At 35.6% G+C, this 72,089-nt stretch overlaps 2 protein-coding genes, 1 long non-coding RNA gene and 1 other non-coding gene across 5 annotated transcripts; 1 reads left to right on the top strand and 3 right to left on the bottom strand.

Moving 5' to 3' along the window:
* Nucleotides 1-25,428: 25,428 nt before the first annotated feature.
* On the bottom strand, nucleotides 25,429-26,766 carry LOC112776287 (uncharacterized). The gene is made up of 3 exons (XR_003189907.3): nucleotides 26,307-26,766; nucleotides 25,962-26,203; nucleotides 25,429-25,845 (listed from the first exon to the last, which is right to left on the bottom strand). It is a non-coding gene; the product is annotated as an uncharacterized lncRNA (long non-coding RNA).
* Nucleotides 26,767-28,579: 1,813 nt separating this feature from the next.
* Nucleotides 28,580-36,851, top strand: LOC112776184 (ubiquitin carboxyl-terminal hydrolase 10). 2 transcript variants are annotated; one of them, XM_025820231.3, is made up of 14 exons: nucleotides 28,580-28,888; nucleotides 28,977-29,165; nucleotides 30,122-30,376; nucleotides 31,464-31,608; nucleotides 32,014-32,073; nucleotides 32,203-32,298; nucleotides 32,581-32,946; nucleotides 33,047-33,187; nucleotides 33,464-33,634; nucleotides 34,013-34,270; nucleotides 34,355-34,500; nucleotides 35,165-35,707; nucleotides 35,811-36,081; nucleotides 36,193-36,851. In XM_025820231.3, the coding sequence occupies exons 2-14, from the start codon at nucleotides 29,014-29,016 to the stop codon at nucleotides 36,355-36,357; spliced, it is 2,769 nt and encodes a 922-aa protein (XP_025676016.1). In that variant the 5' UTR covers nucleotides 28,580-28,888; nucleotides 28,977-29,013; the 3' UTR covers nucleotides 36,358-36,851. The 2 variants fall into 2 exon arrangements, with proteins under 2 accessions (XP_025676016.1, XP_025676014.1); XM_025820229.3 differs by having other exon boundaries at nucleotides 34,355-34,527.
* A 365-nt stretch (nucleotides 36,852-37,216) lies between these two features.
* Nucleotides 37,217-42,231, bottom strand: LOC112776185 (glucan endo-1,3-beta-glucosidase 11). Its single transcript, XM_072228769.1, has 6 exons — nucleotides 41,926-42,231; nucleotides 41,662-41,705; nucleotides 41,143-41,552; nucleotides 40,234-40,959; nucleotides 38,745-38,918; nucleotides 37,217-37,542 (listed from the first exon to the last, which is right to left on the bottom strand). Exons 1-5 carry the CDS (start codon nucleotides 42,081-42,083, stop codon nucleotides 38,841-38,843), a joined length of 1,416 nt encoding a protein of 471 aa, XP_072084870.1. The 5' UTR covers nucleotides 42,084-42,231; the 3' UTR covers nucleotides 37,217-37,542; nucleotides 38,745-38,840.
* A 13,393-nt stretch (nucleotides 42,232-55,624) lies between these two features.
* Nucleotides 55,625-55,732, bottom strand: LOC112781564 (small nucleolar RNA R71). Its single transcript, XR_003192335.1, has one exon. It is a non-coding gene; the product is annotated as a small nucleolar RNA R71 (small nucleolar RNA).
* Between the last annotated feature and the right edge of the window lie 16,357 nt (nucleotides 55,733-72,089).

Raw genomic sequence — 72,089 nt, 5'->3', positions numbered from 1 at the left:
AAATGAGTTGAATTTGGGCCTGGAAAGCTCAGAAATTGCCCCCAGTATTTTCACTTTAATGAGGTCATGTGACCAAGGTCACGCGCGCGTGGCTGACACATGTGCGTCACTGGCAAATTTTCTCCTCACGCGTATGCGTGGATGACGCGTGCACGTGGCCTTGAGTTCTCCAAATGCTCATTTCTTCATGAATTCTCCACTTTGCATGCTTTTCTCTTCACTTCTTCCATCCATTCCTTGCCTTATGAACCTGAAAACACTCAACAAACATATCAAGGCATCGAGTGGAATCAAAGTGAATCAAAATTAGCAATTTAAAGGCCTAAAAAGTATGTTTTCATTCTTAAGCACAAATTAGGAGAGATTCACAAAACCATGCTATTTTATTGAATAAATGTGAGATAAGTTGATAAAATCCCCTAAATTCAACACAAGATAAACCAGAAAATTGGGGTTTATCAATGCCCATAAGCATAGTTAATCCGTCCCTCAGACTCTACGAGAACGAACTGCTCTGATACCAAAATGTAACACCTTACCACAGAGAACCTTATGCTTAGGCTGTAAAGCAGAGGTGGCCAGGTATTACGACCTCTAAAAATAAAATATACATGTATAATATACTAGAAAGGATGTAATATTTCAGGAGCCTTGAAAGGTGGTTAAATCAAAATCGCGAAAATTAAAAGCGCAACGCTCAAAAGTAACATTTACTAGTGTAAGAAGAGCAAAGAGATACATATATATACATATAAGAGTAGAGGGTCAATAAAACAAAATATTCAAGCCTCGAGCTCATATATATATATATAATCCCTAAGTCTCCAAAAAATACTTAAAATAAACACCTAGTTCTCCATAAAGCCTCTATGAGGTACAAAAGTAAAATGTGCACTAAGGAGAAGTCTAAACATAAATATACATAACAAAACACAATGGACAAAGTCCCAGCTTTGCTTGCAACAGGAAACTCCAGACGCTCACCGAGCCACATCTCGACCTGCATCTGAAAAACAATATTATATAGGATGAGAACCGGGGATTCTCAGTATAGTTAAGGTGCCCACATATATAATATATAAGGTTTCGGGAAAGCCAGGGACAATCCTAGAACTCCGACACTTAGATTATAAAACTTAAAAAATTAAAACGAAAGCCATAAGTAGGGTGGTTCTCTAAGTTTCCTAAACTTAAAATCTATCCAACCCCCTCCCCCTATCATCTGCCTTCCTCCAAATACTCCAATTCCGGTGGAAATACACAAAAAGACAAATAGACAATAGCAAACATAATTAGAGTACAAGTAATGCAAGTAACAAGTATAGCAATTAGGCATACTAAATCACAAAGACACTCCCAATTAATGCACAAATAAGCAAACTAAATATATGCATATCATGTATGCCTGCCCTATGGCTGATGAGTCTCATCTGTTGGTTATAAGCCAACCCGACATGTCTGGTAGCTAACCCTGGACAGAACACCACAACATGGAACAGGTATTACTCATTTTCCCATGCCGGTGTTTCACCCAACCCAGAATAGGTATTACTCGTCTACTCAGGTGGGTGCCTCAAACCATAACCCGGGTAGGAATTACTCGTCTATCCTCGGATAGGAATTACTCGTCTACCCATAAAATTGCATCTCGGATAGGAATTACTTGTCTATCCTCAAAATCTCATCTCAAATAGGAATTACGCATCTATCTACAAAAGCATAACTCGGATAGGGATTACTCATCTATCCTCCAGACCATTATCCATCATCTCAACATTCAAAAATATATTCAAACATAATTTCTCATCAAACTCATTCATCATCATCTCATAATATCGTAGTCCATTAACATCGCATTGTCCTCAATCATGTCTTATTCATCACTTTCAACATATCATCAAATCAATCAGTCACTTCTCAAGCTCATACTCACCACTTCACTGCCTTTCTTCACTTCCAATTTACCTCATATTCCTAGTTCAATCCCCTTTGCTTACTACTATAACATTAATTCTGTGATCTCAGAGAGTAAAAATAGAGGTTTAGAGGTTCAAAACCATGTTTAAATCATAAAACATAAGTTGCTGAAAAATAGGGTGTGTGCGTATGCACCATAGTGAGCGTACGCACGATTTTCAAAAACCTCAGGGTGTGTAATAAACCCCAATTTTAGGGTTTATCTTGTGTTGAATTTGGTGAATTTTATCAACTTATCCCACAATTAATCAATTAAATAGTATGGTTTTGTGAATTTCTCCCAATTTGCACTTAACAATAAGAACATGTTTTTTAGGCTTTAAATTTGTAAATTCAATTCACTTTAATTCTATTCGATATCTTGATGTATTTGTTAAGTGATTTCATGTTTAGAAGGCAAAGATTGAATTGAAGAAATAAAGAAAAAGCATGTAAAAGTGGAGAATTCATGAAGAAATGAAGTTTGGAAATCTGCCCAGTTCCGTGTGCACGTGACCTGCGCGTACACGTGACCAGAAATTTCGTCAAGCGATGCGTACGCGTATCCCACGCGTACGCGTGACACTCGGCACGTGGCTCACTTAAAGAAATCATGGCTGGTGATTTTTTAGCTCACTCAGGCCCAAAATCCAACTCATTTCTGAAGTATTTGAAGCCAAATTCAAGATAAAACAAGGGAGGAAGCAATTAGGGTAGTGTAGAAACATGCTTTAGGTAGTTTTTTAGAGAGAGAAGCTTCATCTTCTCTCTAGAATTAGGATAGATTTAGGTTTTAATCTTGTCTTGATTTAGTTTTTCTTGTAATTTCTTGTTCCTACATCTTTGTTCTCTTAGTGTACATTATTAATTTCTCTTTTATGCCACTTTTTAGTTTATGAACACTCTTTTTAATTTTGATATTTTTAATGAAATTTTATGTTTTCATGTGTATTAATGCTTATTTGAGTTTTGTTGTTATTTTCTTGTATTTGGTAGTAGTAGATTTTATTATTATTACAATTTAATATGCTTTTCTTTTTATGCACACCAAGTATTTGATAAAATACTTGGGTTAGGTTTAGAGTAAATCTTTTAGCATTCTTGGCTTAGAAAGAGAAACTTGGTAATCTTGTGTCATTAATACCCAGTTTATGTTGGTGATCTAGAGTTGTTAGTTGATCTTGTTTCTATTGATTCTATTTATGGATTGGGATTGACTAGGCTTATTTGACCTTCTCTCAATAGGAAGATAACGTGATAAGCTTAACTCTTGGTAATTATTGTGTTATAATTAATAACTAGGATAGAAAACTTTAATTCTCAATCCTTGCCATGAATGCCTCTTTAGTAATTGTTATATTTAGTCGTTTTCTTTACTTTATAGTCATTTAAATTTCTTGTAATTTAAATTCTTGTCTTCTCACATGCAAACCACCCCCCTTGAACCTCATAACGAATGACAGGCATACCTCACTACAATTCCTTTGAGAGAAGTCTCGAGATCTAATACTCTTGGTATTTTTATTGGTTTGAGCTTGTGACAACAAATTTAAACTTTGATCGAGAGCTAGTTGTCGGTTTGGAACTATACTTCAAAGTGATCCTCACTGATAAATTCTAGACCGATGATCGGCTCCCATCAAGTTTTTGGTGCCATTGCTGGGGAATTGAAATGTGTTCTTGTTATTGGTTATTGTTCATATGTGAATATTGTGAATAGTTTGCTTTTTGTTTATTTGCTTATTTTGGTTTAGGAGTTTATTTTCTTTATCTCTTAATAGTCTTTGTTTTTGTTTTTCCATTTTCTACTATGAATTCTCACCCATTTGTCTATATGTTTGGTTCAAACTATGTTGTAGAAAGTGAAAATGGGAACTTCAATGAGGGTTTACATCATTTAGAAATCAAAGGTAGGAGGAGCCTCAATCATATAGACAATCTTCTTGGCAACAATCTTTCCTGGTTTCTTATGGGTACAATCCAACTCCTAATGCACACCAACCACTTGGATGTGGTGGACCTTCTTGTGGTTGTCAACTACAACCACCATATGCATATGAACCTCCTCCTCAACATAGCCTTCAACAACCTTGCTCACAAGCCCCATACCACCATTCACCTCCATATGATCCTAAACTATATTTACCATACCAACAACCATATGAGCCATACTTAAAGCCACCACTATTTCAACATTAATACTCCCAAGAACCACCAATTCCATATACACCACCTTAAGACTCTCACCAATATGATCCACCTTCTAACTATGACACCTTTCTCCCAAAGAATGAACCCTCTTTCTCACCATTACCCTCATTGAATGAAGTTTTCCAACCTTTTATGCAAGAACAAAGAGATATTTACTCTCTTCTTCAAAAACAAGAAGAGGAGTGGAAGGGGTTGGAAACCATCGTGGCTACCATGACTGAAGCCGTTAACTGCATAGTCTCCCACCTATGCTCATGAAACCAAGACACTCCCATTGATGAATGTGGAAGATCAACCAAGGAGCGCAGTAAGGAAAAGAGCTTGGAGCTTCGAGGTGAAGAATAAGGGTTAAAGCAAGAATCGCAACCAAGGGAGGAAGTTGAGATAATTGAGTCAGAAGGAGCGGTTGAAGAATTAGGAGAGGTTAATAAAGAAATGGACTCAATCATTGATGAATTTTTGTCCACACTAACTAGTCACCTCGATGATTGTGTCGAACCTTCTTTTGTTGAGCATAAAGGTGATGTTAAGGAGGGTGCACAACCTCCAAATCATATGGTGAATGATGAAGAATTGGAAAAAGTTGAGCAAGCAACAAATCCTTATCTTGATGATGATTCCACACCAACGCATGATCCTTTTGAGTTTGAGGAGTCCTCTTCCATTGAAATTGAGTTTGATGTTGAGATAGGTTCTACATTACCTCCGAGTTTTGACATGAAGGATAGAGAAGAGTTAGAATAGGTTGGTAAGGAAGCGATTGAATATGAAGAACCTTGTCAAGAAGTGGACATAGAAGATGCTTGTTAAGAGGTGGAGGTAATCAAAGAAGAGCACAGGGGAGTGGAACTTGCACGACCATTGGAAACATCCCTTCCTAAGTCACCATCATCCATTACATCATTCAAGTAGGTAAACTTTATATCTCTAAGCTTTCTTATTCCGCTTGAATATGGTTTGCTGAAACTGATGGTCAACTTAGAGCTCTTTGTGGAGTGGAAAGAAAGAAAGAGTTGGTTAGTAGTTGGCACCATAATTCAAGGATCATTATGGTTGAGTCATCAAAGTTTAAGTGCAAAGGGTGGTATAGTACTCAATTGAAAGGATCTAGAGGAGAGCTTCGGTGCTTGAATGAGAATTTTTCAACCTTGTCACCCAAATGGAAGCGTAAAGATCAAGAGGAAAGGGTGTTGACAAACAAGGTTTGGGACCCCAGAATACACATCAACCATCATCAATCTTGGGATCTTGTTACTTGCTTGAGATCTATTGGAAGCTTGGTGCGCCTAGTTTGGGATCCTGGAGGCTTGGAAATGCAAACATTGGTGGGATTCAAAGAAGAATTCAAGCACAAGCCACCTTGACAAGGACCCCATCAATTGTCCAACTTAAGGACAATAAATAGAGGTGCTAGGTGGGAGACACCCCACCATGATAAACTCTTTCCACTTTTCTCTTTTGTATATAGTTGATGAATAAATTGAGTTTCCATTGTTAGGTACCTTCCTCTCTCTATATCATTCTTGAATATATTACTCTTATATGTTAGTTGTTTGGGTAAATTTTCTTTTAGGTTGCATATTTGAATAGTTAATAATCTTATCTTGAATTGCCTTTTTGTCTTGCATTGCATGTTTACAGATTTTGTTGATTTTGGAGTTTGGCTTGTCTAAAAAAATAATAAAAAAAAGCATGTCCCACGTGTGCATGACCCCCAGAATCTGAACATGCCAGGATTGTGCGTGGACTGTGCTATTGCACAGTCCAAACAAAGAGTTGTGCCATGACCGTGCAGAAACAATGCGTTTAGCACAGTTCCAATGCACACGTACGCGTGCCCGATGCATATGCGTCATCCCCATTTTCCCACTTCACGCGTACGGATGCCGGGCGCGTACGCGTCACCCCTATTTATTCGAAGTCACGCTTACGCGTGACCTCCCCTATCTCACACACTCCTCTTTTCTTCTCTTTCCTCCATTTTCTTTTCTTATTTTCGCTTTTCTCCTCCTCTTTCCTTCTTCTAACCACCATCCACCACTATCATTCACCATCCACCATCATTTCTTTTAGTTAGTTAGTTAGTTAGTTAGTTAATTTGTTAATTAGTTAGTTAGTTTAATTTTCTGTTTTTGGTGATAAGTGTTGCATTCTTAATTTGATTTGCTGATTCTGCTGAAATGTTGTTGATGCTTACCGACTTAATGCTATTTTAGCATCGTTGTTGTTGATATTCATTGTTGGATTTCTTTTTTGAGGTTATACTTCGTTGCTTGGTATTGAATTTTTTTATGCTTAACATTTGTGAATACCAAGTACTTATGATATTGCCTTCAAAGCATTCTACATCTTTTGAATTGCATGATTTGACCACCATGTGATTTAAATTCTTTAACTATGACTAGGCAATTTCATGATTGTTGATGTTGTACATTTATCTTAATGCATTGTGTTGCTTGATCATATGCATCCATATTGATTTTTACTTTCATGACAAGGTCATGCTTATGCCTTAATGACATGTTGACCCTTAATTGTTTAACTATATGCTCTACACATACTTGAAATTAGTCATTTTAGCATAATGCTTTGTTTGTGAAATTAGATTGTAGGCTCACCTAGGGACATCTTTTTGAAATTTTTAAGCTATATGGATCATGCTTGCTATGTGAGTGGTTTTTACTTCTATCTTTCTTTTCATAAGTTGCATAGCAACCATGTTTCCTACTTCATGTCAATTAGGTGATGCAAACAAACTTCAAAGTGTATCATTGATTGATGTGCAAATTTTATATTTCACTTGGTCTATTAAGTTCTCTTGCACATCAAACAATGTTCATTCATTATCCATTTCATAATTGCTTGACTCTTGCTTGAGTATTTTCATGCTTCTTTATTACTTGTTTGTTTATCTGAACCTACAAGTTTCCTTTGAAGTATCTCAAGCACACTAAAATGAGTGAAGTACTTTCCTCTTTTGTGTAGTCGTGACATAATTTTTAAATGCTAGGTGTGAATTCTATCTCGCATGCAACTTAGAATTCACGCACTATTTTCATCAATGTCACAACCTTATTAACTCACTTCATTTTAAGGATCATTGCCTCATTCCAGCAATATGTGCTTCCTTACTTTTGTATTTACTCATCTTACTATCTTGTTTTCTATCTTTTAGGATGATTCACCATAAGCAAAAGAAAGGAAGCGGAAGAAAAAATATGCAGTAGCAGGTTGATCCACCAGCTGAAGGTGGCAGTCTGTGTAGTCGCCGTCTCCCCCTTGCTAATCTCTGAATGCACTGAAGACGATGCAAAATTTTAAGTGTGGGAAGGTCGTCCGACCGATCGGCCGATTTTTTTGGATGAAAATTTCTAATCCCAACACTTTCACATTTTATTTATTTTTCTTCTGTTACTATGTCTTTTAGAATTTTTACTTGTATTTTTATGGTTTGCATATATATAATAAGCTTAGTCAAAATAATAAAATTTTCTAAGGAATTTATCTATAGAAGCACCCTAATTTATTTGAGTAAAAGTTTTCTTTATTTTATTTGAGCTCACTTACCCAAATGGCCTTACCCTTTTATCCACCTTTGTTAACCAATTTTGAGCCTATTTTAATCCCTTTTGTTCTTAATTTTAGCACATCACTACCCCTAAGTGAAAAATAATAAATGTTCTCAATTTGGATCTTTGATTAGCTTAGGCTAGTGAGAGTGTGCATCATTTAAATGTGGGAAGTTTGGGAACATTAGTTGAGATAAAAGTGTATTTTTGAGTTTTCATTAAAAATCTTGGAAGTTGGATACATACTCATGCATTAAATGTTGAACCATATGGATTAATCTTTTTGTGTATATTATGTTACTAAAAATGGAAAAAATATAATATAAAAAGGAAAAAAAAAGAAGGAAAAGAAAAAGAAAGGAAAGAATAAAAAGAGGACAAAATGCCCCCAAAAAAGTAATAATAATAATGCATATGTGTGGTGATTAAAAAGAGAATGCATGAGTATGTGAAAAAGTGAAGAATGGGTAGTTAGGTTTGTATTTGAAATGTATAGGTTGTTATTATGTTAGGTGAGAGCTTAAGGTAGTCAAAGATTCAAATTTCATGCTCACTTGACCATATGCATCCTTACCTTGACCCTAGCCCCATTACAACCCATGAAAAGCCCTCATGATATTTGCATGCATACAATGAATAATTGTTGATTGTTAGATGAAAAATAAATCTTAGAAATTATGATTAGAGGAGAATTGAGTGAATTAATCCTATACACTTGAGCGATTAGAGCGTATACACATCCGGTGAGGGTTCAATTGTTCAATTCTATGTTCCACCGATTATTATCTCCTTCTTACAAGTTGTTAAATTCTTTTCAATAACTTAATTCAATTGTGAATTTGATTTGATTATGATTGCTTTAGCCCCTTATGTTTATACATGCTTTCTTGGAAATTGATTTATTTTGACCAAGTAGTTGCACGCATTTAGATAGATTGTATATAGATAGTTTACTTGCATTGAATAAATGTTGTTACCCCTTTCTTGCATCTTTCTTGGTTTAACATGAGGACATGCTTGGTTTAAGTGTGGGGAAGTTGATAAACCTCAATTTTAGGGTTTATCTTATGTTGAATTTGGTGAATTTTATCAACTTATCCCACATTTATTCAATGAAATAGCATGGTTTTGTGAATTTCTCCTAATTTATACTTAAGAGTAAGAACATGCTTTTTAGGCTCTTAATTTGCTAAATTTAATTTACTTTAATTCCATTCGATGCCTTGATATATTTGTTAAGGTAGCGTTTGTTTACAGAGACTGGAACTGAGACTGTGAGACAGAGACTCAGTATTATGTTTGTTGAGCTAGAGATTGGTACTTAAATTTCTGTCTCCGTCTTTAAAATTTCAGTATTTCAGTACCTCCAAAAAGTAGGGACACTGGAGACAGAAAATTTTAAAGAAGGGGACAGAAATTTTAATTATAATTTGTACCTAAATTACCCCATTCTAATTTAATAATTCCAACATTAACCCTAATGTAAATCAGGGCTGAATTGTTAAGCAAACCTTCGTGACTCCATCCTCTCCATCTTCTTCACTACAGCCTCTAAAGCACCATTTCAAGAACGACCATCTCGTCGCTTCTGGCCCCCTCCTTCTCATCTCGTCGTTTTCTCCTTTACAGGACAGTCGAAGAACGAAGCTGCCGCCTCTCCCCGGTTGCTGTCGACGTCAACCACTAACTCGTCATCCTAGCTGCTCTGACCCAGGTTAATTCTATACAAATGTTGTTTAATTTACTGATTCCTTTCATTTTTTCGGTCGGGCCCTAATTTGTGTATTTGTTCGTGACCTAGCAATAGGACTTTTCTCTTCTTCTGATATTCAATTTGATCTATGGATTTAACCATTACTGTTGTGTAATGCTTAAATCAAATTTGTTTGTGTTTGAAAGGTGTATTTGTACTCAGAACCTGTTAAGCTTTTGTTTTGTTTGGCTACTTTGATTTGGAAAGATTAAAATTTGAATGGTGTGAAGTAGTAGCACTGAAGTTGAAGATTAAAATGAGACAAGTTACTATTTTGCTTCGTTTGTCATTATTTTGTTAATGGTGTGAAGTAGTAGCACTAAAGTTAAAGAAATTCTTTGCCTTGTGTTGTAATGTAGTTTAGATTTTGTTCCTTTGCTGAAAAAATAGAGTAGACTGTCTGATTTATATAATGTTACAGGTGTTGTAATGTAGTTCAGGTTTAGATGCTTGATTTATATCAATTTACTTGCTTTTTCATATTACTCTTAACAGCATTGTGTAAAAAAATCTAGTGCTAGATGCCTGAAATTGAGTTTAAGGCCATCTTTGATATAACTTCTGAAATCTTATGGATGAAAAATTTATTAGCTTACTTGTAGTTTAAGAATAGTGGCACTCCAGTAATATACTATGACAATGCCAACGCTATCCAACTATAGCTAATCAAATTTTATATAATTGGACCAAGCACTTTATTTGAAATTAGGTTGCACTTTGTTAGGGGAACGTGTTAATCAGCATCAGTTTTGCAAAGTGTGCATATTTCAGGAGTTGACTAAGTTGCTGTTATCTTTACTAAACCCCTCTCTTATCAAATGAAGTAGAATTTTTATTTTAGCTTAAAGGGTAAAAACTAAGAGAGTCTTGAGTCTACTAAATCTTCATAATTAATGATTATTAAGTTAATTTGAATTATTTAATTTACACAAGTCTAATTAACTTTTCTCTTTTTAGTTGCTTGACTTGTTAAGACCTTGTTAGTTAGTATAACTCCAACTAATTTTTCAGAATCTGATTCGTTAATTTATTGGGGCCTTGATAATTAGTGTAACTAACTAAATTTTACACTCCTTAGTTGGTCATCTGATTACAATGAGACTTTGCAGTTTAGATCAATGAATTCTAATAGTCTTTTCACGTTTTATTGGTTAACTTCTTAGGATGAATAATCTCAACCACATTAATATAGTTTGTATGATAATCATGGATGATTCGAAGTAATAACTCTTAACACAACTCTTTCAATCTCAACCACAACAGCTTTTGGAAGACTTTGATTTGCTTAAAGTAACTGAAAAATTTACTTTCAGTTTATGAAATGAGAGAGAAAAATCGATATTATCACTTCTAATGTGTTTCTATTGTGTTTCATATTTTGATTTCCAATTGAAACTAAAATAAAATTGAGATGTAAATAGAGTTACATGTCTTTTGATTCTAGATTCTTATTCTTCTTTTTGGTTCTAAGAAGATATAGCAGATTTTTCCTGAAGAAGTGTTAGATTAAGTTGAATGTTTATGTGTTTTTTAATGTAATGACTTTGCTAGGAAGAAATGGAGCGGTCAGAAATTATTAAGCGATGCGTGTGTTTTTATGAAGAGATGAAATCCAAGCATGAAGATTTGATATTGTTCTTTGTGCTTACGTTATTTGTTTACTTTAGGGATAGAAGTAGTGGCCAACTATCGTTAGGCAGAAGAATGAATAGTAGAATTAGACGTAAGGATTTAGAGTGTATTGTTGGTGAGGGTGATAGAAATTGTATTTGGGAGTTGAGAATGAACACAAATACCTTTGCTAATTTGTGTGAGTTGCTCCAAGTTCAAGGAGGACTTAAAGAGGATGGTCATGTAAGCTTGTCGGAGCAAGTTGCAACTTTCTTAATTATCTTAGCGCATCACAAAAAAAAACATAGTCTACAGGTTAGATTTTGTAGGTCTGGAGAAATAGTTAGTAAGTATTTCAATAAGATTTTAAAGCCTGTTATATGTATTCAAAGTATTTTGTTTGCCAAGGCTACACCAATTGAAGAGGATTGTCTTAACCCTACATGGAGAAGGTTTAAGGTAGAGCTTACTCGATTATATGTATGATTTGTTTTTCCTGAAGGATTCTATATCTGAGTATCATAACTTTCTATGGATTATATGGTTGCTTAGGAGCATTAGATGGCATTTATATAGAGGTAATAGTCCCTGAGTCTGAAAAGGCAAGATATCGAATAAGAAAGGATAAAATCTGCACCAATGTCTTAGGAGTGTGTAACCGGGAGATGGGATTCATTTATGTACTCAATGGATGGAAGGGATCGGCATCTGATTCACGGATACTTCAAGATGCAATAACTCATCGTAATAGTCTTAAGATACCCCATGGTAATTATGCCATCTTTGGACTTAAGCCTATAAATATAGCTTGAGTTCACCATAGTTAAGCTTACGTTGTTTGCATTACTTGTCTATAGGTAATTACTATTTAGTTGATGTTGGTTACACAAATGGTCCGGGGTTTCTAGCACCGTATAGAGGTACTCGATATCATTGAGCGATGCTTTAGTTTGCTGAAGAAGAGATGGTCAATCTTAAGAAGCCCTAGCTTTTACCCTCTAAAGATACAAACTCAAATAATTATTGCTTGTTGTTTGCTGCAAAACTTTATTTGAAAGAGTATTGATATGGATCCGGAGGAGCAAGGTAGCATATTGGAGGAATTTCTGCCTGATGGAGATGAAGCACAGGACGAAATGATTGATGTGGTTGAAAACATGAACGAGTGGACACACAGGTGTGACAACATAGTAACTGAGATGTATGAAGAGTGGCGAACAAGTCGTATGGAGTAGTAATAGCTTAATTTGTAACAGAGTAATGAACATTGTAATCAATTAAGACATGTTGTAATAGCTGCATTTTAATTTGTAAGACTTGTTGTGAAGGGAAACATTGTAATAGCAACTTTTTATTTATAATAGCAACTAATTGTTTGTGGTTTATGGTAAAATATTTGTATTTGCTTATAGAGTGATTTGTGGTTTGTGGTTTACTTGTGGTTATTTATGTTAATTTTGTGTTAATTTTTGGTTATTTATGTTAATTTTGTGGTTTAAGATTTAGTTATGTTAATTACGATAGTTACAGTTGTTGTATTTGCTTATGATTAATTATGTTCATTTTGTTAGGTGAAAATGGACAACAAACGCATGTGGAGTGATGAGGAGACTAATGCTTTCGTTGGCTTCATGGAGGAGTTTGTGGTAGATGGTCAGAGGGCTGACTGTGGTCAATTCAAACCCGAAACATTTGAGAAACTAGCTCTGAAGATGCTAGAGGCCTTCCTAGGTGTACCCTAACTGTGAAACACTGCAAGAATAAGCATAAGCAGTTGAAGGAGAAGTATCAGTACGCCGCTGACATGCTTGGATGCAGTGGATTTGGCTGGAATCATGAAAAACAATGTGTTGAGGTTGACAACAAAGATGTCCTTGATACATGGTTGAAGGTCAGTGTGATTCATACTTTTTAAGAGAGCATATAAGCATTTGGCTCCCTTTATTTATCGTTCTTTTTGGATTTGTAGAAAACTATATGATAAACCCCATATTTAGGGTTTATCTTGTGCTTGATTTAGGGGATTTTATGACCTTTTACCCACATTTATTCAATGAAATAGCATGGTTTCATGATTGTCTCCTAATTTGTACTTAAGTGTGAAAACAAGCTTTCTAAGCCCTTAATTAGCTAAATTTAATTCACCTTTGATTCCACTAGATGCCTTGATGTGTGTGTTACTGATTTCAGGTTTAGAAGGCTAGGAATGGATCAAAGGAATGAAGAGAAAAGCATGCAAAATGGAGAAATCATGGAAAAGCAAGGATTTGGGATGAGATCAACGACGTGCACGCGCAGCAGAGGCGCACGCGTGGATTCTGACGTCGCATGGCGACGCGTACGCGTACATGACGCGTACACGTGGATGAAAAATTGTCAAGCGACGCGTACGCGTGACCTGCGCGTACGCGTCGATGTTCGCACGTGACCCACTTAAAGTGAATCCGCTGAGGGCGAATTCTGGGCTTCCCAGGCCCAAATCCAACTCACTTCTGATGCTATTTAACCCAATGAATGAAGAGGAATCAACTTACTTTTAACACTACTTCATATTTTAGTTTTTAGTTTTAGTTTTTGGAGGGAAAGTTAGTTTTAGAGAGAGAAGCTCTCACTTCTCTCTAGGATTAGGATTAGGTTAGATCTAAATTAGAATTTCTTAGATCTAGGTTAATTTCATGCTTTGATTTACTTTTCCTTTTGTAATTCTTCTTCTTCTACCTTTCCTCTCTCTAGTTCAGCATTTAATTCTTATAATTCTCTACTTTTATGTTGATGCACTTTTGTTTCTTCTATTTCTCTTTTAATGCAATTTATGATTCATGTTCCTTTATTGTTGAATTGTTTTACTTTCCTTTTATGCCTTTCATGTGTTTGATGAAATGCTTAGTTGGATTTTAGTATAGATTTTGTTCCTCTTGGCCTAGGTAGAGTAATTAGTGACTCTTGAGTTATCTAATGCCTTTGTTGATTGAAGATTAAAAGTTGCTAGTTGATTTGAATGCCTCTAAAGCTAGTCTTTCCTTAGGAGTTGATTAGGACTTGAGAAATCAAATTGATTCATCCACTTGACTTTCCTCCATGGTTAGAGGTTAACTAAGTGGGAGCAATGGACAATTTGTGGTCACAATTGAGGAGGATGACTAGGATAAGACTTCCAATTCTCATACCTTGCCAAGATCTTTGTTAGATCTTAGTTTATTTTCATTGCCATTTACATTTCATGTCTCTTATCTCAAAAACCCCAAAACATACCTCATAACTAATAACAAAACACTTTATCGCAATTCCTAGGGAGAACGACCCGAGGTTTAAATACTTCGGTTTATAATTCTAGGGATTTGTACTTGTGACAAACAATCTTTTGTATGAAAGGATTATTTGTTGGTTTAGAAACTATATTACAATGAGATTTCATTTGTGAAATTCTAAACCGTCAATAATCCATTCATCACTATACGGTCTATTCTGAGTTTGAGCCACTTTCAAATTTGTATGTGTGTTTGTTTTGGTATGGTTGTATGGACTAATGTAGATGATTAATGTAGGTTTTATTGGATCATTTTCCTTTCTTAGCTAAATAGTGTGTGTGTTGAATGGATCATGCTTTTCATTATTTCGCTTTCTTGGAATATTTTGTTTAGATATGTTTGTAAAATCTTGTTTATATTTTCACAGGCACATCCAACCAAGTTCTATAGTCCCGGCAAGCCCTTTCCTCTATTTCACCGGCTGGAGGGTATATTCGATAGGGATAGAGCGACGGGAGCAGGTGCAGTTAGTGGCTTTGATGCAGAGAAACATGTTAATAAAGAGACTGAAGACACAGCATTTGGATTTGATGACTTTGAGATGTCTCCACATCTAGGCATCGACGGAGGGCCAGCAGTGCAAGGACAAGCCTCACATTCTGAAGCTGGTGCAAGTAGAGGAAGAACAAGGCGATATGGGAGGAAGAGAAAGCAAGCTGATGTTTTAAAGAGGATGGCTGACAATATCCAACAATCTTTCGCTGACCAAAGGAAGAATGCCCAACTACTTGTTGATGCCATTGTTGGTGTGAACGAGAAGTTTAAGGTCGGTGAGAAGCTTACACAGCTTGGGTTCTGATGACAAGCTGGTGAAGGCAATTTTGAAGTTTGCTGAAAGTTTGAATGTGTGTGCACACTTCTAGGGCTTGTCAGATTCACAGAAGATTGTCCTTGTGTGTTCCATTATTTGAAGTTGACTGTTGATCTATACTTGTTATGTGGATTTGGCTTAGGGTATTAAGTTTTTCACTATAGGGTTTTATTATAAATTAGATGCTTATATTAAGTTCCATTTCTGAAGTTTGCTTAAGAATAGTTACTGATCTTGCTATCCATGGATGACATTGTATTTAAATACTTTACTTATTTGAATACTTTACTTATTTGAAAACTGTTTGTTTTGGATGGCTTAATTAATCTAAGAAAATCATAAGTTCAATGATAACAAGCAACATTGAACTTTTCTTATATGATTAAATTCAACAGGAGTAAGATTACAGTATGACTTAGAGTTGAAAAGGGAGTGGAATAACATGTATGATTATTAGACCAGCAATTGCTCATTTTTCAGCTATAGAACATAACCTACATATCCAGAAATTTAGATGGCTTAATATTTTATGACAGTAGTCTCTCTGTTAATCACAATCCTTACAATTGTAAATTTATTTAATTAATTAGATCGTTATTAAGACTTATGTCAAACACAAGCATTTGTTTTAAGTCTTCCTTGCTTGTTTGTTGGTGAATTCAACATGAAGTTTATTGTTATGTACTCATTTTATATTTAAAAAAATATACTGAAACATATACTCAAACTAATTTACACAATTTGTCATTTTTCTATTTCAATTCAAATGTCAAACTACAGCTTAAACAACAATACTATGACCAGGACAATATAGACTACAGATACAAAAAACTGAAAGACCGCTAATAATTTCAGAAATACAACATTATTATGCAGATTTTCAACTCGGTCGATTGACTTCAAATTGGAATTCAAATGACAAGAGCGATCATCTGCAACTTCAGCATGTTGGATACTTGGACCTGCCCATCTAAACCATCCACATCGTCTTACAGGACAGGCATAATATTTTTTACCTGGGTTGGCAATGCTATTTGAGACTTGTAACGGAGCTCTTAAACCACACTCACAAAAACGTTCGCCTGTTACATTACCACTGCTATAGGAACCACTTGTAGATCTTCTACTTGTAGAAGCCATTGTTAACCAGGCTGCTATACAATTAAGAGTAACCAAAAATAAAAACAACGATCAAGAAATAGTAATACAACACAAGAATCAATCAACTAGTCTTAATAAAATTATTTAATAGCTAATCAAAACAAATTTTCTTGCAGATTTCAGATTGAATATTGTATAACATCATACTTAATCTTGTCAATCGGACAAATCAAATTGAGAGAATACATTCCCAATTCAATCCAATTCCAATCTTCTAAATATCCCAATGCTTTTACAGTTTTACCTCCTCCATTCTTCCACCTTGCTGTTTTGAGAAACACACTCCCAAGTACACTTACTAGCAAACTAACTAATATCATAACTCACAAAGTTGGGGGAGAAAGTGTTGCTTTAAGATAAAAACATAAAACACTCCCAAACACAGTTAACAGCAATCCAAATCATCAAAGCATAATTCATATGTCTGCCTTTAACATAGCTAGGTTACTAACAGAGAAACTCAACTAGAGATAACAAGTTTTGGGTTTTTTCATATGTGTATGAGAAAAGTATACAACCACAATAATTCAAGATAACATACCATAATAAGTGTGCACTAATTCTGATAAGGAAAAAGAATGATAATAACAACATAATTATGATGAATAGTTCTCAATTAATCTTCTTTGTTTTTTTATATAGTAATTATCATAAATAAATTTATAAATATTGATAAGCTCAAGATACTTGAAGGTGGAATAGCAGCAAACTCTTTCCAAGTATACTGATTCTTAGATTTTCTAAAAAGCACCTATAAGTCAACCAACATTAAGCGAAACAAACAAACAACTAAGAACCAATTATTATCATTAATACAAGGTTTTGAAACAAAAATTAAGGTTGTTTCAAGAAATAACTCAACTAAATAAATATAACAAGAAACCTCACCCCGACACTCTCTAAGACGTTCACTATATCATAGATTCTCCGCCTCTCAACACCTGAAGATTTTGCCCCCGGAAAAAAGAATTAAAAATTGAAAGCCAATAATTAGAAATTATAAGTATCGAAGGGTCATAAAATACCTAATCAAAAAGCTGCATCGTCGAGGCCGGTCAAGTGGATGCTATCCTTATTATACAATTTCAAGAAATTGCACCCAAACAAAATTTGATACTTTTAATTTAAAATATACAGAAGGAGCATGTGTAAGAAAAATTAGTATGAAGAAAGAGGGAAAAAAAGGAAAGAATGGAATACTCGGTGCACAAGAGGCCATGGGATTTCTGTGCGATTGTAGGAGTAGTGGCATGAAGAGGGATCCTTGGAGGTGCTACCGGCGGTGGGTAAGACCAGAGGATTCCTTCACGAGAAAGGAGAGGAGAAAGGGGGTTAGGGTTACATTCTGAGAAAAATCAAATTGGATTTGGGGGTTAGAGTTGTATTTTAAAATTAAGGGCATTTTTGTAATTTTAAGTTTTTTAGTCTCTACTTTTATTTCAAACCAAACATGATACTGAGACATAATTCAGTCTTGTATACTTCTACACCAAACACAATACTGATATTTATTTCTGTCGCTGTCTCTCGGTCTCTGTCTCTCAATCTCAGTCTCTGTCTTGCAAACAAACGCTACCTAAGTGATTTCAGGTTTAGAAGGCAAAGATTAGATTGAAAAAATGAAGAAAAAGCATGTAAAAGTGGAGAATTTATGAAGAAATGAAGTTCGAAAATCTGCCCAGTTCTGCATGCGTGTGACCCGCGCGTACACGTGACCAGAAATTTCGTCAAGTGACGCGAACGCGTGCCCCACGTGTACGTGTGACACTCGTCACGTGAGTCACTAAAAAAAATTGTGGCTGGCGATTTCTGAGTCACTCAGGCCCAAATCCAACTCATTTCTGAAGTATTTGAAGCCGAATTCAAGATGGAACAAGGGGGGAGCAATTAGGGTAGTGTAGAAACATGCTTTAGGTAGTTTTCTATAGAGAGAAGCTCCCTCTTCTCTTTAGAATTAGGGTAGATTTAGGTTAATTTCATCTTAGATTTAGGTTTTAATCTTGTCTTGATTTAGTTTTTCTTGCAATTTCTTGTTCCTACATCTTTTGTTCTCTTAGTTTACATTGTTAATTTCTCTTTAATGCCTCTTTTTAGTTTATGACACTCTTGTTAATTTTGATTCCTTTAATACAATTTTATGTTTTTATGTTTATTATGCTTGTTTGAGTTTTTGTGGTAATTTTCTTATATTTGATAGTGGTAGATTTTATTATTACTGCAATTTAATATGCTTTTCTTTTTATGCACACCAAGTGTTTGATAAAATACTTGGGTTAGGTTTAGAGTAGATTTTTTAGCAGTCTTAGCTTGAAAAGAGAAACTTGGTAATCTTATGTCATTAATACCCAATTTATGTTGGTGATCTAGAGTTGCTAGTTGATCTTGTTTCCATTGATGCTACTTATGGATTGGGATTAACTAGGCTTATTTAACTTTCTCTCAATAGGGAGACAACGTGATAGGCTTAACTCTTGGTAATTAGTGTGTTATGATTAATGACTAGGATAGAAAACTTTGATTCTCAATTCTTGCCATGAATGCCTCTTTAGTAATTGTTATCTTTAGTTGTTTTCTTTACTTTATTGTCATTTAAATTCTTGTCTTCTCACATGCAAACCACCCCCTTGAACCTCATAATCGATAACATGCATACCTCACTGCAATTTCTTTGAGAGATGACCCGAGATCTAATACTCTCGGTATTTTTATTGGTTTGAACTTGTGACAACCAATTTAAACTTCGATCGAGAGCTAGTTGTAGGTTTGGAACTATACTTCGACGTGATCCTCATTGATAAATTCTAGACCGACGATCGGCTCCATTAGTGTGCGTGCAGACACCGCTCGTGCATACGCACGAGCTAAAACGCAGCCCTTGTTCGATGCGTGCGCACAGCAGTGTACGCCCGCACACAAACCAGAAGTTTTAGTTTTGCTGCAACTTAAGAAAATTCAGTTTTTTGTACATAACTTCCGACGTTCATAAGTTCCTCTTCAAAATTCTATTTTCCACAAAATTTATACCATTTTAAAGCTATTGAAAATATCTTTAATTTGAAATAGATTTCATTTCCAAAATTCGAGGCTCAAGTTATGGATCGTCAAAGTTCATTAAAAATCAAGTTTTGCTTAAAAATCTCAAACCCCTATTTTCACAATGGACATTTCAAAAAAACCAAAGCTTCAAGTTCCATCTCACACTAACCATATTTAAAACGTACCTAAACACTTCTCATTCATTCCATAACATTCATCTCACAACATACTAACTTCCAAAAGTCCTAACTTCCAACCCCCCGCCCCCACTATATACCATAATTTCCATACATACTTTTTGTAATACCTCAACCAAATCAACACCACTCACATTCACATAGATCATATCCGTGCCTCAATATACAACATGCAAACCATGCCAATCTTAATTCATTATACTTACCCGGACTTACTGGTCACGGCCTTTGGCTCAAATCTCACCAATATTCAATATCACAATCGTCATACATCGCGTTTCGTGCCATTAACAATCATCATCATGCCCCATCATACAACACACATTAATATATATTCAACATACAATCCAACCACTCAACTCAATAATACAAACAACAAGTCACTAATCCTCAATCTTCCATATCATACAACTTATATTATGGTCATCTAGCATAAGGTTTCACAAGACATTATATATTATCTATGAGAAACCAAAATCATACCTTGGCTGATTCCTCAAAAAACCCAGAGACACTTCAAGGTCAACGTTTCTCAAGAGTCCACAGCTCTAAAGCCTTTCTGAACAGAAATTTAACCACCAAGGTCCCACAATCAAGCTCCCAACATCATCAACATACTCCAATTCAACATTATTCAATCTAATTCCACAACGTGTCACTATAATCAACATCCAAGCTTTCTAATTCACTAATCAACAAGAGGTTTGAGGTTCTTACCTTACTCGTGTCTCAAATGAACAAAAACTCGCTAATTTTTGCGAGCTAATTCGAACCTAAAATATCAAAATCATATAAATTCTCAATTCCAATACCCCCTAAATTCGAAACTAAGAAGGGAAGATTTGGGTAAGAAAAATTAAATTCCTTACCAAATTGGTTAGTTGACTTTGTAGAGAATTTCGAGACGAACGCGTGGCCACTAACGACTCATCAATTAAAGCTCCAGATTGAAAGATAAGATGGATTAAAGTTGGAAGTGAATAGTAACCTCCAACCTAAGCTCTCTCTTACCCTCTCACCGTGTTCTTTCTTTCTCCCTATGAAAGGGGGACTTGCATGCATAAATAAGGCTGATTGAGGTTGGGCCTTGGGCCCAATATGGACCCGGTTCGCTTGATTCGACTCGTTTAGTCCAATTTTGGACCAAATCTTTTAAAATTAGTGTTAAAATTCATATTTTAATTATTTGTACCTCATTAACTATTAAATTTAATTTTTTAATTTTTTAAATAATAATTAATTTATTGGCTAATTATTTACTAATTTCGCGGGTTTTACACAACATGCTAGGAAAGCCACGACCTTTCGCCATTTGTAGCAGGCGTCGTATATCATTTGAATTTGGTTTTCGCAAGTATTTATCCTCGAACACCGAAATGACACCTTCAACAAATTTTTTCAAGCATTCAATTGTAGTTCTCTTGCCTATGTGCACATAATCATCAATGGCATCAGCAGCTACGCCATATGCTAACATCTGTATCGCTGCAGTGCATTTTTGGAGTGGTGACAAGCCTCTTCTCCCAGTTGCATCGACCCTCTGTTGAAAATACGGATAGGCATTTGAGAAAGCATCTACTATCCAAAGGAACACATGTCTTCTCATTCGAAATCTCCGTAAAAAAATGTCAGCATTATATACCGGCTCATCTGCAAAATTATCTTGGAAAAGGCGATCATGTCCTGCTTCTCGATCTCTATTGATCCATCTACGAAGAGTTGGGATAGAGCTTCTATCGATATCTTCTTCTTTTGAATTATCAAATAAACACTCATCGATCCAATTATCTATGAGTGTATTATCTCGCCGTCTTCTTTTACTATATAAAGCCTCATTAAACATATCATCAAATTTTCTAGCCATAGCTTGAGGTTCTTTTCAGTATTCTTTTGAGGTGAGAAACGATATTTGGAATGGAGTTGTTGAATCATAGATAGTTGATATTTATAAGTGTTTCCGCAACAAGTAGCTACTTCTCAACGACTAGTTTTGCAATGGCTACTTAACGACTAGTTTTTTCTTGTCTAAGTTTAAAATGGCTAGTTTTGCAACGACTACTTAACAGCTAGTTTTTTCTTGTCTAAGTTTAAAACGGCTAGTTTTGCAATAATCACTTTCATAAACAATAACGGCACAATAATATTGACTAATTTAAAAAGTTACATAAGAAATGAATGAAACAGACTACATCATATACTAGTAATACGCAATAAAAATAAAAATATACTACTTAACTCTATGAATTCAAGGAACCATTAAGTAAACCCCTTATTGATTATTTTCTCACATGCAATCTCATGAAGAGCTCGTCGTTTTTCACTCATTGTAGACATGTCAGCATTAAGTATTTGCATATCCATTTCTCTTTTCCTTTCCTTAGCCATCCTTTCCATTTCCCTTTCCTTTGCATTTATCTCCATTTCTTTAATATACCTCTAAGTTTGTAATTCTTATTCATTCATCGTCGCTTGAATCTGTAACTCCTTTTCTTTGATTGCCATAATCTTTTCTCTATGTTCCATTTCTTCTTCTCTTTCTTTTTTCCTATCCATTAGTTCATTTTCTCTAATATTCTTAATATCTTCCATGAGAGATAGTTTCTTAGCAATCAATGATTTCTTTTCGCTAAGATCTTCATACATTTGTGTTTTTTCCTTACCATTTCTCTTGCTCATCTTTGATCCTTATGGGCGAACGGGAGAGTCCACACCGGTTTTGTCAGCCAATGGTGTTTCTGAATTTGATGATAATGAGTATGCTCCAATTACACTAACATTGGTTCTCTTTGAGCCTCCACTCTGTGTAGGTAGTTAGTTTCTCCATTTTTCTCCAAACGAAACATATTCTAATGCCTCTTAAAAGTGAATTTTTTTACTATAATTTGTGGAATAAAGTTTATAGACCAACTCCTTTATATCATCAGCATTCAAACTACTCCTTATATTTTGACTAGCTTGATCGTAGCAACCAGCAAATTGTGCAACTGCCTTATTGATCTTATACCATCGTTTCTTACATGTAACTGTCCCCCTTTTTTATGTTGGAGCTAAATTCCACACAATAACTGTGAATTCGACTCCAAAATATTTCGCCTTTTTGGTCGGTACCAACTATAGGGTCGGTTGAAACATTCAACCATGCACTAATCAACATCACATCCTCTTCCCATTGTCAGTGTTAAATACTATCTTACCTACGATTTTCAATGTCATCTTCATTGAGGTCGATAGCATCTAATCCACGAGAGTTGGTAAAATATGAATATTGCGAATTTGAACTAGATTGTATCGGAGTCTGAGGGGATGGGTTAAAAGAGCCACCAACACCAAATGAGCTATGTCTCGATGCACTAAATTGAATTGAAAATGGTAAGGATGTTGAAATAACATTTCCAATAGAGGGGTTAAATATGGATGCAAATGAAAAATGTGGTGTTTGTGAATTTTGATTTTGTGTTTGGAACATAGGAAATTGATTGTTATAAAGAGGTTGAAAATTGAAATTAGGAAGATTTTGTGGATTTTTAAATGTATTTGATAGTGTGAAGTTTTGATTTGGAATTTGAGAATTTGAGGTTTGAGATTGTTGGGTATTTGGAGTTTGAGAAAAGTTTTGTAAGTAATTGAAAAAAGAGTTGAGTTGGTTTGGATCTATTTTTTTGAACAAAAAAATAGTAATAGAATTTTGATTTCGTAAACTTTGAAAGAAGATGAAGAAGAGTAGAAGAAAGTGTGAGAATAGAAGTGTATGTAAGTAGTATATATAGAATAACAAAATATTAATTTATTAATAATAACGGTAATATAGTAACGGTTAGTTTTGCGTCGGCTAATTTTGTAATGTGGCTAGCATTTCAAATTTTATAAATAAAAATAAACAACTCATTAAAAAAATTATTTTATAATGTGTAAAAAATTAAAATTATTTTTTTATGTAAACAAATTTAATTAATTATAATTTAAATAATTAATATAAATTATTAATTAAATAGAGATCTAATTAATTATTATAATTATTAATAAATTAAATATGATTTAATTATTTTATATAAATATTTAAATATTTATATAAAATAATTAAATCATATTTAATTTATTAATAATTATAATAATTAATTATATACGTAAAGTATAATATATATAACGTTAATATATCTAACGATGAGCTCATATATGTATATAAAGTATTAAATTTATTAACAAAATATTATTTATTTTTTTAATTTAGTAAACAGATGTCTATATATTATTAGTTAAATTGAAAGAAAAAGAATTCCTCTAAGCAGGGCTTTTATTACTTTAAAACACGTGAAGAAACTCTCTTTTTGTTTACTTCAACACTAGGCTCTTATCTTTTGCTGACGCACAGTGTATGAGGTTCCAAATTTTTTTATCATTGGAATTGTTATTATGTACCTTTTAGTTATTTATGTTTTTTTTATATCAATTTTTGTTTTTTTTCCTTTCAAAACTAAATATTGCATTAATGGTTCTGTAATTTTTTCTTTTATTTTTTTTTTGTATGTTTTTGTTCTTTTACAGTGAACTTTTGCTATCATGGTCACTTCCTTTAAATATTTCTATAATTTTTAGCTTATGTTGCTTTTGTAGTTATATTAATCTAATATGTTGTTATTTTTACTATATTATGACTTATGGCATTCATGATTTGGTAAATAAAAAGGTAAAATTTTAGACTTTAATATCGAATTAGTAAACTTAGCTTTTCAAAAATTTATGTTGATAATTTAAATAATTTTTATTATTTATTTATTTACGGTTTAACTACAATTAGATCATTGAATTTTTGGACTAATTTATTGATTAGTTTTATTAATCTGATTCTCAAAATCTTGATATAAATAATAGATATTCCAAGCACATGATGGATGAATAAAGAAAATAAATGATTATTAATTTGATATCCAAAAAATTTAAATACTGACAAAGAAAATTTTAAAAGATGTTATTAACAAAAAATTAATTAACTGTCAATTGAATTAACTGAAATTAACGTTAAATATTGACGTGACAGTTAGCAATTATTATAATTATAAAATACCTAAACTTTTAAGTTTTATAATTTCAAAAACACTCAAATTTTAATTCTAATCCCTTTTGCTGTCTCTACTGTTGCTGCTAGTGTCGCATTTTCTAACCACGCTACAAGGAAAGATCTTCCTTCACCTTCTTTTCTTGGTTTTGCTACCACGATACCACCAATCATCACTCATACCTTGAATCCACATCTTCTCTTTTTTCTTCACAGCTTTAGTGTTAGTTCTATTTTATCAAATAGGAAACTTAGGTAAGTGAGTTTCAATTTTCATGTTTGGATTTTTTTTTTATTATGTTTTTCTCATTCTATGGTCTCTCATAGACTTCTCTTTTTTTTATTCTATTTGATTTTTTTCATATTCTATTTGTTCCTGTTCTATTATCATAGATTTGCTTGCTAGATAATAATCCATTTAACTAATTTGTAAATGAACTTGAAGGGGATTTGATTGAATGCTGAATGGAGATTTTATTTCGCTTAAAACATTAAATTTAGAATGGAACATTATGATGACCAACAATAAAGTTGGATTCAATGCCAACAACACCGAGCCTTAATAAAATATATAATGAATTTAAAATACATATTTGATTTAAAAGTTGTAAGTAAAGGAAGAAAAGGAGGATGGCGGAGAAAATTAAGGGTATGAGGAAATTGGAGAAGAAGAAAAAGAGATGGTGGATGATAATAATGATGAAAAAGAAGAATGATAGTTTTAGAAAAAAGAAGAGATAAGTACTTTTTTCGTCTTTAAGATTTAGGGTCAAAATCAAAATCGTCTCCGATTTTTTTTCTTATTAAAATGATCTTCATTGTTACAAAACGTTATAAAATCATCATTTTCTATTTTTTTGAATCAAATTACCCTTAACTATTAATAAAAATAATATTAAAAAAAAATAAAACCCCACCCCACCTACACCCAGCATCTCTTCGTCTCTTCTCCTCACCCCAACCTACCCCCAATTTCCCTTCCTCCTTCATTAGTCCCACTCCCTCACCCCCTCACTCCCTCACCGTAACTCCCACCCCCTCACCCCACTCCATCACCCCCCACCCCCTCATCGTAAGGAAAATGCTGAGCAATTAACAGAGGCATAATCTCCAATCCTCCATATTCAGCAATTTGATGACAGCCAATAGGGTTTTGTCATTAGTCAAATTAATCAGCACCTACAATCATACAACTATACAATATTAATTTATAGAAATCCCAACTTACCAAAACTAAGGAAAGAATTATATAGAGAAGACACAAAACAATAGATCAGAGAAAATCATAAAGATACCTTAATAGCAGTAAGAAGGCAATCAGTGATAAGACTAGAACCTTCTTCACCATCAACGTAAGAACTGGAACAATTGACATCCCCATTGCTCAAACTAGTCTATGATAAACATCCTTCTTCAAATTCTCTGCTTGTTACCTCATATTTTTTAGCATGCGACTTTCTTTGCTTGATTGATGGTAAATCCCACTTAGGAGGTGCAATGTCATCCTCATCAAATGCAAATGGATCTTGATTATCATCTGAAATTTCAAGTTGAATCATACATGTTTTACAATTCGGGAATTAAACCTAAGTTAAATTAAACAAAAATTAGAGGAACTGAAAGTGGGTTGGTTCATGAACCTGTAATGAAGAACAAAGCAAAAAGAAATCAAGGGAGAGGTGGATGTTGCAGCGGCGGTGACTAGCGGCGGTGGTGAGGACAGCAGCTGCTAGAGGCAGCTGAGGTAGTCGCTGGTGGTGGTTCGGCCATGGGTCAGTGGACAGAGGAGAAGACAAAAGAGTAGAGGAAGAAGAAAAGAGAAAGGGTTGCGGCGGTGGGCTAAGGCAGGGGCAAATGGCGGCTTTGGGAAGAGGCAGGGAAAACTCGAACAGTTAACAGTGGAGGGTCGGGAGCTGGACGGCAGCGGCGGTGCCTCCATGCAAGCTTGCGACGGCCGGTGGCTGCGGGTTGGACGCAGGAGCGGCGGCGGGTGCACGACCTCCCCCCTTCCCCTTCCCCTTTCATTTTGCCTGCCCCCACCCGATTCCCCCTTCCCCTTCCTCTTTGTTTTCTTTCTTTTTTTTTTTTCTTTTTTATTTTATTTTATAATTTTTTAATTATTTTTATTATTTAATAAGAATAATTTGGTAAAAAAAATTTATAATGTTTTGTAACGTTAAGGATGATTTTAATAAAAAAAAAAAGTTGATTTTGATTTTGACTCCAAATCTTGAGAATGAAGAAAGTACTTATCCCAAAAAGAAAATGATTATTAGGAATTTTAATAAACTAAAATGAAAGTGTTTATGATATTATAAAAATTAAAAGTATGAATAATTTTTAATGTTTACGTTAATTAATTTAATTGATAGTTGGTCATTTTTATTAAAATTAATTATTTTTTAAGGATTTTTTTGTTAATAATATTTTTAATTTTTTTTTTAGTGATTAAATCTTTTAGATACTAAATTGGTAGTTATCTCTAAAAGAAAACATCGTTTCATTGTAATTTTATGGCGTACCAATAATAATATGGTCCATGCATATACCTTCCATTAGAAGTCAAAAAGTCTTTCAGTCTTGGGGAAGATACAGCATGACAACCCTTTCTTTGTCCCTCTCCAAACGTTAGATGCCAAACGGACTATATTTAATGATAGGGGATAATGCCGTTATCAATTGTGGTGGCATAGATCATGGAACTTGAAGCACCCACCCTTAAGAGGGTGCACGAGGGTCTCCACCTTGAAATTAAAAATCAGAATTTTCGGATTATTTTCTTACTTGAACAGCTACTCACCCAAACCATATATTACTATAAGCACTTTTGAAAAATTATCATAGCTCAGTTTCTACACCGAGTCAAAATTAAAGAGTGAGCTATTAATTTGGTCTTTATCGATTTTTTCAGAATAATAACGTGATATCTTAAAATAAAAATGATTAATTTCGATTCTTATCTTCTATTTTTGTAACACAATATAAATTTTATGGGTATTTTTCTGTCAACTATGAACAAAAAAAATTGATGTGTCAAGTTTAAGAATAATGGTCTCAAAATTTAAATTGATTAGAAGTATATTTGTTCTTATTCTTTAAACAATATTTTTTTAAATTATTTTTTTATTCATTATATTAATATTCTTTTTTTAATAAATTATTGAATATATGGTATAATAAATACAAATTAATTAATAAATTATTCAAATTTAAAATATTATTTATTATGAAACTAAGTAAATAATTCTCAAACATAATTTTTAAATATATAAATATAAATAATAAACATTAAAATCAGTTAATACATTAATAATAATATTATTAATGCATTAACTGATTTTAATGTTTATTATTTATATATTTAAAAAATATATTTGAGAATTATTTACTTAGTTTCGTAATAAATAATATTTTTAAATTTAAATAATTTATTAATTGATTTATACTTATTATACTATATATTTAATAATTTATTAAAAAATATTAATATAATAAATAAAAAATAATTTAAAAAAATAATATTTAAAAAATAAAGATAAATAAATTTTTAATTAATTTAAATTTAAAGACAGTTAATTTTTTATTCAATTTTTGAACCTAACATGTTAATATTTTTTGTTTAAAGTTAAAATACTCATAAAGATCATATTGTGTCATAAAAATAAAAGAGCAATATTAGGTCAGCAACTTTTGTGATTGGTAGCCATCAAATAGTCATTAATGATAATTTAATGATGTAAGATTGGTGTGAGATTTTATCTAATGATTCACCTTTCTCTGCTGATTACATGCTGGACAAAATTTAACAAAACTGCTGGAGTGCTGCCCTAGACTTTTCCAAAATAAAAAACAGAAATCGAAATAAATTATTTTTAATTTTTTATCTTAAAAAATCATATTGTAGAGACTTGATAGTTTACTCCAAAATTAAACTTGAAGCAAGGGGAAAGTAAGAGAGAGTGGCACTCCACATATTAGAGAGAAAGAGAAACAAGACGAAGGAGGAAGAGGTCGTTGAAAAATGACGGTAAAGATTTACGCATAGACTTTTGGGGATCGTTCCGTTACTTAACCTTCCCCGCTTCTCTACCTGTCTGTCCCTGCAATCTAGGCGCTAGGGTTCATCGAATATCCTGTTTTTCTCCCATTCGATTCCTTTCGTTTCCCTTTCGCTATTCCATTCTCGCTCTCTTTCTCTTCCACCTCGATCTCTTCATTTCAGGTGCCTTACTGCTTCCTCACTCTTTCTTCAATTGGTTTCTCTTTTGTGCGGATTTCTAAGTGTTTTCAAATTATTGGCGCTGATTCAGGTGCTGATTTAGGTGCTTGATTTGAACGAAATCCGCCATGACGATTGCCGATTCGGTTTTTCCGATGGACAATGGCGGCAGCTGCGTCCCGCTCCCTCCGGAGGAGGAGAATCGGATCGTGTCGGAGTTGATCAAGGAATCGGAGCTTAATTTGAGAGAAGGCAACTTGTACTACGTTATTTCCAATAGGTCTTAATCTCATCTTTCTTTCTTTCTTTTGGTAATTTTCATTGAATCTTTTGCTTAGCTGCCTGTTACTATTTGAATAGGGTTATCTTGTGGGGGAAAGGACTGATACTGGTTGGATTGTTACACACTTATTATACTCTTGGCCTCGGGGATTTTGGTTACACTTAATTGAGTTACTTCACTAGCATGGAGGGTGAATGGATCTTGTGTTGTGACCATGTTTGGTTTCCTGTTTGGGAAATTATAGAACTAGGGTATGGTGTAGTATAAAGCTAGTGGTTTTGTAGTTCTAAACGGAAATCCGAACAGTATTGCTTTTTGCTTTCATGTCCTTTTTATGTTTACTCACCCTAAAAGCTGTTGTTATTGTTGTTGTTTCTTTTTTATTGCTTTTTTCCATTGACATTCATATGGTGTTTTTCCGCACATATAATTTATGTGTATGGAGGGTTTTATCAATGCTACCGAACATTATCGACTGACTTTGAACTATGGTAATACGGTGATGCTATATGACCAAGTCATTTTGGTAACTAAGTTCAACCAAGTTGGTCCAATAGCTTGAGGATTGATAACCAGAAATTTTAGTTGAAGTAAAAGGAAGAGAAGGAGGAGAGGCATAAGAAGAAGAAAGACTAGGTTGAACTTGGTTACAAAAATAACTTGTTCACTTAGCATTTCTCAGTCACATCGTTTTACTTTCCATTTGTATTGATAATGGAAGTGCTATAAGAACCAGCTATGCACAGGCCAGAGGGTCTGTGAGAGCATAAGCCTCACATATTGGTCTATAGATGGCAGCCCTACCTTTCATTTGCCAGAGTCTAATTCCACAACTTGTACTTGTAACCTCTGGGTCATAGACTGACAACTTCAGCCGTTCCCCTTAATTTGTATCCCTTATTATTTTAATTAATTAATTAATCAATCAATATATATTTTTGCTGTCCATGCAGGTGGTTTTCAAGTTGGCAGGGGTATGTTGGGGATTGTGGTGGTATGCTTTCCACTGGTGAGCAATCTTCAATTGACCAGAATGCCGGTGTGGTTCACTCAGAGAATGCAGATAGACCTGGGCCAATTGATAATTCTGATATTGTCTCAAACGGAAATAATTACGAAGGCAATGATTTAGATATTCATCGAATGTTGGTGGAGGGGACAGACTATGTTTTAGTTCCTCAGAAAGTGTGGGAAAGACTTTCAGAATGGTAACTTTCTTATTTTCGAAATGGTTTTTACTTTCTAGTCTGGAGAACCTAAAGAATTAGATACACCCAAAAGGGTTGTTTGAGATGGTAAGTAACATTAACAATTGGGATGAGTACATAAGTTTGAATCTTATGGAAGGTACTCTTCTAGAGAGGTCAAATAACACCGGTGCTCCCAAAGTTTAACGATAGTTGGTTTAATAGGCTGTGGGAAATTTAAATGGTCCAGAGGTTCGAGAGTGACTGGTGGTTCTATATGTAAACTATAAAGGAAAAGTTACATAAATGTATATTATCTAGATCCTCCAAATATTATTTGGAGAAAGAGCCATATAGCCATAGATACCCATGCTTCTATACGTTTAATCAATTATGCAGAGTGATATTCTTTTAGACACAGATTTCTATCATAAAATTTCACAAGAAACTTGCTAATGGATCATGCAACACCAGCCTGAAACATACCAAGTGCCTGTTTGGCTTAGCACACAAGTAATTTTTCAAGGCCATAGTTAATTCTGGATGGTCAAAATTAATTCTAGAGATCTGCCAATCTATTTATCTGTTTTTCCATTCTCCCAGAATTAATTTTGCGGTATCTAGAATTAATTTTGGAAGATTTGAAAGAAGTAAACTTTGATTTGCATTTTATTTTTCCAAAGAACTTGACGTATAATGGCACTCTTACCCACAAGATCACAATCATCCATCTATTCACTCTTGAATTCTATTTTGTTCTTTTTGGAACTTATACCTCTAAAAGTAATTTTACTTTATTCATTTAAATAAAAATAAAAAACTATTTTCATAGACTTGCCTTTAACATACTCAAACCAAATACAATTCAATTATTTTAAAAGTATTTCCTCTAAGGTAATCTTAAACTTTCCTCTGAATCCTCAAGGGCAGTATACTCATTTTTTTTGCCTGGTTAGTTTAATAGGTTTAGTATTGACATCATGAAGTTAACATATAAATGGAGAAGCCTTGGAACTTGGGCGGTTAAGGTTATATTTCAATTTTGTCATCTGATGGTCACTACTGTTTGATTAGAATATGTAACAGATTTCTGTCTACCATGGTCTAGGTATAAAGGTGGACCAGCATTACCGAGGAGGTTGATCTCGCAGGGTGCTGCACAGAAGCAATATAGTGTTGAGGTTTACCCACTCATTTTAAAGTTGACTGATGCCAGAGATAACAGTGTGTCAACTGTGAAATTAAGCAAAAAGGTACCAATTGATTTCATATGGGGTTGTCTTGTTGGTTTTGCAGTTATGTTGCACTAAGTACAGATGAGTATTGAATCCGTTAAAGTACGAACCTATTCAATTTTAAAAACATATGTAATACACATTGGCATTACTATGTCAATGATATTCATCTTTTATCCAAATAGAAAAAATACTGTTGAGTATTTTAGTGTGAGGAAGACATTGGAACACTGACATTACTTGATAGCCTATTGCAAGTTAAGAACATGATTTGCTATTATATGTAAAGTTCTTCTATTCTTTCTTATTAGCATATTTTCCAAGGCCATCTACTTTGGTTCTAACATGGCATAATGTGATAATTGAAATGTTAGACCAACGTAGTTCTGATTATTGCTTTTCTGTTTCTCTGATATATTTTAGGCGAACATAAGGGAACTATATGAACTGGTGTGCAAAATCAAAGGAGTAGAACAAAAAAAGGTGCTTATTTATTTATTTTTATATTTTTTCTTATGTGGTTATGTTTTGCTTTCTTTTTCCCTCATCTGTAATCAATAATGCTTTCCCCTTTTGTCTTTCTTTTCTTTTGCTTGTTAAAAATTATGTTAGGCCTGTATTTGGGATTACTTCAATTTAAACAAACATACAATGCTAGCTGTGTCAGACCAGACATTGGAGGAGGCAAACTTGGTGATGGACCAAGATGTAAGTAACCTCGAGCTGTGCAGAAATTTTAGTTGATATGTTGTTAAAATTAGTAGAAAGTTTCAATACGATCTTTTACCAACCGAGTGGATATTCTGAAGTACTCCGATTGTCCAATTATGATCTTTTGTTAGGAGGCTCATGTCCAATTTGATAAAGTGGCTGTCGTTAAGTAGAGACATAATGAATATCTTTGGGGCATTCATTTATACTTAATTATCCTAACTTTTTGCTCGGTATTGGTTCTTCTATGGATGCTCCTGATTCATCTCTTCATCACAGATTCTTCTAGAAGTATCACTTGATGGAGATCATTCGCTTGGAAACGAGTTAGCTTTGGTACCATTAGAGCCTCCAAGATCATCTATGTCGATTGCAGGGGGGCCTACGTTGTCAAATGGTCATGCATCTGTGTCAAGTTTTAATTCGTATCAGGGAAGTTCTGTGAGTTCGTCATTGACTACTGTGGATGATAAATATGACAACTATAGAGGTGAAAGGGGTGGTTTGGCAGGACTGCAGAACTTGGGGAATACCTGCTTCATGAATAGTTCTATTCAATGTTTAGTCCACACCCCGCCTCTTGTTGAATATTTCTTACAAGATTACAGTGAGGATATCAACATGGACAATCCCTTGGGAATGCGTGTATGTAGAAAATTCCATGATTTGTAGTTCCTAGTGTTCTACTGTTTTGTAATATATTGGTAATACTTTTGAAGGAAATGAACATATATCTCATGTGCAGGGTGAGTTAGCACTTGCTTTTGGTGACTTGTTGAGGAAACTGTGGTCTGCAGGGCGAACTGCTGTTGCTCCTCGTGCATTCAAGGGAAAGCTGGCTCGATTTGCCCCACAATTCAGTGGTTATAACCAGCATGATTCTCAAGTTAGTTTCTCTAAATTGTCAAAGTTCTTAATATTTGAAATGCGCTGTGAATTAAACACACTATTGATGAAGACCAAAAGCAAACATTATTGGTGTTATTTCTTAGTGGAACTTTGTTTACACATGCAATATTTTCCGTTTCTTTGTCTGACAGCTTGTGTGTGTGTGTATTTAAATTTTTATGATTGCCTTCTGTAACATATTGAAAAGTTGTTGAACTTTGCACATTATGGTTGTTGAATGTGCATTGAGTGATGGATTGATTATTTTATTTAGGAATTGCTTGCGTTTTTATTGGATGGGCTGCATGAAGATTTGAATCGTGTGAAACAAAAACCTTATATTGAAATGAAGGACTCGGATGGTAGGCCAGATGAGGAAATCGCATATGAGTGTTGGAAAAATCATATGGCTCGGAATGATTCATTGATTGTTGATGTGTGCCAGGTAAGAACTTATATTTATGTCCATTTTGTTTCACATATTTTGCCTTTAAAATGCAAGTAGTGAACTGAGTAGCTAAATGCTTAAAAGTTAGCTTTGCCCTGTGTCCCTACCCAACTGCTTTGCAACCCAAAAAATAAAATGGGTTGAAAAGCAAATTAGGGGAAACCCCAAATTTGTTAATTGATATGTTTATTCAGATATGTTTTACTCTAAGTCTCTTACATTTAGTACTTTTTCTGTATACGATCTCGAGTTTTAAAATTGCATCAAAGGCCATCTATCAATCGTGCTGAACTTGATTTTCTATTAAAGCTTGAAAGGATGTATTTTCTCATTACTGAGTTTAACGTTTTGAATTTTTGGCAACAAAATGTTCAGGGTCAATACAAGTCAACATTGGTTTGTCCAGTATGTGGCAAAATTTCAATCACTTTCGATCCTTTCATGTACTTATCATTACCGCTGCCTTCCACTGTCACGCGGTCAATGACAGTAACTGTCTTTTATTCTGATGGGAGTGGTCTTCCCATGCCATACACTGTGACAGTTCTGAAGCATGGTTGCTGTAGAGATCTTTCCAATGCATTGGCCGCTGCATGCTGCTTAAAGAGTGATGAAATGCTTTTGCTGGCAGAGGTAAGTGCTTCACAGAGAACTTAAAGATGGCTTTCCTTGGCTTATTATGGTGGTTGATTTTGTGTGTATTTCTAACTTTTGCAGGTTTATGAGCATAAGATCTACAGATATTTAGAGACCCCTTTGGAACCACTGGCATCAATAAAGGACGATGAACATATTGTGGCCTATCGACTGAAAAGTGGAGCCCGGAAAACGAAACTAGAAATAATGCATCGATGGCTGGATAAGTATGCCACTTTTGGTGTTTCTGTTAGGTTATACTCTTAATATGGAATGGACCAATCTCTGTTGATTCAGGATACCTACACATGATAATTTCCTTTTTGCATAAGATGAGTGATATAGGCCTTTAATAGATTTCTTCATGTGGTTTCTTTTCAACCGGAAGTGTTCCACTTGGTGATATAAATTCCTCTGAAATAAATTCTGGTTAAATGAATTCCCCCTCCTTAAAATTAACTGATTAGGGACTGGAATTTTTGCAATGTTATCTAGTCTTTAATGGATGATCTCCTGAAATTGGAAATTATCTGGAATTCTGCCAACCACTTAGTACATTAACTCTATTTACTCATTTTCTTATTCATAACCCAAGGCAGGAGAAAATAATTTTCTTCAAGGATTTAGATAATTTCTCCTCAAACACTTGCAGATGCCATTCAAGTTGATACTTGTTACACAGGTTGTCACATAGGATGATATGCACAACCGTTTGGTTATATTAGCTTGGTGTAGGGAAGTTTGTCATGGCAAGATTTACAATTGACTCTATAGATATAACTGTACTGTTCCTGTTGCATTTGAGTTGGAATATGATAATACTTCAATTTTTCTATTATTGGTTTATTTGATGTTTCAAACTTACAATTACCTTTGATGCTTGCTGGACAGTGTAAAGGGTGGAGAGAGGAAGCTTTTTGGAACTCCTCTGGTTACTTATTTGGTGGAAGACACACTATATGGAGCCAACATTGAGACATCTGTACATAAAATGTTGTTGCCTTTAAGAAGAGCATCTGCTTCAACTAAGTCTCATGATGGAAAGGAAAATGGTTTCGTCTCAGTTGACACTGACGAGAAATCGCACATCTCCAATACCCAATGTGAACCAAGTAATCTGACAACTACCAGCACAGAACAAGATGGGACCGCTTGTGGGGATTCATCTTTCCAACTTTTCGTCACTAACAGTAGTGGTTTGGGCTGTGAACCCATTGAAAAGGATTCTCTTCTAAAACAAAGTCAACATATAAGAGTCTTTCTTGACTGGACTGACAAAGAGCATGATTTATATGATGCCAACTACCTGAGGGATCTCCCTGAGGTTCACAAGACTGGATTTACTGTGAAAAAAACCCGGCAAGAAGCCATTTCTTTATTTTCATGCCTGGAGGCATTCTTGACTGAAGAACCTCTAGGGCCTGATGATATGTGGTAAGATTCCTTTAATAATCTTAAAATGCGCCTCATACTAGACTTCCATGCTTACTCTGCGAAATATTTACGCTTTAGTTTAACTTTATAAAAATTTAATTAGGTACTGCCCTAGATGCAAGGAACACAGACAAGCAACCAAAAAACTAGATTTGTGGAAATTGCCAGAGATTCTTGTTTTTCATTTGAAACGATTCTCATACAGCAGATATCTGAAAAACAAACTTGACACTTTTGTGAATTTTCCCATTCACAATCTTGATTTGACCAAGTACGTTATAAGCAAGGATGGACAATCCTACATGTACGAACTTTATGCTATAAGCAATCATTATGGTGGTCTCGGGGGTGGGCACTACACTGCGTATGCTAAGGTAAGCTCATAACTTGCACAATTATATTTGATTTTTCATCCAATCATGCTACAAGCTCATAACTTTCAGTCCGTAATATCTGAACTCGTTTATTCTTCCAATTTTATGCAGTTGATCGATGACAATAAATGGTACCATTTTGATGACAGTCATGTCAGTCCTGTTACTGAAGCCGAAATTAAATCTTCAGCTGCATATGTCTTATTTTATCAGAGAGTTAGGAGTAAACCGCAGATGGAAGGAGAGGCATCTGTGGCTCATACAGGTTCTTTTTAGGCAGTGACGAGGCTTTTTCCTTTTTTTGTCTGGATTATATGCTTCACAATAGGCAGAGCTTATATCCTGGATAGCTGTACTTCCCCTGCCCTGCAAAACATGCAAGCTGAAATTGAAGACAAAATGTTGCTGTTTGGTGACAGCAATTAAGCAGATGTTTGAGGCTCCGGAAAACATGTCAATAGTATTGGCTCTTCATCTCCACACGATATATCATTTTTTGATCAAGAAGTTTTTGCAGCCTATGAACTTGCTTAGGTATTTCTTTCTGCTATTAAATTTCATTGGATGTTATACCGATGAATTAATCATAATTGCCGTTTGATAGTGGTATTTTTGTTTTCATAATTTGCTAATAGGGCTACATTTGAATTTGTGAAGAAATTTTAGCCATTGTCTTATCATGTTGTTAGGAGCCTTAAACCCAATATCTTGCGACAATTACATAAAATGCGTGGAAGAGATATAGAAAGCAGCTGATTATATTTGTTTAATCTTTTAAGTAATTGCTCGTAGTTCCTTCCTGTTTTATTGTTCTTCCCTACATCTGGTGCGTTACTTAACATGCTCGTATTTTTGGAAAATTTCTTTCTCAAAGGTACTTTCGATTTTCTGTAGGCATATTTCGGCGTTCTCCAATTCGTGATTTTATTTGTTCACAATTAAGCTTGATTTGTTTGCAGTTATTTAGCAATATATAGCTTCCGACTAAGTGCTGTGATCTTAAAGCTCAAAGGTTTTTTAATTCTCCAACCTAGGTTTTGTGTTTGTTTTTGTTTCGGTTGCTCAAATAAAATGAATAATAAAAATTATCCGCTGAACGAGACATTAGGCAGATGCCAAATATTGGAGAGCACCATTACCTACCTAACATGATTTGTTTGGGGTACGTGTTAGTCATTGAAATAGACATGTGAATGCAATTATTACACAACTACTATTTGGGACGTATGAGCCTCCGAGGTTGCGTTCTACAATTGAATTAGCAATGTGAGCAGAGTGCATATTATGAAAGAATATCTCAGTAGGATATAATAGAATAGCAAAAATAATATTCATCTCTAATTATGTAATACACAACAAATAGGAGGGATAAGGCTCTTGATCTTTGACGACAAGTGGACAACTAGCTTTCCTTCCTAAGCCGGTAAGCCATACATAAAGACAATGAATTCAGTCACATCCCTGGAACATGGAAAAAAGGGTTAACTTTCTTTTTTATGCCAACTAGCAAAGTTCCACCACCCCTACAAAAAAGTGCATGATGCTGTCTGTTTCCCAACCATCACACCTTTTCAGACTTGTCATTTGGGTGCCCAATCGGTGCAACTCGCAACCAGGAACCAGCTAGTAATAATTTGAGCGTGAATAAAAATAGTAGGAGCTATAAAGATTGTATATAACTGAAAAACAATTCAGACAATTCCAGAAAATTTTGTTTGAAGTTTATACAATAAAACTGGTACTAAACTCCTAACCTTATATTACATCCTTTGAGTAAGACTCTTCTCGAAACTTTTATATGATATGGGATTATCCTTTTTATACAATGATCATGGTTCATTGTTTTTACACCTTTTTTGTTAACTCAATTTTAATCTATACTATTGATGTAGAAATATTGTTTTAACTTGATCTTAAATGCAATATGAAAGACATAATTATTCAATAATATAAAAGAGAACATGTTTATCAAAGTTAGTAGCTAATGGAATTTCAAGAATTTTGTGTAATTTCATGCAAACAAATATTCCTGACAGTTGGCAACCCGTACTGGCAGTGCTTTACAATCTACTCAATCTAGTGTGAACCGAGTTGGCCAACCAACACCACCACATTTATCAAATCGCAATTATTTTTCTAGCTCTCATCTCAAGATTCAATTTTTGAAGAGCAATACTCTAAATCATTCTTTGAAAAAATTTTAGTTCGATACTTTATTTTTTAACATATTTTAATTATTTGATCAATTTTACATCAAATTATTTGTCTATATAAAAAAAACTAATCTAAAAATTTAAAATTTTTAAGAACGAGTATATCTTTATTAAATAATAATAGATATTGTTTTGTTTGATTTTTACCAAAATTTTTGTAGTGAAAATTGATTTATTTAAAAAAAATAAAAAGTTAATAATTAATTTAATAGTTAAAATTTATTAAAATTAAATTTTTTGAGTAAAAATTAAATTCAAAAATTTTTAAGAACCGATCAAGATATTATTTTATTTTGAACGGCAGATATTGGTGCATCCTTTTTGACAAGCTATGCTAAGAACTAATAATTCCAATAGTAATGGACAAGCAAAGTGACAAATAGACAAATATACTAAATACTAAATAATATAATATAATATAACTTAGCTTGTGTCATTGGTGTTACTCACCTTTACTCTTTTTTATTCCGTTCGCCTTTACTCCTCTCTCCAATACCATATTACCATGGTGTCTTTCTTCCTTTGGTTGATACTAAAAAATAATCCTCAAAATTTTAAAACCCCCGTCACCAACACCACCAACGACCATAATGATGCTCCTAGGAAACGGTATCTCTCTTGGTCCTGAATTCACACAAACCAAAATATCAAAGTTACACTCATTCTTTTTCCATAACCAAAAGTAACAACTCTTGTCCTTTATTTCAAAACGGCTAAACTACTACTATAGCAGTTCGTTAATCATGTGGTGTGATTCAATATACTACGAATGAACCATTATTTTATTACCCATAATATTTATAATTTGGAACTCAGCGGAAAACAGAATGACTTAAAAAGTTGGGCGTTAATCTAAGAACACCATCATAAAACATATATTATCATTAAATGGAGTTCAATCTTTGATTCATGCCATGAAAATTTGACTAAATTTTTATGTTAGTTGTCGAAAATTTAACACAACCCTCATCATTTATTCAAGTTTGGGACTAGTTATGTTCTGCAAATGTAACATAGGCGGGGTTATTAAATGGAGTTCAATAATGTCAAACAAATATTTTGTAATCTTAACTAACAAATTCAATAGACAACAATAATGCCAATTGTACATTTAATCCATTATGGTATTATTGGATTAGATGAAAATGTAGTCTCCATTTATTTCATATGCACTCAGGTACCTTCTTCCCTCATCCATCTAAGATCCTCTCTACACAATTATTATAAGGTGTAACGGGCAACAATATATAATGAAATTTGGGACCAATAAAGGAGCTAGACACTTGATTTGTGAAGCTACACCTTAGCTTACACGGAAATGGAATCCTAAAGTTACGTTTGATTTGTATTTTTATTTTTAGTATTTTTTAGATTTTGTAAAAAAAAAAAACAAAACGTAAAAACAAAAAATAAAATTTTATTTTTTTTAAATTTAAAAAACAAAAAATACTAAAAAAAAATAAAAATAAAAATGCAAACCAAATGAAACATACATAACACACCCTAAGATATTTGCTCCTCCTGAGTTTCATATAAACATATCTATTCCTACGATAACGAGTAGTACTATACCGCAGCTTCATTTATAAGACGCGTTCGTTAGATCTGACTAGTGATGTGCTAGCTGATACTTAATTCATTAAACTATAACAACCTCATTTCTCATCCAACATCAATACGTTAAATAATCTAAAGATATATGACAGCTAATGTCTTGAATAGCATAGCAACCTAAGCTCATGTCATGTGACATAAAGTCTTCTAATCTCAATATCATGTGTATCTAAATTCTAAATTCCTAGATCTTAAAACCACTCTTAAGAGTTTTTAAATGACATAAACTAAACTCAATAATTAATATTATAATAGTATAAGACTGAAAAAAAAAAATGAAAAATGAAAAATAGAAAAGCAGTGCTACTGTGCTAGTATGACTAACCGGTGAGGTGGCAGAGGAAATGGACAAGTATCCGGTGGAAGAGCTAGGAGGAAGTGGCGGCGCTCCACCGTTAACGCCACTGTTACTGCTGTTACCACTAACTCCGTCACTGGACGAGGACGGAGAAGCCGTGGTAGCCAAGCCAAGAGAATATGCCGGAGTTCCATCGGGCTTAAAAAGGCCATAGTTCCGCTCTGAGGTGGGCCCGGGCTTCATATTCTCATTAAACAAGGCAAAGACATAAATATTCAAGTCGGAGTTGGGCCTCATTGGCGTGCCCTTCTTAGTACTCTGAGCCACCAACTTGATGAGGTTACCGTTGTACTTCTTGGCATTCTCCGGTGTGGCTCCGGCTTCGTCTTGGTCCCCCTTGGAAGGCCACCCCGTCTCTGAGATGTGAACGGGAAGCTTGTTGTACCCTAACGACGCTAGCGCCGAGTAAACGGCGTCGATCTGCATGAACAGCATGTTGTCGTAGTGGAGCCCGGTGGATGAGTCCACAACGCCCTGGTTCGGTTGGAACAACACGAATTCCAGCGGTACTTGCTTTGGGTTGTCCTTGTACGCAAAGTATGGGTATGCGTTTATCAGGAATGGCGATCCTGTTTTTGATTGGAAGCTCAGGATTGGACTCAGACACGGTTCCAGGTCTGGACGGAACGCGCCGGCAGACGGTGGATAGGATTTTTCCAGAACTGCCAAGGAATGTGTGGTCGTTACAGTCACCTGTTTACACAGGAGCCAAATCTCAGTGGATCATGACATCAAACACAAATTTAAATTTAAAATGTTGCAACAAATGACCCTCAGATCTCAGTAGATCGCCAGAACAAAGTACAAATTTGGAATCGCAACACTGCAAATGTGGATCGGGAAAGCAAAATAAATGAGTGCCCTACTGTAACGGACCTGTTTGTCTAGGCCGAGGTTCTGGAGGGCCGTGTGGACACTCTGCATGGCTGGGAGGAGGTTGTCAGTAAGGGAGGTGTCGTTGAAGGTGAGGACTTCGTTTCCAACGAAGATGCAGGTGATCTTGGTGGCCGGGAGGTAAGGCTGGACATTGGACTTGATCCATGCCTGTGCTTGCTTTGGGTCCTGCATCTTCGACATGTACTCGTTCCCCAGCCCCACCATGATCTCCACCCCTGTGTTCGCGAACGAGCGCAGCACGCGAGGGTCCGCGTCGTAGAGCTTCACCTTTGTTGCTCCGATCGACTTCACCAGCGGCACCACCTCGTCCGGCGACGGCAGGTTGTTCGCTATCTGCCCGTAGTTGATCCCGATCGCCGCCACATTGGTCCAACCAAATTCTACTTGTCCTAATTAACGATTACAAATAATTAACCACAGAATCATTTAATTTGCGCAACAATGTGAAAAAAAAGGACTGACATTGTTGGTTAGTTAGCTAATAAATTAATCACTCACCTGTGATGAAGATTACAAGCATCCAACAGTAGCTGCTGCGGAATCTAAATAAATAATCCATAGATAAAAAAGCAATGAGTATTAGAGTAGTATTTAATTTAATCTGCAATAATAACGCAGAATAGTATTGTGTTGAATGTGGGAGCAATGAAGTGATGAGGATAACAATTATGATGAAAGTGTCACTCTGCTACCACCGTTTTCGTCAACACAACACAATACAACAAATTAAGTGAGAGTAGAGAAAGAGTGAGTGATGTTTACATGGTATTTATTTTTTTCATAGGGAAATAGAATAAGATAAGGGGAAAAAGATTCGTTAGAAAATAAATAAGAAAAATGGACACGCGGAAAGGTGGCCGCAAAACATTGGGAATAAGATGCTTCATTACGGAATGGCGATTAGGAAGGGTCATGTCCATAAACTACCATCTGCTTTATTTTCTTTTTCACAAAGAAGAAAATTACAAATAAAAAAACAACAAACCAAAAATAGAATAATGTATCATATCATATGATTTATTGGATTATACATTTGTTTATGTGTGATCTGTCTATGCTATTACTTTTATTAGAGTGAAAGTTGGAAGGAGAAGATTTATAGTTGCGCTGAGAGTGACCGGCCATGAAAATATCCGCCCCTTCCTCCTGGGGAGATTTTATTTTACAACTTGAGATGAGATGTATATGCTTTTGTTGCATTCACTTGTGTTAATTATTTCAGTCAACCGACGTGAGTTCAAATTGTTTGCTAATATTTTTGAATAATTATATATTAAAAATTCATGTGCAGTCAACTTCACGTGAAGTTAATAATTGAAAGTTGTTAGATAAAAATTTGGTCAAATCGATCAAATTAATTCATGTGCAGTCAACTATCAACTTCACGTAAAATTGACTATACCTGAAAGTTTACCTAATTATATATGTGTAAGTATTAGATAGTCGTGTAAATTAAATCTAAAGACATGCAAGAAAGTATCAAAAGAAATAAGTATGGGTGGAGCACAAATGTGTTGTGATTTATGACATGAGTAAAATTTTACAATTAAATAAAATATTTATTTAAAGCATTCCTCTTTCTTCTTATATTATTGCAGTTTTTTATTCTTTGTTTTTTATTTTATTTTTTCTTTTGTTATTGTCATCGTCACTATCATTACCTCCATTTTCTTTTTCTCCTCATCTTTCTTTTTTTACTTTTTAGTATGCAATTTATTTTCTATATTCTGTATCGTTGTATTTAAATTCCGGTATCATTTTAAATAAATTTCTGCACTATTTTTGTTTTTGACAATAATTCAATCCAATAAATATGAACATACATTCATTTAACTAAATAAAATTGTAGTATAGTACAAACATGTTCATTCAAGTCTAATATGAGAAGTAATGCTTTTAAAAAAAAAATAAGAGTAACAGAAAAGAAAGAAAAAAGAATATAAAAAGTAAAAACATACAGCATTAAATAAGGCATTTCTGTATTTTTATAGTAAAATTTTAGGGTCAAAATTAAGAAAATTCAGTGTTATTATTAAAAAATTTTCTATGTTATTTTTTTTGCACAATTTAAAACTCTCTTTTCTCTTCCTCCTTTTTTACATTCTCATAATTCTTGTTTCACTCTCTTAATAAAATCTTATGTCACAGTTAAAAAATTTCGATGTCAAAATTGAGAAACTATGTGTCACAATTAAAAAACTTTTCGAGTGAAAAAATGTGTAAAAACACGTGCTGGTATTTTAGCCGGGAGTACCAGCTTAAGTCTGCCTAGTACTGCGTATGAGAAAAATAAAACTGCTGAATTACTCAAGAAAATATTTATAATAGAAAATCGAACACTTATTTTAAAGTTTTGGTCCAAAATTAGGCCAATGAACTAAAACAAGTGAACCGAACCCATGTTAGGCCCAAGTCTAAGACTTACAAAGCCTTAAACCTAACCAAGTTCAACACATTTTAACATTTGAGAGAGGGAGAGCCATAAACCCCAATTTTGTGGTTTATCTTGTGTTGAATTTAGTAGATTTTATCAACTTATCTCACATTTATTCAATGAAATAGCATGGTTTTGTGAATTTTTCCTAATTTGCACTTAAGAATAAAAACATGCTTTTTAGACCTTTAAATTGCTATATTTAATTCACTTTGATTCCACTCGATGCTTTGATATACTTGTTTAGTGATTTCAGGCTTAGAAGGCAAGAATTGGATAAAAGAAGTGAAGAAAAACATGCAAGATGGAGAATACATGAAGAAATAAGGATTTGGTAGAAACCTTGGTTACGTGTACGCGTGACACTTGCCGCATGACCTCATTAAAGGAACATGTTGGGGACGATTTCTGAGCTCAAGGAGGCTCAGATCCAACTCATTTCTGAGGTATTTGAGGCCAAAATCAATAAGGATGAAGGAGGTAGCAATTAGATTAGGTTAGAAACATGTTTTAGGGTAGTTTTCTAGAGAGAGAAGCTTCCTCTTTTCTCTAGAATTAGGGTTCTTAATTTAAGATTCTCTTTAATTTCACTCTTTAATTCTTGTTTTAGTCTAGTTTCATTTATATTTTCATGTTCTATTGTATTAATTTTCTTAGTTCTTCTTGTTAATTTCTCATTTAAGTTACTTTTTAGTTTATGAACACTCTTGTTAATTTCAATTTTCTTTAATGCAATTTGATGTTTTATGTTTCTTTGATGTTTGTTTGAGTTATTGTTGTTATTTTTTTGCATTTGGTAGTAATAGATTTTATTATTTTTGCAATTTAATATGCTTTTCTTTCTATGTACACCAAGTGTTTGATAAAATGCTTGACTTAGGCTTAGAGTAGGTTTTTGAGCATTCTTGGCTCGAAAATAGAAGCTTAGTAGTCTTGAGTCATTAATACCCAATTTGGATTGGTGATCTAGGATTGTTAGTTAATCTTGTTTCCATTAATGCTAATCTTTTGCTAATTCAATTAGTAAGTGGATTAGGACTTATGGATTGAGATTAACTAGTCTTATTTGATTTTCTCTCGATGTTGGAGATAACGAAATAGGATTATCTCTTGATAATTATTGCATTATAATTAATGACTAGGATAGAAAACCTTGATTCTCAATCCTTGCCATGAATGCCTCTTTAGCATTTGTTCTCTTTAGTTGTTTGCTTTATTTTCTTGTCATTTAAATTTCTTGCCATTTAATATTCTTACTTCTTTATCATCAACCCACCTTTGTGAAACTCATAACCAATAATTGAGTACTCGATTGTAATTCCTAGGGAGAACGACCCGGGAGTAATACTCTTGGTTATTTTTATTGGGTTGAACTTGTGACAACCAAAATTAAACTTTGATTGAGGGTTGTTTGTTGGTTTTGATCTATACTTCAACAGAATTATTGTGTGAAAATTCCGAACCAACGATAAACCCAGCATCAGAGAGCACGTTGAGAGGAAGAGAGAAAAGAAGAAGACAAACCCTAACTTCCTTGATCTTCAATCCCTCATAATGTTCTCTCCGGAGCTCTGATCGCCGCATCGTTTGCGGCCACGCAAAGCCTGTTAAAGAACGGATGCTTGACGGTTTAGAATTCAGAATAAATTCCCGTTGCAAGTATAGTTTCTAAACCAAGCAATCATCCTTTCTTACAAACGTTTTAGTTGTCACAAGCAACAAACCCAATAAAATTTATAAACCGAAGTATTCAAACCTCGGGTCATCTTCTCAAGGAATTGCAGGGAGGTGTTCTTATTATTAGTTAAGGAAAACAGTGTTTTTGGGTTTTGAAAGGTTTGAATAAGGAAAATAAGTTGCAGGGATTAATAAATCAATATCTAATAAAACTCTTGGCAAGGTATGAAAATTCAGAAGTCCTATCCTAGTTACTCTTATGAGAATTGAGTTCAATCCCACTTAGTTAACCTTTACAAAAGCAAGGAAAAGTCAAGTGAACTAATTAGTTAGATCCCCAAGTCCTAGCCAACTCCTAAAGAAATACTAGAGTTAGTGGGATTCAATTCAATTAGAGAAATTAATTAACAATCACGATAAGTTTGATAACTCAAGAACCTCCAGTTAATCAATTAAAGCCAAGAATATAAAAAAAGCTAAATAAGAATCATAAATCTGAAATACCTCAATTTATATCAAATAAAGAAAATCCTAACATGAATGGTTCATAAGCCAATTTGGCAACATAAGTAATTAAATAAAAGCATTAAAGTATCTGAAAGTAAAAGAGAAATATAAAGTAAAAGGAATATTGAACCTGAGAGGAAGTTGAAATAATAAGGAATCCTAATTCTTTTAAGAGGAATCCTAATCCTAAAACCTAAGAGAGAGGAGGGAACCTCTCTCTCTAAAAACTACATCTAAATTATGAAAAGTGAATGATGATTGAATCTCTATGAATGGATGTATTCCCCCACTTTATAACCTCTAATCTGTGTTTTCTGGTCTTGGATCTGGGCCAAAAGGGCTTCAGAAGTCGCTGGGGGCGTTTTCTGCAGTTTCTGGTGCGTGGCGTCTGTCACGCGTCTGCGTAGTTCACGCGGTCGCGTCATCTGGGAGTTTTTCTTATCACGCGTTCGCTTCGCTTACGTGTATGCATCATTTGTGTTCTGCTCAAGGCACGCGTCTGCGTCAGTCACGCGTCCGCGTCGCTGCCTTTTCGTACTGGGCACGTGGCCGCTTCGTCCATGTGTTCGCGTCATTGCCCTTTTCTTCAAAACTCCATTTTTGTGCTTTCCTTCTATTTTTGTATGTTTTCTTTCCATCCTTTAAGTCATTCCTGCCCTATAAAGCCTGAAAGCACTCAACACACAAATCACGGCATTGAATGGTAATAAAGGATGATTAATTTTAATTCTAAAGCATAGGAAACATGTTTTTCACATATATCACTCAATAAGGAAGGAAAAGTAAAACCATGCAAATTACATGAATAAGTGGGTGAAGGATTGAATAAATCACTTAATTTGAGCACAAAATACATCATAAAATATGGGTTTATCACCTGTCTCCTCCTTTACATTTCTATCCAAAAATTTCAGTAAGAATCTCCCTCACCAAAATCCAGTTTCATTTTTCCCATGAGAATCATATTTTTGGATTGTGTGTTCATGGAACTTGGTGATTCTTGTGTTTAGAGGAAGCTCTAGTTTGAGTTCTAGCTAGGTTTCATTACCAATTTCAGTGGATAAAGATAAGAGCCACTTTTTCCATGTGTTCATGAAATTTTATGAAGCCCTAGTGATTGAATATTGTGTATGTTATGTGAAAATAGTGTAGATTGGTATTAGAGGCATTAAGTTGATAATTGATAGTGCTTGAGCTTGGTGGAGGTGAACTTGGAGCCTAAACTTGGTGAAATTCAAGAATTAAGGGTTTAATCTTGGCTTCCTAGAGGTATGGTTTAAGTTTCACTTAAATACCATGTAATGTGATATGAAATTTGAGGCTAGATGACCCTAGAAATAAGCTTGAATTGTGTGATTAGATGGAATTGTTATGTTAAAATTGATACATTGTTGAAATTGATTTTGGTTGGTGATTGTGCATTGATAAATTTTGAGTTATGTTGATGAATTTTGGGCCGAAGGCCGTGAAAGGTAAGCTTGGTAAGTTGATGAAATGCATTGAATGTTTATGCATAAAATTGAGGTGTGAAAATGATGATCTAGAGTTGTAATGTGTAAATTAAGTAGGCCTGAACTTGGTTGATAGTAAAGGAGTGAATTGGGATAGTTGGGAGGTATTTGATGTTTGAATTTTTCGTATAGTTTAGAATTTCACAAATAAAAGCTCGTTGCAAGTATAGTTCTAAACCAACAAAGAATCCTCACATGCAAAAATATTGGTTGTCTCACAAGGAATTGCAATAGAGTGAATGATTATTGGCTATGAAGGTGCAAGGGAGTTTGATTTTATATTTTGGCAAGAAAATAAATGACAAGAAAGTAAATGATAAGAACTAATAAAATAAAGGAAAAGAACTCTTGGTTAAGACATGGAAAATTGAGATCACCATCCTTGTCTACAAACCAAATATTGACAATTATGAGGGACCAACCCATTAAATCTACTTCTAAAGCTTTAAGTACATTTAATGTCTACTCCTAAGCTTGAAGTACGTCAAATAGGCTTGATCAACATCAATCCATACGTCCTAACCTAACTACTAATTGACTTAGTAGTAGGCTAGAGTCAATGGTTATCAAATTGACCACTAAGGGTTCTCAAATCACCAATCCAATGAGACCCAATGACTCAAGATCACTCAATTCCTTTAGCCTAGGCCAAGAGTAAAGAGAACTACTCAAAAACTAGAGGAAACATTCTATCGAACACCTAGTGTGCAATCAAAGTAAACATCACAAAATGCAAGAATTAAAAGAGCTCATAACCAACATAAGCAAGAAATCAATAATAGCAACCAAGATCGACATAAAAGAACATGGAAACTTAAAATTGCATTAAAAGAAATCAAGCTCCAACAATGATTCATCAACATAAAAGATAGCATGAAAATAGAAATTAACAAAAGCACCAAGAAGAATTGAAGTATTAGAATAAGGAATTGTAGAGAAAACAAGATGAAATCAAGTAATCAAATCTAGATTTAAGAAAAATTAACCTAATCCTAACCTAATTCTAGAGAGAAGAGGGAGCTTCTCTCTCTAGAAAACTAACTAAAGGCTCATCATGACTAACTAAGTGCTCCCCCTTGCTCAATCTTCAATTCTGCATCAAATACCCTCAGAAACGAGTTGGAATTGGACCTGGCCAGCTCATAAATTGCCCCCAGCGATTTCACTTTAAGTGGGTCACGTGCGAAGATCGACGCGTACGCGTCGCCATGCAACTTCACTTCCACGCGCGCGTCTGCGGCGCGTGCGCGTCCATTGATGTACTCCCAATCCTTGTTTCCTCATGCATTCTCCACTTTGCATGCTTTTCTCTTCACTTCTTCCATCCAATACTTGCCTTATGAGCCTGAAATCACTCAACAACCTATCAAGGCATCGAATGGAATTAAAGTGAATTAAAATCACCAATTTAAAGGGCCTAAAAAGCATGTTTTTACACTTAAGCACAAATTAAGGGAGAGTTACAAACCCATGCTATTTCATTGAATAAATGTGGGAAAAGGTGATGAAATTCCCTAAAATAAATATAAGATAAATCACAAAATTGGGGTTTATCAAGCCTCCAACACTTAAACTAAGCATGTCCTCATGCTAAAATCAAGAAAGAGACAAAGGGTATTAACATTTATTCAATGTAAACTACCTAAATGTAACCTCTAAATGTAACTATCTATATGAATGTAATCACTTAGTTAAAACAACTCAACTTCCAAGAAAACATATGTAGGCATAAGGGCTAGAGCAATAGGAATCAATCCAAACCAAACCAAACCCACAATTGCATTGAATTATCAAAAAGATTTACAAACTTGCATGAAGAAGAATGATCATAATGAAACCATATAATTGAGCGATCGAACCCTCACCAGATGTGTATCCGCTCTAATCACTCAAGTGTTTAGGGGTTGATTCACTCAATTCTTTCCTAATCATGCTTTCCAAGATTTGTTCTTCATCTAACAATCAACAATCATTCAATGCATGCATACAATCATCATGAGGACTTTTCATAAGGTTGTAATGGGGTTAGGGTCACGGTAGGGTCATATATGGTTAAGTGGACTAAAATTTGAATCTTTGATTAACCTAGACTTCCCACCTAACCTATATAATAACCTATATAATTAATTGCTAACCTAACTACCCATTCTTCACTTTTCATATACACATGCATTTTTTCTTCATTTTACAACACTTATGTATTGATTTTATTGAACTTTACTTTGGGGCATTTTGTCCCATTATTTATTATTTTTCTTCTTTTTCTTTCTTTTCATTTTTTTTTTAACTATACACAAGAACATCAATGCCTAAGGTTAATACATTTAATCTATACATGAGCATGTACCCAATTCCCAAATATAGAAATATAAAACACCCTTTTATCCCAACCAATGTTCCCAATTCTCCCCAATCTTGAATAATAAACACTCTCACTAGCCTAAGCTAATCAAAGATCCAAACAAGAGACTTTTATTTTTTTTCGCTTTAGGCTTGTAATGTGCTAAAATAAATAACAATTGGGTTAAGTATAGGCTCGAAATTGGCTAACAATGGAGAGTAGAAGGTAGGCTATTTGGGTAAGTGAGCTAATGAAACAATGGCCTCAATCATATAAGTGCATGTATACAAGGGATGATGGACATATAGAATTAAATAAATCAAGGATCACAATCATAGAAAGAGAACAATTACACACAAGAAGGAAAATAAGTGGTTATAAGATGTAACCACACCATTAGGCTCAAATCTCATAAGCTTGTGTTCTTAGCTCAAAACATGATTCACAAAATATATAATTCAAGCAAGTTCCACAAAAATTTTTCTCAATCAAATGGGATGGTCCCCTATAGATAAATTCTTTGGAAAATTTTATCATTTTGACTAAGCTTATTGATGTAACGTTGTGATTGAGAATTTTTTTTTTAAAAAAATTTCTTAGTTTACCCCTTTTTTCAATCAAAACAAATTTCATATACAAAAAGGGTCAACTAGGTTTTAACAATCCAAAATATTTTTCTAATCACAACCAAAAGGCTAAAACAAACAAAAAAACTATGTAAAGAAGATCTACTAAAACTATGAAATGTATCCAATCTAAGGTGCAAAATGCAACAACTAGAATATAAGTATCCGTAATACTAGTATATATAATAATCCTAAAAAAATGCAAAATAAAGCAAAATAATATAAACTAGGAGATAAATGTCCGGAGATGTTCACCCAAAATTGCTATCCACCGACAGTGACGACGGTGACCTCCCCACACTTAAAATGAAGCATCGTCCTCGATGCTACTGCTCAGGCTCAGAATGGGAGGGGGGGGGGTCAACAGTTGAATTTGGCGGCTGGGGCTGAGGCTGTGGCTACTCAGGGGGCTGCTGAGCCTCTGGGATGGCCTGTGTCTGTAAAGGTGCCTCTATCTGAGCTGGCTCCTCCTCCTCGGATGCGGAAGAGTCGGGAAGAGGGGGTAACTCAACACCGAGTGCCATAAACATCTGATCCACTCTGTCCAGGCGTCGCATGATGCGGTGCTCACTATGCTCCATGAAGCGGATCAGATGCTGTACTAAGAGATACGCCGGCTGGGGTGTTGGTGATGGTGGTGCAATGGATGCTGCTGGTGTAGACGGTTCCGCTGCAGCTGATGAAAAAGAAGGTCCGGCTGCTGCTGCTTTGGCTCTAGACCGGCGCCAGGATGGGAGCTTCTCGTTCACCCATGTCCCCACGGAATGAACTCCTCCTTCCTGGGGACGGGAGGGGGTGGTGATACGTCATCTGCTAGCCAGGGGAGTCTGGCCAGCTGAACCATCCGAGTGACCAATGTCGGAAATGGGAGTGTGCCATGAATGTGTGTCCGCTACATAAACCTCCTGATCAGCTGGGGGAAATACACCTCCTTCCCCTCTATGATGCAACTAATCAGGACGAGCATAGCTACCGGAATCTCGGTAAAGTGGGTGGTCGGCATGACGTAATGGGCAAAGATCTGCTGCCACGTCCTAGCCTCCCTACTCAGATGAACAAAATGCACCCCCTTGGGTTTCTTGTTATTAGAATCCATCACCCAAGGGGCATCCGGAGTGGCAACTATCTCCCTCAAAGCATCATAGTCGAATGTCATACAATGCAACTCCACCTCAGCCAGCTAAAATGCATCTTTCTCATTGGTCTTAGGCCTACAGCGGAGTGCATCCTCAATGGTAGCCTCTGTGATCAGTATCTGCTGGCCTTGCAGGTAAACGAAATCAAGGTTATGTCTGAAAAGATTGCAGTAGAATTCCTGAACCCATGATGTGTTCACTCTGCCTAGCTCCCTGTCAATAAAGGCTAGGCCCAACCCCTCAATCCGGGCCTCAATGGACTGTCTCAGGTCGGTGGGGATGGCTAGCTTCTTTTCAATGTTCAAGTTCTTCCCCACATAGTTCGGGAAGCAGAGCTCACAGTATAGGTTAGGAAACTTATCTATGTCAGTGGCAGGCAGCTGCTAATCAGCTTTCTCCTCTTCATTGAGAGGGTTCTTAGCATAGTCATAGAAAGGAGAAAGAGTAAAGGCTTGAGGTTTCTTCCTCTTTCTTGAAGTGACCTTGGCTTTCCCTCTGTCGGCCATTGATGAGCGGATAATTTATACCCATTTTGGCATTATTTTTACATAGTTTTTAGTATGTTTTAATTACTTTTTATTATATTTTTATTAGTTTTTATTCAAAAATTATATTTTTGAACTTTACTATGAGTTTGTGTATTTTTCTGTGATTTTAGGTATTTTCTGGCTGAAATTGAGGGACCTGAGCAAAAATCTGATTCAGAAGCTGAAAAAGGACTGCAGATGCTGTTGGATTCTGACCTCCCTGCACTTGAAGTGGATTTTCTGGAGCTAAAAAAGCCCAATCCACGTGCTCTCAATTGCGTTGGAAAGTAGACATCCTGGGCTTTCCACAAATATATAATAGTTCATACTTTGCTCGAGATTTGATGGCCCAAACTGGCGTCCAAAGCCAGCCTAAAACATCTTGGCGTAAAACGCCCAAACTGGCACCAAAGCTGGCGTTTAACTCCAAGAACAGGCTATGCACGAAAAAGCTTCAATGCTCAACCCAAGCATACACCAAGTGGGCCCCGTAAGTGGATTTCTGCACTATCAGCACTTAGTTACTCATTTTCTGTAACCCTAGGTTACCAGTTTAATATAAAAACCACTTTTAGAGATTTATTTTACGTCTTTGACCAGTTTTTTATCTTTTGATCACTTTACCATCTTTAGACCATTGTACACGTTTGGAGGCTGGCCTCACGACCATGCCTAGACCTTTTTCACTTATGTATTTTCTACGGTGGAGTTTCTACACTCCATAGATTAAGGTGTCGAGCTCTGCTGTTCTTCATGAATTAATGCAAGTACTATTGTTTTTCTATTCAATCATGCCTACTTCTTCTCCAAGATATACTCTCATTCTTAATTCAGTTAATTCAGAATGAAGGGGTGACCCGTGACAATCACCCAATCTTCATTACTCGCTTAGCTAAGATCGCGTGCCTGACAACCACAAAGCGGTCTACATGATGTTCAATGTACTCATTGGACGATAGCTGGAGTATATTCTCTTGTATATCTAATACACGGACCGAGTCCGTGAGATTAGTATCTTCGTGGTATAGGCTAGAATTGTTGGCAGCCATTCCTGGGATCCGGAAAGTCTAAACCTTGTCTGTGGTATTCCGAGTAGGATCCAGGAAGGAATGACTGTGACGAGTTTCAAACCTGCGAATGTTGGGCGCAAGTGACAGTGTGCAAAAGGATCAATGGATCCTATTCCGACGCTAGCGGGAACCAACAGATGATTAGTCATGCGGTAGCTGTTCCTGGTATTTTTCATCCGAGACGAGAAATCCGACAGTTGATTAGCCGTGCAGAAACCGTAGAGGACCATTTTCACTGAGAGGATCTTACAGCTTGCCATGGAAGGAAGTAACGCATGGTTGGAAGAAGGCAATAGGAAAGCAGAGGTTCAGAAGCAACAAAGCATCTACAGACGCTTATCTGAAATTCCCACCAATGAATTACATAAGTAGCTTATTCTTATTTTCTATTTTATTTATCTTTTAATTATCAAAACCTTATAACCATTTGAATCCGCCTGACTGAGATTTACAAGGATGACCATAGCTTGCTTCAAGCCGACAATCTCCGTGGAATCGACCCTTACTCACGTAAGGTTTATTACTTGGACGACCCAGTGCACTTGCTGGTAAGTTACACGGAGTTGTGAAGAAAAGTGTGGGATCACGATTTGGTGTACCAAGTTTTTGGCACCGTTGACGGGGATTGTTCGAGTTTGGACAACTGACGGTTCATCTTGTTGCTCAGATTAGGTAATTTTATTTTATTTTATTTTATTTTTGAAAAAAAAAATTCAAAAAAAAAATTTATATTTTGTTCTTCAGAATTTTCAAGAATGAATTCTAGAGTTTCAGATGATATGTGAAGCCTGGCTGGCTGCTAAGCTATGTCTAATCTTTTGGACCGAGGCTTTCACATAAAGCTTGGCTGGCTATTAAGCCATGTCTAAATTTTTGGACCGAAGCTTTAGACTAACATTGCATGATTCCTGGAATTCTTATTAAAAATTTTGAATCTCTTTATTTTCTTTTCCAAAATAATTTTCGAAAAATAAAAAAATAATAAAATCATAAAAATAAAAAATATCTTGTGTTTCTTGTTTGAGTCTTGTGTCAAATTTTAAGTTTAGTGTCAATTGCATTTTTTATTTTTGAAAATTCATGCATGGTGTTCCTCATTGATCTTCAAATTGTTCTTAATGATTTTCTTTGTTTAATCTTGTGATTTTCTTGTTTTGTGTCTTTTCTTGTTTTTCATATGCATTTTCTAATTCATAGTGTCTATAGTTTAAAAATTTTTAAGTTTGGTGTCTTGCATGTTTTTCTTTTCTTAAAAATTTTCAAAAATATGTTCTTGATGTTCATCATGATCTTCAAAGTGTTCTTGGTGTTCATCTTGACATTCAAAGTGTTCTTGCATGTATTGTTTGTTTTGATCTTGAATTTTTATGTTTTGCATCATTTAGTTGTTTTTCTCTCTCCTCATTAAAAATTCAAAAATAAAAAAATATCTTTTCCTTTTTCTTCACATAAATTTCAAAATTTTGAGTTGATTTGGTCAAAATTTTTTTAAAATTTAGTTGTTTCTTATTAGTTAAGTCAAAATTTCAATTTAAAAATTTTATCTTTTCAAATCTTTTTCAAAAATCAAATCTTTTTCATTTTTCTTCTTAATATTTTCGAAAATTTTAAAATTGATTTTTAAAATCTTTTTCTTATTTTTATTTCATATTTCGAAATTAATGCTAACAATTAATGTTTTGAGTAAAAAATTTTCAAGTTGTTACTTGCCTATTAAGAAAGGATCAATCTTTAAATTCTAGAATCATATCTTTTAGTTTCTTGTTAGTCAAGTAATTAACTTTAATTTCAAAAATCAAATCTTTTTAATTTCCTTTTCAAATCTTTTTCAAAATAAATTTCAATCATATCTTTCAATCATATCTTTTTCAAAACTTAATTTCAAAATCTTTTTCTAACTTCTTATCTTTTCAAAATTGATTTTCAAATCTTTCTCAATTAACTATTTGAGTTTTTGTTTGCTTTACTATTTCTTATCTTTTTCAAAACTACTTAACTACTTTTCTCTCTCTCTATTCTTCTACTCACATAAAGTAATCTCTATACTGTGACATAGAGAATTTTTATTCTTTTCTGTTCTCTTCTTTTTCATATGAGCAAGAGCAAGGATAAGAATATTCTTGTTGAAGCTGATCCAGAACCTAAAGGACTCTAAAGAGGAATCTAAGAGAAGCTAAAGCACAACACTCTGGAGAGGACCTGACAGAAATTTTCGAAAAAGAAGAAGACATGGCCGAACCCAATAACAATGGTGGAGATGCAAGGAAGATGCTTGGTGACTTTACTGCGCCCACTTCTGACTTCTATGGAAGAAGCATATCAATTCCTGCAATTGGAGCAAACAACTTTGAGCTTAAGCCTCAATTAGTTTCTCTAATGCAGCAGAATTGCAAGTTTCATGGACTTCCATTGGAAGATCCTCATCAGTTCTTAGCTGAATTCTTGCAAATATGTGACACTGTTAAGACCAATGGGGTTAATCCTGAGGTCTACAGACTTATGATTTTCCCCTTTGCTGTAAGAGACAAAGCTAGGATATGGTTGGACTCACAACCTAAAGAAAGCCTGAACTCTTGGAAAAAAGTTGGTCAATGCTTTCTTGGCCAAATTCTTTCCCCCTCAAAAGTTGAGCAAGCTTAGGGTGGAAATCCAAACCTTCAGACAGAAGGAAGGTGAATCCCTCTATGAAGCTTGAGAAAGATACAAGCAATTGATCAGAAGGTGTCCTTCTGACATGCTTTCAGAATGGAGCATCTTATGTATATTCTATGATGGTCTGTCTGAATTGTCCAAGATGTCATTGGATCACTCTGCTGGAGGATCTCTTCATCTGAAGAAGACGCCTGCAGAAGTCCATGAACTCATTGAGATGGTTGCAAATAATCAGTTCATGTACACTTCTGAAAGAAATCCTGTGAATAATGGGACAACTCAGAAGAAAGGAGTTCTTGAGATTGATACTCTGAATGCCATATTGGCTCAGAACAAAATATTGACTCAGCAAGTCAATATAATTTTTCAGAGTCTGACTGGAATGCAAGCTGCATCCGGTAGTGCTAAAGAAGCCTCCTCTGAAGGAGAAGCTTATGACCCTGAGAATCCTGCAATGGAAAAGGTGAATTACATGGGAGAAACCTATGAAAACACCTATAATCCTTCATGGAGAAATCATCCAAATTTCTCATGGAAGGATCAACAGAAGCCTAATCAAGGCTTCAATAATAATAATGGTGGAAGAAATAGGTTTGGCAATAGCAAGCCTTTTCCATAATCTTTTGAGCAACAGACAGAGAATTCTAAGCAGAGCCACTCTGACTTAGCAACCATAGTCTCTGATCTAAGTAAGACCACTCTCAGTTTCATGACTGAAACAAGGTCCTCCATTAGAAATTTGGAGGCACAAGTGGGTCAGCTGATTAAAAGAGTTACTGAAATCCCTCTTAGTACTCTCCCAAGCAATATAGAAGAGAATCCAAAGAGAGAGTGCAAGGCCATCAATATACCCAACACGGCCGAATGCACAGAGGGGGGAGAGGCAGTGATTTCCAATGAGGAAGAACTCAATGGATGTCCACTGACCCCTAAGGAGTTCCCCATTGAGGAACCAAAGGAATCTGAGGCTCATATAGAGACCATAGAGATTCCACTGAACTTACTGTTGCCATTCATGAGCTCTGATGAGTATTCTTCCTCTGAAGAGGATGAAGATATTATTGAAGAGCAAGTTGCTCAGTATCTAGGAGCAATCATGAAGATGAATGCCAAGTTATTTGGTAATGAGACTTGGGAGGATGAACCTCCATTGCTCATCAATGAACCAAATACCTTGGTTCAACAGAAATTACCTCAAAAGAAACCGGATCCCAGAAAGTTCTTAATTCCTTGCATAATAGGCACCATGACCTTTAAGAAGGATTTGTGTGACCTTGGGTCAAGTATAAACCTTATGCCACTCTCTGTAATGGAGAAACTAGGGATATTTGAGGTACAAGCTGCAAGAATCTCACTAGAGATGGCAGATAATTCAAGGAAACAGGCTTATGGACTTGTAGAGGATGTCTTAGTGAAGGTTGAAGGCTTTTACATCCCTGCTGATTTCATAATCCTAGACACTGGGAAGGATGAAGATGAATCCGTCATCCTTGGAAGACCCTTCCTTGCCACAGCAAGAGCTGTGATTGATGTGGACAGAGGAGAGTTAGTCCTGCAATTGAATGAGGACTACCTTGTGTTTAAAGCTCAAGGATCTTCTTCTGTAACCATGGAGAGGAAGCATGAAAAGCTTCTCTCAATACAGACTCAAACAGAGCCCCCACACTCAACTTCTAAGTTTGGTGTTGGGAGGCCAACATCAAGCTCTGAGTCTCTGTGAAGCTCTCTAAGAGCTCACTGTCAAGCTATTGACTTTAAAGAAGCGCTTGTTGGGAGGCAACCCAATGATATTTAATTATATTTATTTATTTTCCATTGTTATTTTATGTTTTCTTTAGGTTGATGATCATGTGAAGTCACAAAAACAAATGAAAAATAAAAAACAGAATGAAAAACAGCATAAAAAATATCACACCCTGGAGGACAGGCTTATTGCTGGCATTATTTTTACATAGTTTTTAGTATGTTTTAATTATTTTTATTATATTTTTATTAGTTTTTATTCAAAAATCATATTTTTGGACTTTACTATGAGTTTGTGTATTTTTCTGTGATTTCAGGTATTTTTTGGCTGAAATTGAGGGACCTGAGCAAAAATCTGATTCAGAGGCTGAAAAAGGACTGCAGATGCTGTTGGATTCTGACCTGTCTGCACTCGAAGTGAATTTTCTGGAGCTACAGAAGCCCAATCGGTACTCTCTTAATTGCGTTAAAAAGTAGACATCTTGGGCTTTCCAGAAATATATAATAGTCCATACTTTGTTCGAGATTTGATGGCTCAAACTGGCATCCAAAGCCAGCCTAAAATATCTTGGCGTAAAACACCCAAACTGGCACCAGAATTAGAGTTAAACGCCCAAACTGGCACCAAAGCTGGCGTTTAACTCCAGGAACAGCCTATGCACGAAAAAGCTTCAATGCTCAGCCCAAGCACACACCAAGTGGGCCCTGGAAGTGGATTTCTGCACTATCTGCACTTAGTTACTCATTTTCTGTAACCCTAGGTTACTAGTTTAGTATAAAAACCACTTTTAGAGATTTATTTTACGTCTTTGACCAGTTTTTCATCCTTTGATCACTTTACCATCTTTAGACCATTGTACACATTTGGAGGCTAGCCTCACGACCATGCCTAGACCTTTTTCACTTATGTATTTTCTACGGTGGAGTTTCTACACCCCATAGATTAAGGTGTGGAGCTCTGCTGTTCTTCATGAATTAATGCAAGTACTATTGTTTTTCTATTCAATCACGCCTACTTCTCCAAGATATACTCTCGTTCTTAATTCAGTTAAGTCAGAATGAAGGGGTGACCCGTGACAATCACCCAATCTTCGTTACGTGCTTAGCCAAGATCGCGTGCCTGACAACCACAAAGCGGTCTACATGATGTTCAACGTAGTCATTGGACGATAGATAGAGTATATTCTCTTGGATATGTAATACACAGACCGAGTCCATGAGATTAGTATCAAAGTGGTATAGGCTAGAATTATTGGCAGCCATTTCTGGGATCTGGAAAGTCTAAACCTTGTCTGTGGTATTCCGAGTAGGATCCGGGAAGGAATGACTGTGACGAGCTTCAAACCTGTGAATGTTGGGCACAGGTGATAGTGTGAAGAAGGATCAATGGATCCTATTCCGACACTAGTAGGAACCGACAGATGATTAGCCATGCGGTAGCTGTACCTGGTATTTTTCATCCGAGACGAGAAATCCGACAGTTGATTAGCCGTGCAGAAACTGTAGAGGACCATTTTCACTGAGAGGATCTTACAACTTGCCATGGAAGGAAATAACACATGGTTGGAAGAAGGCAATAGGAAAGCAGAGGTTCAGAAGCAACAAAGCATCTCCGGACGCTTATCTGAAATTCCCACAAATGAATTACCTAAGTAGCTTATTCTTATTTTCTGTTTTATTTATCTTTTAATTATCAAAACCTTATAACCATTTGAATCTGCCTGACTGAGATTTTCAAGGATGACCATAGCTTGCTTCAAGTCGACAATCTCCGTGGGATCGACCCTTACTCACGTAAGGTTTATTACTTGGACGACCCAGTGCACTTGCTGGTAAGTTACACGGAGTTGTGAAGAAAAGTGTAGGATCACAATTCCGTGTACCAAGTTTTTGACTCAGCTTTGCTAAAATTGAGTCTTCTATTATTATTTTTGGTTAAAAATTTTAAAACCCTTATTTTTTTTCTAATTTATTTTCGAAAATTTTAAAAAAAAAACCCAATAACTTCATAATTTAGTCTTCTGTTTGAGTTTAGTTTTATGTTTTAAGTTTGGTGTCAATTGCATGATTTTATTTTTCTTTCAATTTTTCTAATTATATGTTCCTAGTTCTTTCTTAATCTTCAAGTTGTTCCTGTTTATTTTCCTTGTTTGATCTTTAGTTTTTCTTGTTTTGTGTCTTTTCTTGTTTTTCTTGTGCATTTTCAAATTATTAGTGTCCAAAATATAAAAATTTTTAAGTTTGGTGTCCTTTGTGTTTCTATTTTCTTAAAAATTTTTAAAATTTGTTCTTGGTGTTCATCTTGACATTCAAAGTTTTCCTGTTTGCTATTTCCATTTGCTGTAAAAAGATCAAGCTAAGAGGTGGTTAAATAACCAACCCACAGCAAGTATAAAAACATGGAAATAGTTATCAAAAAAATTTTTGAATCAATATTTCCCTCCAAAAAGGATGACACAGCTAAGGCTGGACATTCAAGGCTTTAAAAAAGAGGATAATGAATCCCTTTATAATGCCTGGGAGAGGTACAGAGGGATGCTAAGGAAATGTCCCTCTGAAATATTTTCAGAATGAGTGCAGTTGGATATCTTTTACTATGGTCTTACAGAAAAGGACCAAATATCTCTAGACCACTCAGCTGGTGGATCTATACATATGAGAAAGACAATTGAAGAGGCTCAAGAGCTCATTGATACAGTTTCTAGAAATCAATATATATACTTAAGTAGTGGGTCCTCCATGAAAGAATAAGCTAAAGCAGCATCCACTAAACTTAGTCCTCGAGAACAAGTTGCTGAACTCAACCAGCAATTGATTATTATAACAAAATAGTTTGCAGAATTCAAAGAGATACTCCAAGACACTAAAGATGCTAACCAGAATATGGAAGCACAATTGGATCAGACAAGACAGCAGCTATCTAAACAGATAACAAAAGAATGCCAAGCTGTTCAATTAAGAAGTGGGAAGATATTGAATGTCTCAACTCAAAGTAGCAGAAAGCCAAGAAAGGAACAACTGACAGAGGATGACCAACCCACTGCCCAAAATCTCTCTGAGGACAGTAAGAGCCCAGAGAGGAATGATTCTGGCGTTCAAACGCCAGAAAAGGGAAAGAAAGTGGCGTTAAACGCCCAAGGGATGGCCAATTCTGGTGTCCAAATGCCAGAAAAGGGTGGCAATCTGGCGTTAAACGCCCATGCAGCACCCAATTCTGGCGTTCAAACGCCAATAAGGGATCAGACACCTGCAAGTGCTGATAACAACCCCCTTAAGCAAGCTTCTCCAACCCCTTCTGTAGGAAATAAACCTGCAGCAACTAAGGTTGAAGAATATAAAGCCAAGATGCCTTATCCTCAGAAACTCTGCCAAGCGGAACAGGATAAACAATTTGCCCGCGTTGCAGACTATCTTAGGACTCTTGAAATAAAGATTCTGTTTGCAGAGGCACTTGAGCAAATACCCTCTTATGCTAAGTTCATGAAAGAGATCTTAAGTCATAAGAAGGATTGGAGAGAAACTGAAAAAGTTTACCTCACTGAAGAATGCAGTGCAGTCATTCTGAAAAGCTTACCAGAGAAGCTTAAAGACCCCGGAAGCTTTATGATACCATGCACATTAGGGGGTGCCTGTACCAAGACATCTTTTTTGTGATCTTGGGGCAAGTATCAATCTAATACCTGCATCCACTATCAAAAATCTTGGTTTGACTGATGAGGTTAAACCAACCCAGATATGCCTCCAACTTGCTGATGGCTCCATTAAGATTCCATCAGGCATAATTGAGGACATGATTGTCAAGGTTGGGCTATTTGCCTTTCCCACTGACTTTGTAGTGCTAGAGATAGAAGAGCACAAGAGTGCAACTCTCATTCTAGGAAGACCTTTCCTAGCAACTGGACGAACCCTCATTGATGTCCAAAAAGGGGAGATAACCCTGAGAGTCAATGAGGATGAGTCCAAGTTGAATGCTGTCAAAGCTGTGCAGCATCCAGACACACCAAAAGACTGCCTGAGCGCTGACATCATTGACTCTCTGGTAGAAGAGGTCAATATGACTGAGAATCTCGAATCAGAGCTAGAGAACATTTTTAAAGATGTTTAGCCTGATCTGGAGGAATAAGAGAAAACAGAAGAACCTCTGAAAACTCCTCAGGAAGAGGAGAAGCCTCCTAAACCCGAGCTCAAGCCACTACCACCATCTCTGAAATATGCATTTCTGGGAAAAGATGACGCTTTTCCAGTAATCATAAGCTCTACCTTAGAGCCACAGGAAGAGAAAGCACTAATTCAGGTGCTAAGAACACACAAGACAACTCTTGGGTGGTCCATAAGTGATCTTAAGGGCATTAGCCCAGCTAGATGCATGCACAAGATCCTACTAGAAGATGATGCCAAGCCAGTAGTGCAACCACAGAGGCGGCTGAATCCAGCCATGAAGGAGGTGGTGCAGAAAGAGGTCACTAAGTTACTAGAGGCTAGGATTATTTATCCTATTTCTGATAGCTACTGGGTGAGCCCTGTCCAAGTTGTCCCCAAGAAGGGAGGCATGGCAGTGGTTCATAATAAAAAAAAGAACTGGTTCCTACAAGAATAGTTACTGGGTGGCGTATGTGTATTGACTACAAAAGACTCAATACAGCCACCAGAAAGGATCATTTTCCTTTACCATTCATAGACCAGATGCTAGAGACTAGTAGGTCATGAATACTACTATTTTTTGGATGGCTATTTAGGTTACAACCAAATTACAGTAGATCCTCAGGACCAAGAGAAAATAGCATTCACATGTCCTTCTGGAGTATTTGCCTACAGAAGAATGCCATTTGGTCTGTGCAATGCACCTGTAACCTTTCAGAGGTGTATGCTCTCTATCTTCTCTGATATGGTAGAGAATTTTCTAGAAGTCTTCATGGATGACTTCTCAGTATTCGGAGACTCATTCAGGTCCTGTCTTGACCATCTAGCACTTGTTTTGAAAAGGTGCCAAGAGACTAACCTGGTCTTAAACTGGAAAAATGTCACTTTATGGTGACTGAAGGAATTGTCCTTGGGCACAAAATTTCAAACAAGGGAATAGAGGTGGATCAAGCTAAGGTAGAGGTAATTGAAAAATTACCACCACCTGCCAATGTTAAGGCAATCAGAAGCTTTCTGGGGCATGCAGGATTCTATAGGAGGTTCATAAAGAATTTTTCAAAAATTGCAAAACCTTTAAGCAATCTGCTAGCTGCTGACACGCCATTTATGTTTGACACAGAGTGTCTACAGGCATTTGAAACTCTGAAAGCTAAGCTGGTCACAGTACCAGTCATTTTTAGACCAGACTGGACATTACCATTTGAACTAATGTGTGATGCCAGTGACCACGCCATTGGTGCAGTATTGGGACAGAGGCATAACAAGCTTCTGCACGTCATTTACTATGCTAGCCATGTTCTGAATGATGCACAGAAGAATTACACAACCACAGAAAAGTAGTTGCTTACAGTGGGTTATGCCATTAACAAGTTTAGATCTTATTTAGTGGGATCAAAAGTGATTGTGTACACTGATCATGCTGCTCTAAAATATCTCCTCACAAAGCAAGATTCAAAATCCAGACTCATGAGATGGGTGTTGCTTCTGCAAGAGTTTGATATAGAAATAAGAGACAGAAAAGGGACAGAGAACCAGGTAGCAGATCACCTGTCCCGGATAGAACGAGTAGCAGGGGCGTCCCTCCCTCCTACTGAGATCTCTAAAACCTTTCTGGATGAGCAACTCTTTGCCATTCAGGAATTACCATAGTTTGCAGACATTGCAAACTATAAAGCTGTGAGATTCATACCCAAAGAGTACAGTAAGCAACAAATAAAAAAGTTAATTTCTGATGCAAAATACTACTTGTGGGATGAACCATATCTCTTTAAGAGGTGTGCAGACGGAGTAATCTAAAGACGTGTGCCTAGAGAAGAGGCACAGAAGATCCTATGGCACTGCCATGGATCACAGTATGGAGGACACTTTGGAGGTTAGCGAACAACCACAAAAGTTCTCCAATGTGGTTTCTACTGGCCTACTCTCTATAGAGACTCCCAAGAGTTTGTACGTAACTGTAACAGTTACCAGAGAGCTGGTAATCTGCCTTATGGTTATGCCATGCCTCAATAAGGGATCTTAGAGATTGAGTTATTTGATATATAGGGTATTGACTTCATGGGGCCTTTCCCCCATCATACTCAAACACTTATATTATGGTGGAAGTAGACTACGTATCTAAGTAGGTAGAGGCAATTGCAACACCCACTAATGATACTAAAATAGTGATGAAGTTCCTCCAGAAGCATATCTTCAGCAGGTTTGGTGTCCCTAGGATACTAATCAGTGATGGAGGCACTCATTTCTGCAATAAACAGCTTGACTCTGCTCTGGTACGATATGAAATTAACCATAAAGTGGTAACTCCATATCATCGACAGACAAATGGGCAGGCTGAAGTCTCGAATAGAGAACTAAAATGAATCCTGGAACGGACTGTAAGTACCCGTAGAAGGGATTGGACAAGAAGTCTGGATGATGCTCTGTGGGCATACAGAACAACATTCAAGACTCCTATAGGGACCTCTCCATACCAACTTGTGTATGGAAAAGCCTGTCATCTGCCAGTAGAACTGGAACACAAGGCCTATTGGGCAACCGGGTTCCTAAACCTTGATGCTAAGATAGCTGGAGAGAAAAGATTACTCCAGTTGAATGAGCTAGAGGAGTTTAGACTCAATGCTTTTGAAAATGCTAAAATCTATAAAGAAAAATAAAAAAGATGGCATGAGAAAACGCTGTCATCTAGAGTCTTTGAGCCAGGACAGAAGGTCCTGTTGTTTAACTCTAGGCTCAGATTGTTCCCTAGGAACTTGAAATCCTGGTGGAGGGAACCATATGTGATCACAAGTGTGTCACCATATGGTTATGTAGAGCTTCAAGATATTGATTCTGACATAAAGATATTGATTCAAACATTATCTTAAAGGCAATGTTGAGCAAGAATGCTCAAAGTTGAGACTAAATTAAAAAGCTCAGAAAAGTCCAGCTAAAGACAGTAAAGAAGCGCTTACTGGGAGTCAACCCAGCCATTATCAAATCAATTTAGACGTTTATAATAGTTATATAAGTTTATTTAATTTTGTTAATTATGTTTGTTAATGCTTATTAGTGAAAAAGTCAAGGAAATGAAGGTTCAGAACATAAAACAGAAGAATCACAGAGAAAAAGAGCTCACTGGTGTCAAAACGCCAGTAAGGAGGCAAATTGGGTGTTAAACGCCAGTAAAGATATCATTCTGGGCGTTAAACGCCAGCATGGGCAGCATTCTGGGCGTTTAACACCAGAAACAGCAGCTTCCTGGGCGTTCAGAAAAACGCCCAGTGGGAAAGGATTTCTAGCGTTTAACGCCAGCCAGGGTATCTGGCTGGGCGTTAAACACCCAAAATGGCCACCAGATGGGCGTTAAACGCCAGAATGGCTATCATTCTGAGCGTTTAGCGCCAGAACAACTAGGGGAGAGTTAATTTTGTTTCAAATTCAATTTTTTTCAATTTTTCATGTTTTAAATCAAAATTCTCTGCATCCAAACATTACAAACATTCATTTTTTAAATTCCATTCACAAAAATTTATAAACTTATAAATTCTTCTTGATTCTCTTTCAATTCTTTTCAATTCATTTTCAAAACCTCATTCATATTTCCAATTTCTTAAATGCGTATCATCTTTTATTTCTTAAATGCATAAACAAAAATTCAGATTTAACTTCATCAAATCTTTTTCATATCTTTTAATTTTGAAAACAATCTTCTCTTTTTCCTATCATGTTTATCTTTTATCAATCATACCTTTCAAAGCATATCTTTTTCTAAAATTTCGAAACCCACTCCCTCCCTCCCCTTTATTCATACATTTGGCCATCACCTCTCCTCCCTCATTCGAATCCTTCTCTCCATCTATTCATCTTCTTTCTTTACTTTTGCTTGAGAACAAGCAAACCTCTAAGTTTGGTGTAATTTTCCGTGATCACTGACTAAGATCATGGCTCCAAAAGGAAAACAAACCACTACAAGAGGCAAGAAAGAAAACAATCCAAAACCACAATGGATGCATGAGAGGTTCTACACCAAAGAACATGCAGATCATTACCTCAAAATTGTGTGTAAAAGATTAGTGATCCCGGAAGTCAAGTTCGATCTGAAAGAAGACGAATATCTGGAGATCCAAGAGCAGATTCGAAACAGAGGCTGGGAAATCCTGGCTAATCCTGAGATAAATTTGGGAAGAAACATGATCCAGGAATTCTATGCAAATCTGTGGCTAACAGATAAGCAAAGAATGGAGGGAACTGCCTTCCATACTTTTTGAACCATGGTCAGAGGGAAGATCATCTACTTCCATCTTGACAAAGTGAGAGAAGTCCTCAAACTTCCTCAACTACAGGATGATCTAGAATCCTTTAATAGGAGAATGGCTAAAGATAAAAAGTTAGATCAAGTTCTAGAAGACATATGCCTCCGTGGAACCAAGTGGATAACCACTTCAAAAGGTATCCCAAACCAACTGAAGAGAGGTGACCTCAAGCCAGTTGCTAGGGGCTGGCTGGATTTCATTGGGAGATCTATACTACCCACCAGTAACCGCTCTGAAGTCACTGTCAAAAGAGCAGTGATGATCCATTGTTTTATGCTGGGAAAAGAAGTGGAGGTTCATTGATAAACCCATATTTTTATGATGTATTTTGTGCTCAATTTAAGTGATTTATTCAATCCCTCACCCACTTATTCATGTAAATTGCATGGTTTTACTTTCCCCTCCTTATTACGTGATATATGTGAAAAACATGTTTCCTATGCTTTAAAAATATTAATTTTAATTACCCTTTATTACCATTCGATGCCGTGATTTGTGTGTTAAGTATTTTCAGATCTCCTAAGGCAGGAATGGCTTAGAGGATAGAAAGGAAACATAAAAAAATGGAAGGAAAGCACAAAAATGGAGTTTTGAAGAAAAAGGGCAGTGACGCGAACGCATGGACGACGCGGCCGCGTGCTTAGCGCAAAAAGGCAGCGACGCAAACGAGTGACTGACGCGGACGCATGCCTTGAGCAGAACGCAATTGACGCGTACGCGTGACCGAAGCGAACGCGTGACAAGGAAAACTCCCAGATGACGCGACCGCGTGATCCACACGGACGCGTGACAGACGCCACGTGCAGAAACTGCAGAAAACTTCCCCCAGCGAATTCTGAAACCCTTTTGGCCCAGATCCAAGTCCAGAAAACACAGATTAGAGGTTATAAAGTGGGAGAATGCATCCATTCAAAGGAGGTCTTCCATTATTCACTTTTCATAGTTTTAGATGTAGTTTTTAGAGAGAGAGGTTCTCTCCTCTCTCTTACGATTAGGATTTCTCTCAATTTTAGGACTGCTTATCTTCATTACAGGTTCAATGTTCCTTTAATTTAACTTCTACTATACTTTTATTTGTTATAGCTTACTAGTTTATTCTATTTTTCTTGTTGATTCTCTTTTTAGCCAAATCGGCTTATGAACTCTTCATGTTAGATTATAATTTCTATTTAATGCAATTTGAGGTATTTCAGAATTATGATTGCTTTCCTTTATTTATATAAATAATTTAGATTTTTCCATTTTGGCTTTGGTTGATTAATTGGTAAATCTTGAGTTGTCAAACTCATCGTGATTGATAATTGTTATTTTTGCTAATTGAATTGAATTCTACTAACCCTAGTCCTTTCTTAAGAATTGACTAGGACTTGAGGATCACTCTGAGATTTAGTTGTTAAAAGTAAAAGAACATGAAATAAATACTTGTTTTGCAGTAATGGAGAACAGGTTGAGGTTTTGGAGATGCTCCATCTTCTGAATCTCTGCTTTCCTACTGTCTTCTTCTTCAAGCACGCAAGGCTTCTTCCATGGCAAGCTGTATGTTGGGTTTCACCGTTGTCAATGGCTACCTCCCGTCCTCTCAGTGAAAATGTTCAACGCGCTCTATCACAGCACGGCTAATCATCTGTCGGTTCTCAATCATGTCGGAATAGAATCCAATGATTCTTTTGCGTCTGTCACTAATGCCCAACACTCGCGAGTTTGAAGCTCGTCACAGTCATTCAATCCTTGAATCCTACTCAGAATACCACAGACAAGGTTTAGACCTTCCGGATTCTCAAGAATGGCCGCCAATGGATTCTAGCTTATACCACGAGGATTCTGATTAAGGAATCCAAGAGATACACACTCAATCGAAGGTAGAACGGAGGTGGTTGTCAGGCACACGTTCATAGGTGAGAATGGTAATGAGAGTCATGGATCATCACATTCATCAGGTTGAAGAACAAGTGGTATCTTGGAATAGAACAAGCATGATTGAATGGGAAAAATAGTAGTAATTGCATTAATCCATCAAGACACAACAGAGCTCCTCACCCCCAACCATGGGGTTTAGAGACTCATGCCGTAGAAGATACAAAATGAAACATGTAATGTGTCTTGAGGTAAAGATGCAATAGCAAAAAGGTCTTATTTATAGAGAACTAGTAGCCTAGGGTTTACAGAAACGAGTAAATGACGTAAATATCCACTTCTGGGCCCACTTGATGTGTGCTTGGGCTGAGCATTGAAGCATTTTCGTGTAGAGACTTCTCTTGGAGTTAAACGCCAGCTTTTGTGCCACTTTGGGCGTTTAACTCCCACTTTTGTGCCAGTTCTGGCGTTTAACGCCGGAATTCTGATGCTGACTTTGAACGCCGGTTTGGGCCATCAAATCTTGGACAAAGTATGGACTATTATATATTGTTGGAAAGCCCTGGATGTCTACTTTCCAACACAATTTAGAGCGCGCCAATTGGGCTTCTGTAGCTCCAGAAAATTCACTTCGAGTGCAGGGAGGTCAGAATCCAACAGCATCTGCAGTCCTTTTTCAGCCTCTGAATAAGATTTTTGCTCAGGTCCCTCAATTTCAGCCAGAAATTTCCTGAAATCACAGAAAATTACACAAACTCATAGTGAAGTCTAGAAAAGTGAATTTTAAATAAAAACTACTAAAAATATAACAAAAAATAATTAAAACCTACTAAAAACATACTAAAAACAATGCCAAAAAGCGTATAAATTATCCGCTCATCAATAACCCTTTAAACCAAAAGGCAAGGGTAAAAAGGATCCAAGGCTTTGAGCATTAATGGATAGGAGGGCCCAAAGGAATAAAATCCTGGCCTAAGCAGCTAAATCAAGCTGTCCCTAACCTTGTGCTTGTGGCGTGAAGGTGTCGAGTGAAAAGCTTGAGACTGAGCGGTTAAAGTCGTGGTCCAAAGCAAAAAAAAAAAGAGTGTGCTTAAGAGCTCTGGGCACCTCTAACTGGGGACTCTAGCAAAGCTGAGTCACAATCTAAAAAGGTTCACCCAGTTATGTGTCTGTGGCATTTATGTATCCGGTGGTAATACTGGAAAACAAAATGCTTAGGGTCACGGCCAAGACTCATAAAGTAGCTGTGTTCAAGAATCAACGTACTGAACTAAGAGAATCAATAACACTATCTGAATTTTAAGTTCCTATGGATGCCAATCATTCTGAACTTCAAAGGATAAAGTGAGATGCCAAAACTGTTCAGAAACAAAAAGGCTATAAGTCCCGCTCATCTAATTGAAGCTAATCTTCATTGATATTTTTTTGAAATTTATTGTATTTTCTCTTATTTTTATCCTATTTTGTCTTTAGTTCCTTGGGGACAGGCAACAATTTAAGTTTGGTGTTGTGATGAGCGGATTATTTATACCCTTTTTGGCATTGTTTTTACATAGTTTTTAGTATGATTTAGTCATTTTTTATTACATTTTTATTAGTTTTTATTCAAAAATTACATTTCTGGACTTTACTATGAGTTTGTGTGTTTTTCTGTAATTTTAGGTATTTTCTGACTGAAATTGAGGGACCTGAGCAAAAATCTGATTCAGAGGCTAAAAAAGGACTGCAGATGCTGTAGGATTCTGATCCTTCTGCACTCGAAGTAGATTTTATAGAGCTGCAGAAGCCTAAATGGCGTGATCTCAATTGCGTTGGAAAGTAGACATCTTGGGATTTCCAACAATATATAATAGTTGATACTTTGTCCGAGATTTGATGGCTTAAATTGGCGTTCAAAGTCAGCCTAAAAGTTTCTGGCGTAAAACGCCAGAACTTGCACCTTTTTTGGCGTCAAACGCCCATTCTGGCACCCAGGGTGGCGTTTAATGCCAGATTTGGGTATATGAACGAGAAGGCTTGAAGAGAGAGAACTTTTGCGTGATCTAGAATTCAGAATAAATTTCCGTTGCAAGTATAGATTCTAAACCAACAAAAGTCCTTTCTTACAAACGTTTTGGTTGTCACAGGTAACAAACCCCTAAATAAATTGATAACTGAAGTATTTAAACCTCGAGTCGTCTTCTCAAGGAATTGTAGGGGGGTGTTCTTATTATTGTTTATGAAAAAGTGTGTTTTGGGGTTTTGGATTAAGATAAAAAGCAAGAATAGCAATGGTAGAGGAAATAAAATAATAACAATAAAAAGCCTTGATTAGGAGAGATTAATCAGAAGTTCTATCCCTGTTGGATTTTTCTCAAGATCAATTGATAATTGAAGGTTACTTCTACTTAGTTATCCTTTACCAAGTAAAGTAAAATAAATTCAAGTATGTTGGAAGTTTACTTCTATTCACAAGTTCTAATCCTCTCCCTTGGGAAGGATTAGCGTTAGTGACTAGAGAGCCAGCCAACAATAAACCTAATTACAATTTAACTCTTGAGTAATTCAACTCAAGGGTCTCCAAATATTAATCAACTCCAAAATCAAGTTAGGATCTAACTTAGAACATCAATTAATAACAAACAATAGAAGAAGTGATAAATCTGAAATACCTCAATTGCATTAATAAAAGAAAATCAATCTAAACATAAAGAGTTTATAAACTAAATTGATAAAATAAATAAAAGGAACATTGAACGTGTGATTGTAGAAGATGAAATCCTAATCCTAATTTAAATCCTAATCCTAATCCTAATCCTAAGAGAGAGGAGAGAACCCCTCTCTCTAAAACTACATCTAAAACCTAAAATTGTGAATATGAAAGCATGTTGATGAATGGATGCATTTCCCCACTTTATAGCCTCTAATCTATATTTTCTGGACCAAAAACTGGGTAAAAAATAGCCCAGAAATCGCCCCCAGCAATTTCTGTTATGTTCAGGTCGCGGTAAAGTGACGCGGAGGCGTCGTCCACACGTTTGCGTCACCTGGCGTCAGAGCAGTTATGACAAATTATATATTTTTGCGAAGCCCCGAATGTTAGCTTTCCAACGCAACTAGAACCATCTCATTTGGACATCTGTAGCTCAAGTTATGACTGTTTGAGTGCGAAGAGGTCAGGCTGGACAGCTTAGCAATTTCTTCAACTTCTTGTATTCCTTCCACTTTTGCATACTTCTTTTCCATCCTCTAAGCCATTCCTGTCCTGTAATCTCTGAAAACACTTAACACACATATCAAGGTATTAAATGGTAATAAGTCCAAAGAAACATGTTTTCAGTCATAGCACAAAATCAGGAAGAAAAAAGTAAAACCATGCAAATAGTATGAATAAGTGGGTAAAGAGTTGATAAAAATCACTCAATTGAGCACAAGATAAACCATGAAATAGTGGTTTATCAACCTCCCCACACTTAAACATTAGCATGTCCTCATGCTAAGCTCAAGAGAAACTATAAAGGGGTGAAGAGGAATGGTAGAATGTATGAATGCAACCTATCTATATGAATCCAACTACATGAAGAATGCTTTTTTCTACTTGGTTTAAAAGTAAATAAATTCTCCAAGAATAAATATGAACTGGATTTCACTAATTCAAATCATAAAAATGAAGTACAAATAGACTTGTAGAAGAAAATAGCTCATGAAAGCCGGGAACAAGGAATCGAGCATCGAACCCTCACTGGAAGTGTATGCACTCTAATCACTCATGTGTTTAAGGTTCGATTCTCTCAATTTTCTACTAACCTTCCTTTCTAAGGCTTGCTCTTCATCTAACAATCAACAAAAATTTAATGCACAGATACACATATCAAGAGGTCTTTTAAGGGTTGTAATGGGGTTAGGGTCAAGGTAGGATTGTATTTGGCCAAGTGGACTAAAATCTGAATCCTTAATTAACTTAAACTTTCCACCTAACTTAGACAATCCATGTAATCATAATACAAAACCTAACTGTCCATTAACCATGTTTTCCACATATTCATGCATTCTAATTTTAAGTACAGTACATATGCATTGCTTTCACCACTTACTTTAGGGCATTTTGTCCCCTTTTTGCTTAATTGCTCTTTTTTTTCTTTTCTTTTTCTCACTTCTTATATATATATATATATATTTTTTTTTTCTTTTATTTTTTTCAATGCATATGATTAAATTATTGGATGCATGAATCATGTCCTAAACATTTTTTTCACATTTTCAGAAAATTCTAACATACTCAATTCCCAAACCAAATGTTTCCAAATTCAATTTTCCCACACTTAATTCATGAGCACTCTCACTAGTCTAAGCTAACCAAGGATTCAAATTAAGGACATTATTGTTTTTCGCTTAGAGTTAATGATGTGCTAAAGTAAAGAACAAGGGGGTATA

The sequence above is a fragment of the Arachis hypogaea genome, chromosome 19 (assembly GCF_003086295.3).
Source record: "Arachis hypogaea cultivar Tifrunner chromosome 19, arahy.Tifrunner.gnm2.J5K5, whole genome shotgun sequence".
In the NCBI taxonomy this organism is placed as follows: Eukaryota; Viridiplantae; Streptophyta; class Magnoliopsida; order Fabales; family Fabaceae; genus Arachis; species Arachis hypogaea.
Note: the sequence above shows the minus strand (reverse complement) of the source record. Positions and strands in the feature narration are given on the sequence as shown.

Excerpts from the sequence above, each read along its gene's own strand:
- LOC112776184 (XM_025820229.3), top strand. The coding sequence starts at position 29,014 with ATGACGATTGCCGATTCGGTTTTTCCGATGGACAATGGCGGCAGCTGC. Across the intron at positions 30,377-31,463 it reads TGGGAAAGACTTTCAGAATG|GTATAAAGGTGGACCAGCAT; the intron begins GTAACTTTCTTA and ends ACCATGGTCTAG. Across the intron at positions 33,188-33,463 it reads ATAACCAGCATGATTCTCAA|GAATTGCTTGCGTTTTTATT; the intron begins GTTAGTTTCTCT and ends TATTTTATTTAG.
- LOC112776185 (XM_072228769.1), bottom strand. The coding sequence starts at position 42,083 with ATGGACATGACCCTTCCTAATCGCCATTCCGTAATGAAGCATCTTATT. Across the intron at positions 41,706-41,925 it reads ATGAAAAAAATAAATACCAT|ATTCCGCAGCAGCTACTGTT; the intron begins GTAAACATCACT and ends TTATTTATTTAG. Across the intron at positions 40,960-41,142 it reads ACCTCGGCCTAGACAAACAG|GTGACTGTAACGACCACACA; the intron begins GTCCGTTACAGT and ends CTGTGTAAACAG.